Source organism: Olea europaea, chromosome 7 (assembly GCF_002742605.1).
Source record: "Olea europaea var. sylvestris chromosome 7, O_europaea_v1, whole genome shotgun sequence".
Lineage (NCBI taxonomy): Eukaryota > Viridiplantae > Streptophyta > Magnoliopsida > Lamiales > Oleaceae > Olea > Olea europaea.
Window position 1 is genome coordinate 14,798,188 of NC_036243.1, and position 64,934 is coordinate 14,863,121.

Genomic DNA, 64,934 nt, shown 5'->3' on the forward strand with positions numbered 1-64,934 from the left:
TATTTTCTTCTATTTTAACCATAAAAAATTGAATTTAACTCATATTCAAATCCTAAACATTCAAACTTTCACATATTCAAATAAATTATTTATATAGAACATGTCTAACCTTCTAGAAAATGGCGTTCTCGACCGATCGAGGTGTGTCCGGTCTTGGTCGAAGTGGGTCAGGTTCGGGTCGTCCGTAGGCGGCGGGATCCGGACTAATTTTTCCTTTTTTTCTTTTCTCTTTTTTTCTCTCTATGAAACTCTTCTCTTCTTTGCAAATGAGAAGGGTATTTTCGACCAAAGAGATTTTGTTTACATTTTTTTTTATTACAAAAAATTTGGTCAAAGACCCTTATGGAAAAGTGGGCGGGTGGGGCAGCCATTAGCCACCATTTCCTCCGTTTGATAGCCATTATTTGACAAAACCTTTGTTTTGAATAGTGAACTTTTGAAAAATGCATGGTTAAAAATTAATAAAACTTTTCATTTAAGTACAAATATTTTATTGTGTAAATATATGATTGAAAATAAATATGTAAAATAAAAAGTTTTAAAATAATGATTCCCAAATATAGACCAAGTCCTAGGCCAATGATAATTTGATAAAACTTTAGGGGAAAAAAAATCATAAATCAGGTATCACCAATTCAATTTTTAAGTCTTAAGTTTAAATATGCAAAAATCAAGTATTCATTTATTAATTAAATGTAATAAGGTTACAATTATATAATTAATGGTCAAAGGTTCATAATTATATGTCACAATTTATTTATTGATCACATTTATCAAATTAATTGACTACAGATTATTTCGAAATCAAAAATTTTTGGGCAACTTATAAAAATACCCTTTTTTTAAAGGGTGCTTTGAAAAATTATAGAAAAAGATTTTGAAAGTATAATATATTGTGTGAAAATAAAAAGTGATACAACGTCACTTTCAAAAGTTTAGTATCACTTTTTTATTAAAAAATTACATACAATATTACTTTTATTAAAAAGTGATATTTGTTACTAAAAAAAGTGATAGAAGTTTTAAAGGGTGTTTTGAAAGTAAAATATACTGTGTTTTGAAAATTTTAGGGCAACTTACAAAAATACCCTTATTTTAAAGGGTGTTTTGAAAAATTATAGAAAAAGTTTTTTGAAAGTAAAATATACTGTGTAAAAATAAAAAGTGACATAATGTCACTTTCAAAAGTTTAGTATCACTTTTTTATTAAAAAATTACATACAATGTTACTTTCATTAAAAAGTGATGTTTATCACTAAAAAAGTGATAGAAATTTCAAAAAGACGATTGAAAAAAGTGACAAAAATTTTCAAAAAGTCACATAAATTAAAAAAGTGACATGGATTCAAAAAAAGGTGACAGAAAATAAAAAAGCGACAAACACTCAAAAAGTGACAAATTTTTTTTTAAAAAAAATGACACAAACTCGAAGAATGTAACAAACACTCAAAAGGTGAAGAAGTTAAAAAAGTGACAAACACTTGTATAATTAGTATCCATTTTACTGTGCTGGGACTTTTGATAAAAATTTAGAAATAACAACTGTTTTCAATCTATTTGTTTAATCTGAGATGAGATAGACATAAAATTATTCAAGTTCACACATCAATAGCATTCATATATTCAATATAATAACGATCGATCTCACATGTAATTTAATTTAATAAAGTAATATAGATAAAAGAAAAAAGTGACACAACCAAGGACCCTTCTCTTTCTTCGTTCTTGATTAAGCATCTGCAAGTCAAGTTTACTGGCAAAACACCAATCAAAATGTTAAGTATCGTGAAGTTATTATATCGGCACTGTTCTCATATAAAAAGTTTTTGGTAAGTGACAAATACTATCTGCTTGTTTGAGCTCCATTATTTAGAAAAAATGCATTTTTCTACAGCATTTTGACATCAATTCAACTACACATTCTTAAATAAAATAACATGTAAATTCAAAACTTTTCCTTATTTTTTAACTACACATTTTCTATCAATACACTATTCAAAAATTCATTTTTTTCCTCCAAAATGAGGCTCAAACAATAGTTATATAAAGTTAAGTGTCACATTTTTATTAAAAAGTGACATACAATATCACTTTTTACTAAAAAGTGGTGTTTGCCAATAAAAAAATGACATTATTAAAAAAAGTGACGGACACTAAAAAAAAAGCGACGCAAATTCAAAATAGTGACAAAACATCAATCAAAGCTTGGATTGGAGATGTACGCACAATTAAAGAAACATCAATCAAAACTTGGACAAGAGATGTACGAACAGCTAAAGAAACAGATATTTCACTAGTGGGCTTTGTTCGTGTATTCCTAATTGTTAAATAAAAACCCAAATGGAAACAAATTAAAACCACCAAAAAAATGTTTCAATAATATATTCTCGAAGCCTATTTGTTGTATGTGGTACGGCAAACGCCAGTGCACGAACCACAGCAATGGTAGCTTCAACTGATCCATCTTCAAGAAAAGCATCCATTTGAACCCATATATTATCAACGATCTAGCAGGAAACTTTTTTCAGTTGATATATAAAAGCTACGCCCAATCAACAAAAACTTGATTCTAAAGGTACAAACATACCATGTCACTTTTAAAATGCTGAGCTACCACTTTAAAAGCATCAATGTTGGCATATTTCACATTCAGGTTTTGGTCAGAACCAAGAGTTACAAGAGCAGGCAATACACAACCTATGCATCAATATATTGCACCTAAGAGACCAAGAAATCAAAGTACTAAAAGCAACCATAAAATTATAAGGAAATGACTAATATTTAAAAGTAAAAAGAGACTCACAATGACTTTCAAAAAATGGGCTGCACTATTTTCATATTCATGTCAGAACTTTTAACAAATTCCCAGGTGATGTTAAATATCATACTATGACGTTCTCCAAAGATGCTGCATAGTGGAAAGGCTAAAACTCAATACACAAATAGCTGAAGTCGAAGCACAATCTCAACGATTTGAAAATTAATCCCACTTTACCAACCAAATAAAGCAAACAGAATTGACAATCTCATTATTTCCCGACTGACCTTCCAATCCAAAACTTTGAATGAAAAGGTTCCTCAAGTACTGGGTCAATTCTTCATGCTTGCTTGGGTGTCCTAGCACGCCCACTAGTAGAATTGGTAGTGGACACACTGTAGCAAGTCTCTCGCCCACTAAAGTTCGGGGTTTCAAACCTATAATGGAAGAAACAATGCTTATAAAATGCAGTTTACTATTTAGATACCAGAATTGGTAATTGTTCAGAAAACAATTGCCTGTTATTCTTGGCTGCACAATAGATTGGAAGAATTTGAAATCAGCATTTTTCACCAACTGCTACCAAAAACACGGGAAGCATGATGTGTGTTAAATAAGATTCCTCAAGCTGCTCAGCAACTGATAGCAAAATCTGCAGAGATTACTGAACCTTGAATGTTTCAGAAATAAGAAAGAAAAATTGCAGAAAAAGAGCAAATAAGGAAATGAAATGGAAACTCAAAGCACTGGAAAAAAAATCCTAATGTGAGATAAGTAACTTGGTAATTCTGTTTCTTTGTTATCTTCCTTCCGGGGCAATAGTTCTGCCAACTGAATCAAATTGGGAAAACACTCAATGTGCAGCCACCCCAAAGACCATAACCAATAAAATAGAAGCCAAAAATACCTTCCAAATTCTCATCTTTTCAATATCAGAATTCAGTTTTAAGATACAAAAACAAAAATGCACATGTAGAACTAACTTGCAACTGAGGCACAAGTAGCATTCCAAGAAACTCCACAAACTGGGAAATGACATTTGCATTTTGTTCATCTCATCAATTAGATGTGGAATTTCGACACAAGGGGTCTATAAATGGAGTGCACTCAAATTGGCAGCAAAATTGATCCATGAAATCCAGCAATGACAACATAACAAGATTTTAAATAAAGATGAAAAAAAGGAATTAATATAGCAGCATGACATGAAACTCCAAAACCATAAAATTACTGCCAAAGCTATATATATACACATCAAAATTCAGATATACTATGGAAACTCCTATTACACACAACACACATACAAAGAGCGAAAAAACCCTAAACAAAATCGGAATTATGTTGGCGTTTTCTTCACCACCCATGGTGATTTTTTATGGAACGACCTCCTTCTTCAGGTGTTAGTGTTTTGTTATTTCAGCATGACTTCTTTTCATCAAATTTGGGCGTTTTTAGCTTATTAATTACGGTTAATTTAAAGAATTAATGAAAAAAATATTAATTAAGTGTATCGTTCAATTTTATTACTTTTTGGCCGTACTGGGATAATTTCCCCAAAATTTTATAGGTCTGTAGTTTATTTTATTGGTCACAAATCAAAAACTTATAAGTTACAGTTTATTTCTCGGTCATATATCTTCAAATTTGTTAGTCACGAATTATTTTTTTATTTACAAATTATCAAGTTTTAAGATCACAATTTAATAGTTAATCACAAATTTTAAGGCCATGTTTACACCACCCATCCACAATACCGCCACAACAACTGCTAACAACAATAACAAAAAGGATCACCACTACATTATCAACGCCTCCACCACACCACCATACACAGATTTAACTTCTTCTTTTTCTTTTGACTCCAACATGATATAAAGTCCCCTATTCGGCCTTCTTTAAAATTTATCAATTTAATTTAAATTTGTCTATTTTCTATTTTCAACCACACAAATTTTAATAAAATAATATTTTATGCAAATCGTAAACTTTTCATTCTTTTACAATTGTTGGGTTTTTGATACCCAATAAATCTCGGGTTATGATGTTAACGTGGGTTAATATTATTTCATAGGCATAAGCCGATGAATGAAATAAGTCCAATAACCAAGTCCATGAGTTACAACCGGCCCAATTGTATTCCTTATGGATGGTTTAAATCTTGGCCCGTTTACCCCTTTATTGGCCCAACTTAAAGCCCAACCCTAGAATATATAATTGGTTATAACCCTAGCCACTTTCATATGATGATTGTGTGATTTTGAGAGAAGAAACAAGAGAATCTCGGCTGCCCCCTTTGTGTGAGAAAAAAGGTGTTCAGAAGTGTCCAGAACGCTGGTTTAACGTGTGCAATTGGTGGTTCTTTCATAGTATACCTATGTGGTGTCTTCTCTTAGCCTTTGTGGCGATAAATCATCATCCTTTCTTGTCCTACGTATGTAAAATTGAATAGCAACCAAGGTGAATCAATTGGTTGTGGAGAAAGGTACGTTGGACTGAGCCTGAAAAATCACTGTTTAAAGATCTTCCGCAACAAATTGGTATCAGAGCTTCAAGGTGAAGGTTTTGGCTCATGAAATATATCAGAAATCGTCCATAAAATCGGCAGAAACGTAGCAGAAATCAGATCGAAAAATTGTTAAAAATCAGCCCCTGTTTTGGTATTTTCTGACCAATCCAAAAGAAATTTGGGGAAACGGAGACCACTAGTGTAACGTGCAGGTGGTGGCGATCAATACGGTCAGGTGGCGGGCGACGGAGGCGCGTAGAGACCACGCGCAGAGACTGGTTGGGCGCGTGGCAGTTTGTTCCTCATATTATTTCTGACATTTTTCGTGTTGGAAGTTTTTTATTTCAAGGTACACAGTAGAATTTGGACAGCGTTGTTCTTCGGGCGTTTAAGACTCGATCGTGATTTTTTGGTTGCTGCAGTTTCCAGAGACTTTAGAACGAATAGTGATAGTCCTAAAGTGATGAATTCGAGTCTCTCGATATTTACGGACCTTCAGACGTGGTTCGCTCGGTATCGTGTTCTTTGTTTTTATTACTGCAGTTGAAATAAATGTGTAGAGTAATTTATTTTTTGCATTAGAGGTCATCGTGTAGGGTGACATTAGGTTTGGGATTACCATGAAGGGGTAACCATTGCCTGTTGCTAGATTTAGGAATTATTTGTTAATTATTTGCCTTAAATTTTTTGTGAATTTGTTGTCAATTTTTCTACATTATTAGAATTGCATGTGGCCTTAGAAAAGTTTACTGGACTATTCTATGTGAATTATGTTCATACTTTACTTGTGGTCATTATTTGGCATTGTTGGCAAACGTGGGTCTAAGGTAAATGCAAAAAATAACATATATTTTAATTGTGGTGAAATTTGGACATAGTTGAAAGAGATTGTCCTAGGATGATAATAAAATGAAAGATGAGGGTAGAGACAAAGCGAATATGACTTTAGGGTCGAGTAGTGATCCTAGTAAGGTTTATTGAGAGAATAAACCTGGTTCTTGCATTGCATCTGTGTGTAATTCTTTCTGCATGTATGTGGTCACTTAATTCTGTTGCGATGTTAATTTTACACTTTCAATATGTTTGATAAGTGTAATTGCATGAATTAGAGTGACTTATTACTTTGTGTAATATGTTTACATGCATAGTGGGTTAAATTTTGTGGCATACTCTATTTGCTCTGTGAGTGGTGTGAGAGTGTGGTAGTGAGAAAAAGTTGGGCAGCCGTTTCTATCCTTTATGAGCCTGTGTGGTTTGTGAGATTATGTGAGGCAGCCATGTTAGGGTTATATTCTTCCTCTTTGTGAGCCTCCTTTGTGAGTGTTGTGAAGTAACCGACTCTTTCTTCGTTTCTCTTTGAGAGTGTCACCTTCACTATTTTCTTTGTGAATTTTTTGGGAGCATTGGTGAGTGGATTAACCTTTGTGGTCACCGAAAGGTGTTGTTTTGCCATAGTAAGTTTGAGATGTATTAGCAGTGAGTTGGATGTCTTTTGGTAAGGTGGAGTATAGATGCCTAGAGGTGCATTGATGATATGCACGAGGGATGTAGAGTGTGACATTTGGATCACGAGTGGAGATGTGATCAAATGTCTAGGATCCTTTATTTGGAAAGAAACCCTGATCAGGTGGAGTGTGAGAGAGGCACTTCTATCACTTCTGTTAGGTGGAGACCCATTATCCACGTAGGTTGGGAGAAGTGATGTGGAGATAAAGGATTATCCCGTGGACTTAGGATCTATTGTGATTTGTCAGTTAGATATGAGTTGAGTGATCTGTCTAGTGAGCTTGGTGGGCGATGAGAGGAGATATGCGTTCTCGAGGTGTGAGCAACACGGAATGGGATAGGATAAGTGTGGTGAGATATTTTCTTAGGGTCATTTATGCATGTGTTGCATATGTGGTTGACCTTGGTTTGATTGACTTGGTATTACTCTATGGTTCTATGTGAACGTGCTTCTGAAAAGATCTGTGTGTTATCCTATAGCATATCGTCATCGCATGTGTATTTGCTCTTGATTGTTTACTGTTAAATATTTACTTCTACTTGTGTGTTTTTGACCTTAGCCCCAGTGAATACATGGAGCAGGTATGGTATGTGTTTCAAGTTGAAAATATGAGGTAAGGTCTGTGATCTAATTTTATTGGTTACCTTGATTATGCAAGTGTTAACTGTGTGTTTTGATTGCTTGCAGATTTATTGGGTATCAAAGTGGAGATTTGTTGCGTTTTTGATACCCAATAAATTCCGGGTTATGATGTTAACGTGGGTTAATATTATTTCATAGGCATGGGCCGATGAATGAAATAAGTCCAATAACCAAGTCCATGAGCTACACCCGGCCCAATTGTATTCCTTATGGATGGCTTGAATTTTGGCCCGTTTACCCCTTTATTGGCCCAACTTAAAGCCTAACCCTAGAATATATATTTGGCTATAACTCTAGCCACTTTCTATGATGATTGTGTGATTTTGAGAGAAGAAACAAGAGAATCCCGGTTGCCCCCCTTTGTGTTAGAAAAAAGGTGTCCAGAAGTGTCCAGAACGCTGATATAACGTGTGCAATTGGTGGTTCTTTCATAGTAAAACTTTGTGGTGTCTTCTCTTAGCCTTTGTGGCGATAAATCATCATCCTTTCTTTTCCTACGTGGGTAAGATTGAATAGCAACCAAGGTGAATCAATTGGTTGTGGTTTGGAGCCATTTGAATTGGTTGTTGGTAGAGAAAGTTACGTTAGACCGAGCTTGAAAAACCACCGTTTGAAAATCTTTTGAGAGAGTTTCAGCAACAACAATCATTCATTTTTCAAAAAAATATTATTCCTCCATTATAAATTCAAATAATGGGATCAAATCGGGCAAAATCATGCTCCTTGTGCATTATATAAACCAAAGTAGGCATTTCTCGAATTGCGTTACCCAAAAAATATGCCTTCTTTTTCCTTTTTTCCTCATCCCGATGCCTTTTGTGTATTATTTTCTCTTTGTACCCCAAATTTCTTTAGGTACTTTAATCAAATAATTAAAATATCAATGCGGCGGTGGACCAACGATGTTCCCTAGAAATAAAAACCCGGAATGCGGAATGCGGAATGTGAACTATGTACTGCGTAGTGGGAACACGAGAAGGTTTTTATTTCTAAATTACGAAGTATCTTATTCCTTTATGTGTTTGGCAAAAAAATAAATTTCAAACTTATGAGTTGATCAAAATTTTTAAAATCCAATCGATATAAATTGCAATGCGATAGTGGTAACTATTCGAATTGTGAATAACTCTAGATGCTATGACTTCAAAATAATGGGTGTCTACTTGGTTTATCAAACTTGGGATACAAGCTTCATTGCCAAAAGGAAAACCTTACAGAATCACTAAGTCCCTCTTTGATAAAAACTACTGTAAAATTTTAATTACACATTTTACGGAATTCACAACTTTTTATTCTACCACAAGTTGCATCAACTTTTATTAATATTTGCTAAATTTCTTTATCAAAACTTTATAAAACAACTGCTCAATAATAAATGAGTAAACTTTACGCATTAATAATAAAATAATATTTTAAGTTTAGATATCTGATTAACAAATAAGCAAAAGAGAGTTGAAATAATCAATCCTGTTAGGATAAAATCCCATGTCTCGGCTTGGGAACAAGGTTGAAAACCTTATTAGAGGGGTGTCTGTCAGGGGAGGCACCCCTCCAATAGGGAGCGCCACAACCAGTCCCCAACTTGAAACAAGGAGCACGCTTGATCATGTTATAGTAACATAATAGTTGACATAATGTTACATAATATTTCATTATGAGACTACAATCAGATCAAATTATTTTATTGTTAATTTGATTATGTTCTGTCAAAATTCCTAAAGTAACAAACAGTAGCAGTAGGGAATCTTGATAAAAGGACAGTGGCAGTGCCTTTTCCCTCTATTCTCACTCTTGCTTTCCGGCTAATCTCAGTCTATTATCTCTGCTTTCACACAAACCCAGCCAGAGAGAGAGAGGTTTCGAAATCGAAGATGGCATTGAGCTCCAAAAGATGCGGTGGGTTCCCTGTATTTTTTCTGCTTCTACTCGTTCACTCAGTTACCGCATTTGTTGAAGACGGTAATTTCTCTCTGTACTTATTTTCGATTTTCACTTTTAATTAAGCTCATACAGCTTTTTTTAGTGCACTTCTGCTTCTGATTTTGGGAGTAACTTATTATTCGCTGTATTTGAGATCCGAGAAATTTAATAGTCCCCGCTCTATTTTTTTTTTGCTTCAACTCGGTTACAATGAATTTAGAATATTATTTAAGTGCATATACAAAATTCTCTAATTTTTGTACTCATTTTTTACCATGACATAAAATATTTTACACGTAAATTTAAATTATTTTTTAACCACACATTTTTCTAGAAATCCTATTCAAATATTTTTTTCTCAATAATGCCATCAAACATGGACTAATTTAGGAGCCGTTTGGTACTTTTTTTTTTTTAAATATATTTTTCTCTCTTCTTTTTAATAACACATTGTTTATTAAAATAATATTACATGTAAATTAAAAATATTTTTTTATTTTTTAATCACATATTTTTCATCAATTTACTATTAAAAAATATATTTTTTTTTATGTAAAAATGGCCCCAAACACCACTTTAAAAATCAAGAGTTATTCCAATCTCTTTCCCTCTTCAATAAGCCTCCAGATGGAAATCAATTCATAAACTTAATTAAATCAACTTTTATTTCAATTTCAAGTTCATGACTATGTCTCATACAGAGAATCAAGAATGCGTCCCCTTTTAGCCTTTCCACAGGAAGAAACACTGATCTTCAACCAGGCCTTGTATGGATTTTCTTATTTATCTGTTTGCTTTGCAATATTAAATATTAATTAAGAAAATTTGAAATGATTGTAGTTTCACGCTTTCAACTTTTTTGGCCCACCAGCCATTAATCTATTCTTTAAATTTAAGGTCTTGTTTGAGCCTTATTTCTCGATATATTATCAAAAAGTGACTTACATTATTTCAACCAAATATTTTTTAACAAAATAATATTACACACAAATTTAAAACGTTTCATTATTTTTTAATCGTACATTTTTTATCAATTTATTATTTCAAAATAAAATTTTTTAAAAATAATGTTGCTCAAATACACAATAAATTTTTTAAGCTCAATTTTGATACACGTTCTTCAATAAAATAATTTTACATATTGATTTAAAAAAAATTTCATACTTTTTAACCGCACATTTTGAAAAATATCAAAATTTTACAAAATTTATTCTTAAAAAGTGTACATCAAACGGATCATAATTATTTCTTTGTCCACCCATTGTAATTCTACTTAAGTGAAAATATAAGCCTAGGCCCTAGTTCAATAATATTGTAATGGTCCCAATAGAGCTCAACTTCAATTTAGTACTATTACACCTACAGACGAGTTATTTCTAGGATGAGTACAATGATTCATAGTTAGTACTGACTGTAAATTAAAGAATTAACTAATGTATTGTCCCTCTTAAATGCATTGTTCTTGCTCCTTCTGTTTCCTAAACCTCTAGAGTGTAATTTTATGGAAAGATTATGAAATGTTCAAACGCAAAATTATGAAATAGTTTACTATTCCGCGTTATAAATTTCATATTTTCACAATTTCAATTAAGCCAAGTGCACATCCGACTCTTTTACACGTACTGTAGGATTTTTGTCAGAATACATACAGAAAACTCATAGTTTTGTCCACACATATTTTTGACATTTTTTATACAACATAGAATCCACGCGCTTGTCTCTATTCTTTTACAGAGTCTGTACACTCAGACTTTTTCATTGCTATTAGCCAAAAAAAAGCTTGTTTCCCCTGCCAGTGTACTATCTCTGTATAATTGATTGGATATCTTTTTCTTTTCGGTGCGCACTGCTTTCTCATGATCAAAGTTTTGATTCTTTTGATCTGAAAGAAAAAATTGGTTGGATAATGAGACGATTGGCGCGGGAAATGGTAACTGGGCCCAAATTTTTAGCTTAACGCGGTATCTTGAAGTTGCCAAAATGTTGCGATGGGATAGGTTCCTTTGTCTTATTGGTGCATTGATCATCATGTGAGAAAATTTCACGTGGGTCTCAAGAAAATTTTATGGGCCCCTCAGGAAATGTTCCCACTTTTCAAAAAGTAGTCTTTTTTTTTTTTTTTTTTTGAGCTCTATTTGAAAAATCATTTTCAATCATATACTTCTTAGTAAAATAATTTCATGATATTTTAATTACATATTTTTAAAAAAATACTATTTCAAAATACGTTATTTTCCCTAAAACGAGGTCAAACAAGGGTATATGCATGTTGAAAGTTGTTAATGTGTGAAAGTTTGGCGTGGAAAATCAATACCATGCATGTACTAATATCATGTTTGTAGTATGTTTTTATAGATTGTAAGTAGTCAATTTCATTGGGGCGTGAATAAAAATAGTGGGATCATAAAAATGATATTTGCATAGCATACTCTGTCCTGGTTTTCTGTAGTACCATTCTTCAATATGTATTTACACAATAAAATATTTGACACATAAATCAATAAATTTTTTTTTTTTACTTTTTAAATACACATTTTCTAAAAATACTATTTAAAATTCTTTAATTTTTCAAATAATGAGCATCAAACAGGCCTTTATATTGTGGATTTCCTTCTGTTGTCTAGATGTTCCATGCTTGATTATAAAGACTTAATGTGCATTTCATGTTGGCAGGGTATTTTGAGGGGGGAAAATAATGTAATGTTAAAGTTTGAAATAACCCCTAGCAATCTCAGGCTGTGAGAACAATCACAATGTGCCCGAGTAAATGAGCGCGGATGTTTTTTTATCACGAGTTCGATTTTCTCTATCAACACTTCTTGGTCGAGTTCATTGCACCGGGTTTGTCTAGTGCGATTTACCTGGTTGGCGTGGTTTGCAAGTTATTGTGTTAGCTCGAATGTTTATCCAATATGCACTCAAAGTGTAGCAGCTATCATAAAAATAAATAAATAAATAAATAAAATCACGATGTCCCTGTGTTATTTTAATCTTATTGGTAATTTTACCTCAATGATTAAGCTTAAAAAGATTATTTATAAATAACTTATCACTAAAGTTCATTACTATAAGAAAATCCATGGCCCTTTTTTACCAACTACTTTAAAGTTTAAAACCCTAGTATTAAATTTTTACTCACTGATTTCCCCCATGTTCACCACTGCGGCCGATCATTTTTGCAGGCCTACTTCCCAATGGCGATTTTGAGGCCCCTCCACCAGGAGGATTCTCCTCAGAAGCAGGAATTTCTGAGGGCATGGCTACAATCCCCAGCTGGAAATCCAACGGCACAGTCGAACTAGTCGAATCAGGCCAAAAACAGGGCGGAATGATCCTCATCGTACCGCAGGGTGCACACGCTGTGCGGCTCGGTAATGACGCCGGAATTAGCCAAGAAATTGCCGTCGAAAAGGGCTCACTTTACTCAATCACATTCAGCGCGGCTCGAACTTGCGCCCAATTGGAATCACTCAACGTTTCGGTCCCGCCGGCGTCGCAGAACATTGATTTGCAGACTCTGTACAGCGTTCAGGGCTGGGATTCTTACGCGTGGGCCTTTCAGGCAGAGGAGGATAATGTGCGTGTAGTGTTCAGGAATACGGGTATGGAGGATGATCCCACTTGTGGACCCATTATTGACAATATCGCTATAAAGAAGCTTTTCGTTCCCGATAAAGCTAAAGGTTAGTAAAATTCTGTATGTTTTTCAAACTCCAAAATTCGGTGCAGTTCTTTACTTTTTACCGTTCATCCTTTAATAGTTCTTTATTATTGACAACACTGTGGATCTTGGAAGCATTGGATGCTTGTGTGCTAAGAGCATGTTTGGCTAAGCTTAAAAAGTATGATGCATAATTTACTTCTGAGGGAACAAGTAACTTTTAAAATAAAAGATTTCAAAGTTAAAAAATTAAAGATTTTGACTGTAAGCTCTTAAATTTTGAAAACACTAACACAACCAAACTGTTCTAAAGAGCTACGTAAAGGGAACTTTTGCTGTTTTCTCGAGCTTAGCCAAATGTGCTCTAACAATTGAAACAAAATTACAGCAGCGTTTCATGTGATAAATTTGTCCGTTAACCCCATAATAAAGAAAGAAGAATGAATACCTGTAAAAGCACCAGGCTGTTTGAATCCCCGCTGTTCATTAATGATTTTAGCTTGCTGATCAGTTATGTTTTCGACATATTCAGATAATGCAGTTGTTAATGGTGATTTCGAAGAAGGCCCTTGGATGTTCAGAAATGCTTCACTTGGTGTTTTACTTCCCACCAACCTGGATGAAGAGACATCCTCATTGCCCGGTTGGATAGTTGAGTCAAACAGAGCTGTACGCTACATTGACTCGTACCATTTCTCTGTCCCAGGAAGCAAACGCGCCATTGAACTGCTTTCTGGAAAGGAAGGAATTATATCGCAAATGGTTGAAACCAAGCCTAATAAACCTTACAGATTGACGTTTTCATTAGGCCATGCCGGTGACTCCTGCAAGCGGCCACTGGCCATCATGGCCTTTGCTGGTGATCAAGCCCAAAACATCCATTACACTCCGGATTCCAACTCCACTTTTCAGTCAGCTAATCTCAACTTCACGGCCAAGGCCGAGAGGACACGTGTTGCATTCTACAGTGTTTATTACAACACAAGAACTGATGACATGAGCTCTTTATGTGGTCCAGTGGTGGACGATGTGAGAGTAGAACAATCAGGGTGTAACCGCATTAACCCCAGATTTTTAGGGTTGATTTTAGTTTTGGGTATTTTGCTGTTAATTTGATTTCTTGTTTAGATTTAAGGTTGTGATCTGGTTGAGGTGTAATATTACTTGATGTTCATGTGCTGACAGGTAGTGTGGTAAACCAACTTTCCTGTCTTGGGTCAATGTTAAGGGTTTTGATTTCACCATGACAAATGTAATGCTAGTAAATTTGAATGGAGTTTTGATTAAGCAGTTAATCCCACACAAATTGCCATTCTTAATAATTTTCAAGACTACTGGACCTAATATTGGTCGAGTCATCATCATTGAAAAGATGGAGCGACACAAGTGCTCTCTGGGCAATGAGATCACCTGTAACATGACTTCTCCCACTTGACTTGAGTTCATTTTCAAAGAATTGCACGGTTAATATTTGGACCCTTTCCTGATTTGGCAATGAATGAGAAATTCAAGGCTGGCCAAGAGTTTTATTAGAGCAGAGGGTGACAGGGAGTGAGGGTAGTAATAAAGTGCAATGTTCAGTTTGGCCAAAATGAAATTATATTCATTATATTCCAGTCGATAAATGTATTTTTTATTTATATATTTTGTAAAATTAAAAAATATTACTATCCCAATTTGGCCCCCATTAATTTTGATTATAGTGGGAGGAATAACTTATTCTTTTTTTTTTTTTTAAATGGATAGTTGTAAAAGAATGAAATGTTTTTACGTGACTTTATTGAAAATTTTGTGGTTAAAAATAGAAAAGTGAAAATTTTAATTTAATTTGATTAGATATAATAGGCTCAATAAAAATGTATATTTTATTATTATTTAAATTTTATTTAAGCACTCTAAAAGGTTCCCAGATAGTTAATTTAGCCAATATTTGACCTTCTAAAACACATAACCCCTATTTGTTTCCTGTTATATGGTTATTAAAATGAAAAATATGAACGTTATCCATCACATTAAGTCACTATATTTGAATTTTTATCTCTTATGTGAAATCATAACGACTATATTTTTCATTATCATTATTACTTAAACAAACGGGATCAAAAATCTTCTAATTACAATTTTGACTGAACTAGACATCTCTTGATTCCGTTACCGAAAATAGTATCGTTTGAGCTCAGGCTGTATAAATTTGACCCTCCATAGAAAATTTCCCTTCGAGAGATCATTGCCCTCTCTCTCCTCTCACTTGCTACTAATGGAACAAGGCCTAATTCCTACCTCTTCGTCACCACCGTCAGATCATGATCAAGATCTTGACCTCGATCATGAACCTGATTTCTTACCGGTGGGATCTCCGGAACTCGCTGAATCTCACTTCCCCCAGCCGTCCGATCTACCTCAGACTGCCGTGCTATCCGATGATCTTCGGAACAAGATCATCAAACAAGCAAGTTTTTTAGAGTTTAAATTTGCTTTCTTGCGTAGATTTGACTTTACCTGTTACTGAAATATAGGCTGTTGATTTTGTTATCTTAGTAATTGCTGATCTGGAGTAGGGTTTATAGTTGATTCGCGGTGTTTTTCAGGACTTTAGGAAATTGTGTATAGCGTTAAAAAAAATTATTTTTTACTTTAACTTTTACTGAAATTTTAGGCTGTTGATTTTATTACGTTAGTAGTTCTTGATATGAATCAAGGTTCATTAATAATGAAAATCATTCACACTAATACACTATATCGGTTATGATTCTCAATGTCTTCAAGACTATAGGAACTTATTTGCAGTATCAAAATCTTGATTTATTGTGCAGTAAGTTCTTAAAGTCTTGCAGAATACTGAGGATAACTGATGATTATTGTGCAGAAGACTTTCGTTACTAGGAGGGTTTAGAATGGGTGGAGGGTTCATTTAAAATTTGAGTTGTTAGTCGGATATTAAGTTACGCACTTTGTTTAGTTATGAAATTGAAAATATTGATATCTGGAGTTTGATAGGGCTTTTCAGTGTGAGGGTAACGTCCATTTTGAAATATGTTTTCACAGGTCGTGTTTTAAATTTTTGTAGGCAACTTATTTCTCTTTATCTGGCATTTAGGAATATTAGAATCGGAGATGGTTTTGTATAATCTTCTCTTGATTTTGCATTTAATTTTTAAAGTAAGGGGCATGTCGAGTCCTTGAGTGCTTTTATTGTCTGATTAAAAAGTTTTGGCCTATCTAATAGCTGGATGCTTACATGTGATTTTTCAAGATCTTTGTTGAGTGGTATGGAAAGGAAATGATCTAGGGTTTACCGGGGTTCATTGCAATCTAATTCTTGCAATATTGCCTTTTAAGTGCATCAATTAATCAAGTATGCTTTTAAAATCTGATTCATCTTGCAGGTAGAGTATTATTTCTGTGATGAAAATCTGCCAAATGACAAGTTTTTGATGAAGTATGTGACTAAAAATGCGGAAGGGTTTGGTGAGTTCTAGTTCCTTTTCTTTTCTTTTTTTCTCCTTTTAGATTAGATTTTCCATTTTCCAATGTTACTTGTGTTACCCAGAGTTACCAGGAATTCCAAACCATTATAAATTGCATATAATTTTTGTTTTCGAATGTGGTAAACTGACTAATTGGAATTCTGAAGTTGGCTCTCTGAAATATGGTAATTAATCATCCGTAAAAATTTGTAAGTGTAAAAGCCTAAATTGTAGAAGTTGACCTTTTTCCATAAAAAAATTCACTGCACACTATTTTCTCAGGTATGAGATTATTAGCCTCCGTTTGGCAAAATTTCTAAATCATTTATAAATGATCGAACTTCATTTTCAACCACTCATTCTAATAGACCAACACGTATTATCCACTACTCATTTCTGTCTATTTATAAATTAAACCGTTTAATTCTTTCCAAATGGAAGCTAAATTTTCCAATGAACCACTTAAATGTAAAGGGAATGTTGTACATTTGCGTTGTTATCTCTAATTAAGATACTCAAAAAGAATTTCATAGCATAGGACAGAACCTAGGGCTCAAATTTATAGCGTGCCAAGTTTCAGGGCTGGAGCTGCTTGTCCTGGATATTTAGCTTATTCTTCAAGTGAACAAGTCACTCTCCAAGATGTTGTTTCTTGGTGCTGCTAATGAAATGTGTCAAATATGTGTTCCATTTATCTTTAAAATTGGAATGATATACATATACAGATTTTTTGAAGTTGTGGTGATCGCAGTGAAATTTGTAGTTTTTCCCATTGAATGAATTAGAAACTGTGTTAGTCACTAAAAAGCGACAATTTAGGATCCCCCCACCCCCTTCATTGCCTTTCTTTTTACTGGCAATATAACATTTTTGTGGACTAGTAAGTTCATAAGAAATTGAGGCACCACCAAAATAGCACAACATATCTACTTTCATAGCTAAAAACAGCAAGCTATGTGCCTATATCTACTCCCATAGATAAAATCAGTCTTCTGTCTTCCAGTTCCTATTGGAGTCATTGCTTCTTTAAGAAAGATGAAGAAGCTCACAAGAGACATATTGTTGATAGTGACAGCACTCAGGGAATCTGAGCATCTTGTAAGTGATTTAATTTCACTGGAACTGTACTTTGTAACTGTATTCTTATTGACCAGATATTTTGAAAAAGTAACGCTGCTCCTGATGATTGTTAATGTTACCTGGTTTCTCAAACTGCCGTCTTTTGCTATTTCTGTTGTTTCATTTTTGTCCAAAATTCTTGTCACTAGTCAGTCTGCCTGATAGAACCCCAACTGTTAAAGCTGACTGGTTTAATGCAGAGATGAAAACTGAAATGGAAATGATTAATTTTATCGAAATGAACGTAAGAAAAGAGTCCAAACAACCCAGAGCATTCGAGAGGCTCAGCTCGGGACTCTCCCACTAGACTCAACATGCACGTGAATGAATGAATATCCCAACACCCCCTTACATTTATAGACAATTTGCTAGCTATCTATTACCCTTTTACCCCTTTTGCTAACAACCTATGGAATACTCTAGAATTTTTGATGGATTGGGCTGCAATTTGATTGGATGTCTATCATTACTCGTCGCCTCGAAATCCACCTTGTCCTCAAGGTGGAAGTGTAGCTCAACTTCAAAATTCGAAACTCCATAAAGGTGAACCATTTTTGGAGTGAGCTTGTAGTTATTAGCCAGTGTATATTAATTTTGCTCCAATATGGACTGTAAGGTAAGTGGGCTTGTTTCTTGGAGTCCATGCTGTCCTCCACCCTATGGGCCCATTTAATGATATGGCCCAAACCACAAGGCCCTAGCATCCTTTCCTCGTCCCAGATTACAAGGCCAGTTCAATTAACTTCCACCCATTGGGCCAATTTCAATCGGTTAATGGCATTTCCTTTCATCACTGTCGGAGCTGCCTAAACCTCGAAATTTTTCCTGTTCTCCTCAATCGTTCCTTCCTGCTTCCGCACCAGAACGTATTTTGGAATTGAGCCTTCTCGAGATATCCACCCATCAGGTTCCCTTCCTTTGAAAACCAATATCTCCAACCTTCGATCTCGATTTTCAGCTTTCCTCAGTTCGTCACGATGATCCCTGCCTTTTGGCTTAAGTCCAATTTCATCCAATTTTGTCGGAATTTCGAAGGTAAGGGTGGATTTGAGATGATCCCTACCAATTGCTTTTCCTTCCTGGGATGCTCGTTTGTACTAGTTCCAATTTCCTCCCGTTTCCAGTTCCCTTCAATGTAAGATTTTCTATGTTTGTATTGATGAAAACCTTTGAACCAATTGAGAGAAACGTTGTGTGCATCTCCTGTGTGATGCTCGGTTGTATTCTTCTCCCTCCACCTGTGGTATAGTCATTTGCCCAATTGTAGCAGAATAGGGCTTAAAACTGGAGACATCTGATGGTTTTTAGGGTTGCAAGTAGTGATTGGGCCATTTATTCTTACCCCATATGGGCCCATTACGTCTTGGGCTTGATTAAATGAAATGTTGCAATTTCCTTGCTGGGCCAGCTTCTGGTCATGGTCTAATTCCACTAAATCTCTGGATTCTCCTTCGTTCTTCTTCTCCTGCTTCCGCAATTTCATAGAGGCTCCCTTCAAATCCTGCTCTGACCTCTTCTCCTCCTTCGACGATGGTGATGATAATATGTGCAATTTACCGCACCGTTCATCCTATGCTAGCTCCCAGTTTGATTTAACCCCTTGTTTCCGGTCTGAAAATTCATCAACAACAAAAATCTGCCTCACGTCCGGCTTCTCAGTTTTCCTCCTGTCCGGCTCCTCTTGTAGGTGCGCGATGCGGATATTTTTCTCCTGCACGTTCCACTTCTTAATCATCATACCCATCTTCTCCATCATCCCGGACATTACCTTCATAATTTCAGATTTCATTGCCCCAAACTCTGATTTTAGTTCATCGATCCTTGCTTCCCGGACTTCTACGTGCCTTCCTTCATCAACCGTAACACCCCAGGGCCAAAATGGTTGCTCTGATATCATATTGATAGAACCCCAACTGTTAAAGCTGACTGGTTTAATGCAGAGATGAAAACTGAAATGGAAATGATTAATTTTATTGAAATGAACGTAAGAAAGGAGTCCAAACAACCCAGAGCATTCGAGAGGCTCGGCTCGGGACTCTCCCACTAGACTCAACATACACGTGAATGAATGAATATCCCAACTCCCCCTTACATTTATAGACAATTTGCTAGCTATCTATTATCCTTTTACCCCTTTTGCTAACAACCTATGGAATACTCTAGAATTTTTGATGGATTGGGTTGCAATTTGATTGGATGTCCATCACTGCCCCTGCTGACTGCAGGTAGTTAGTTCCAATGGGAAAAAGGTGAAGCGTCTTCATCCTCTTCCATTAGCTGAGGTCAAGGATCCAATGGTAACATTTTTTCTCGAATGAAACATGATATCATTAATCTGACATGTAGTATTAAAAGATCTTAAATCTTGATCTGTCTTTAGCTGTGCACTGTTTTGGTGGAGAATTTGCCGGAGGATCATTCAGTAGATAACCTTCAGCGAGTGTTTGGTGAAGCTGGAAAGTATGCATCTTTCCCTGTTCTTGCATTTATGCCATGTCCATGTTACTTGTTTCCTGGTTGGCCTTGTAACAGTTCTTCTTTCAAATTTTTAGCATAAAGCATATTACCATCCGTGACCCACATGCTACAATGGAGCCCAAAAAATGCACAATTGCAGAAAAGTTGCTGAGTGGGAAGGTATGGAAAGTAGTTTTCAGTTTGAATTATTTATAATCAGAATGGGAATGCGATGTAGGATGTGGTTGGGTCCTCTCGTGATCTCAAGTAACTCAAGGTCCCATACAGGTTCCATAAAATACAAACTTCAGATGTGTTGATATTTAGAGCTTATGGAAAAGGCTTTAGATAGATACCATCTCTATGTCCTCCCACTCCAGAATCTGTCTTCATAGAAATGGTTATAATTGCAAGCTTCTTCTTTAGCTGATGCATCAAGTGCTACCATATTTTGAGTAAGTAAAATAAAAGGGCTCGTATAAACACACACAAGTCAGTGAGATCGCATAGTGAAATAGTTTCGTAGATAGATGCTTGTCAGGCTTGAAAGGTGGTAATTGTTGACCAGTTAATGTCTCCTGGTTTCTACATGCAGTTACATGCTCTTGTGGAGTATGACACTGTGGAGGCTGCTGAGAAAGCTGTAAGTGCGATGCCACACGCTGTTTATAGTTTTTATTACCTTGCATGTTACAGAATGCTTCTTCGAACTTAGGTGGTCACTTTAAATAATGAACAAGATTGGAGATTTGGATTAAGGGTCAAGCTTCTTAAGAAAGCGGTAAGTGGTCCTATCACTTCCCTCTCACTTTTGGTGATGGAATCATGTGCATGGCAATTGTAAGAATATTAGTTTTCCTTTGTCCTATTAGAGCAAGCCTGGACAGAAGAAAAAAATTTGGAGGGAATCGGAGCCAGAGAAGAGTAGCAACACGCAAGTGTCTGATCCAGCAGGGAATGAGGAGAACCACTATTCAAGCGAGCATCATGAGGATTCACATGACGAAGAGGTGCATCTTAAATCTTGTATAAAGCTACTTTTTTGGATTGTCCTTGGTAAATTACAGTTAATACTGAAGTTCATATACATCAGTTATTGCTGAAGAAGCTGATGCTTGATTAGTATTGTTTTGCCCAAAAAAAAAAAAAAAATATATATAAATGAAATATTCATGAGCTCGTAACTGTGGGATATGATGCCCTCTCAGCAAACTGCATAGCATAAGTGTTTCAAATATGTAAATAAAGTTTGCCGTCTTTATGCATCTTAGGATGGGGAGCATCTATCAAAGGAGAAAAATGGGGCACATTTACCTAAAGAGAGAGATGGGCATAAGGGTGGAAACCGAGGGCGTGGTAGGAAACCAAAACATTACGGCACAAATGGACATGGTACTGTAGAAGTTACTCTTATAATTTCCATCTCCTGTTCCATTATCTTGACATATAACATTGTTAAAATATTTTCAGGCCATGGATCGCATGCTTCTAGTCATGTTATTGAGCCCTCTAACTCTAAGCCGCCTCCAGGCCCAAGAATGCCTGATGGAACCAGAGGATTTACTTTGGGGAGAGGCCGACCACTGGCTTCTAGTTGATCATCCATGTTTGGTTAAGATTAAAAGTTGCTTAGATTAACTTCTTTGAAAATTAGCTGCGGACACTTAATCAAAAAAGATACTGTAAAGTAACTTCTAAGCTTTGCTGAACATAAGAGAGCCGTTTCAACATCTGCCTGTTGGTGGCAATGTAAATATATTCATGAGGTCTACAATATCAAGTGGGGGTTATTCAGTTAATGGTGTGTTCTGTTACTTCAAATCTGTATTTGAGAGATTTCAGCAGTGTTGCCATCGATTTGTGGATGTAATATTATGACATTGTGGACCAAAAGATGTGAAAATATCTTTAAGTGTTATATTATGTTGTACTTTTCTCTTCGTTGGCTGAAATGCATAGTATCCAAACTCTTGTGATGTTCAACCGCAATTAAGATATTGACTCAACTTTGCAAAAAGACTTCGAAATGCAAAGATGTCGTGATGACTGGTTCCCTTTTTTCCTAGTTCGATTTTTTTCTCTTCTTCTGTCATTTTGGCTCAAGACAATAGTTTATTTGTCCCTATTCTACTTTGGAATGGAGAACATATCCATGCAGTCCCAATTCATTCTCGTTCACAAATCAACGATTATTTGTTACACAAAAAATTGGGCAAATAATCAGCAGACCATGATGGAAAGGGACGAATATTATAGTACACGTGGCAAATAATTTGTAAAAAAGATGGTATTAGAGATTTTCACCGTATATGCATACGTACAAGACACCCAAAATATACAGATAAATATATAACCCTAATTGGTAATGGACTCAATTAATTTTAGAAATGCGTTCTCATGCTAGGAGTACGACGAATTTTAGAAGTTTCACTCATCTAGGGTTTCTTTCTGGTTCAAGGCTGGTACCTGCTCGCGTTTCATTCGATTCCTCTTTCTGCGGATATTATAAGCTGTGTTATTGTTTTGATCACAAGGTAATTAATGCTGATAGAATGTATATAAATGGTACATGTAATTTTGGGGTTACTGCAAATTAATAACTTTTTTTTTTTTTTTTCGTTATTGTGTGAATAGATTTCTGGATCACGGGTTCGAAAATATGCGCGGCGAAAGGTTTTCCAAGTTCGGGCGATGGATGATGTATTTACTGACTTCCTTAATTATTTCTCCTTTTCGTTTCCTGAACAAATTTTGTAACCCTCTCAACGACAAAGAAGAGGAAAGAGGGAAAAATGAATGCTGAGAAATAAAACTTGGGCAGTATCCTGATGAATTTATTTATGTGATTGTGTATCTAATTAGAACACAGAGATCCAGGGCCTGCTATGCTAAATTTAGTATATTTACTTACTAATAGGTTTAATAGTTTTGTTTTTTTTAAGTACTGTATGTCTTTGAACATGTATGTTTGGGTAAATTGAATCTTATAAGCAATCATCTCTTTGGTAGATTGAATAACATTAAGTAGTGAGAGAGGGAGGTTGCAGTCTTCTTGCGGTCAGGTGTCCAAGGGGCAAGTAATACAGATGGAGTTTGGGAGTAAACTAGGTGGACAGGGCAGCCATTGTTGGATGGAGATGGAAATAGAAGAAAATATAGGTGGTAATATTTTTATTAGCATATTTAAGTTATTTTTAGTCAAATTTTCTTTTAAAAAAGAGTTTATTATTTTTACTGTAGCTGTGTTAGCGCGAAAACTGGTAGCATTTTTAACTCGTAAGAAGAAAAAGTAAAAAGTTATAATATGAAAAGGAAAAATTATATATTATATGTTAGCTTAACTTATAAGTACAAATAATTGTGTTCATATACTCAACCTTAAATAGCCTTGAGCCATTGTTTAAGCTGCAGAAGAATTATTCTTCATTATCTGTTTTGGGGATGGTGAGTGACTCCATGGACTATTTCGTATAAGAACAGCCTCTGTTATTGTGGTGTGCGATCCCATCCATTTCTATTTAAAACTCCATCATAAGGTCCTGTACCATATTGGTTAAGTGGGAGTGTAAATTACTGATTTAAAAGGAAGAATAACCAATTACTGGAACATCAATGGCCTTTGATTGCCTTCCATTCTTTATACTCGTGGCTGCTACTTAGCACCAACCATACTTGGTCAGTTGGCTGGTTTACAATACACCTGGTTGTCTGACTCTGGTTATTTCATCTATTGTTACTTTTTTTGTGACTGATGAGTGTTATGTTTTCATGGTCCAGGACTCAGTGGGTGTTTCCTCACTTGACTGGGGGGAGAGCAGTGGGGCAGTTGAATATATCTTATCATCCAGTGGCGAAGATAGTGATGGGGAAATCATATTACAGCCAATAACTGACGTTGATTTACCTACCTCGAGAGAGAAATTTCTTCCTAGTGATGACTCCATAACAGTGACGGCTCATCGTCTTGCGATGCTTGGAAGAGCAGAAAAGAAAAACAAGTAAGATCAAATTAACATGTATACTAATCATTTTTTACTAACAAAAAAGAGGTTGACTTCTTGTTGGTTGATTTCATGTTTTTAGAATAAAATGCACCATCATTTATGCAACAAACTTCCACTTATTCCCAACAATCACTCCCATCTGTGCTTTTATGCTGTTTTGCCAATCTTTATGTGCCTTCTTCCTGCTATGTGGATCCCCATTTATTTATTGCATACAAAAAGATAAGGCACAGTACAACCAGGATGAATTACTGCTGGAACTAATATGAAATATTATCTGATGCTTCTTTTTCTTCATATTCTGCTTTCTTGAGCCAACGTTCTGGTTTCTTCTTGTATCCGATGTCATAGAGTGACTAATATTGCCCTATTCGTAACCATCTTAAAACCTTTAGGATGCATTTGATTGCAAACATGAAATTTGCTTGGAAAAAAAATAAGTTCTAGGCAATTTATTTGCCTAGAAATTATTAATTAAATGTGTTTGATTGATTTAATTTTCAAATTAGAAAATAATGTACCTGTCCATTTTTATTGGTGGGTAGATGAAATGGACGGTGGTAGATGAGAGAGGGTGAATTGCTTGAAAAATAAAAACCTATTCCTCACTAAAGTAAATATTTTCCTTATTTTTGAGTAAAATATAGTTACATAACCAACTTTTGAAAAAATATTTTTCATAAAAAATAAAGCCAATCAAACACACCCTTGATTTGTCTTTTAAGAATGACATTGTTATGTATTTTTCTTTCTTCTCCCATTCTCTTTTCAGAGAAGCAATCCTCACTATGGTTATCACTTTTGATCTTGGTACTTCAAGAATTAATCCCACCCTTGTTTCCTCAAGCTAGCTGAAAGGTAAAAAATGCTAGGGACGAAGGATGAGCCTCGAAAGACAAGTAAAAGAAAGAAATAGTAGTATCCAATTTAAAACAAATTTATCATTCTAATCTTAAATCGAATTACATGCTTGTCACACTTTATGCTTGGGGAAAGAATTTCTGTCCCTTTTTTTCTCCTGTAGCGTTTGAGGATATAAATTATCTTATATAGTATTGTAGAAAAAGACCGAGTATGGAAAGGGGACAAGATATAGTAATTGGTGACTATAATCTTGTAGTTTTGGTAGGATAATTTTCTTCCTAACTTAGAATATTAGTTTCCTTTTTTCATTATTCATCTTGTGTATATAAATTGGTTGTAATCAATATTTTTAATATATTGAAAAGTGAGAAAGTTCCTTTCAATCTCGTTTGCTTCATGGTATCAGAGCCAAAGGCTCTAATCTAGCAAACATGGCGGAATTCCCTGCCAACAGTACTGTGTCTACAATGTCGGACGCCGAAACAGAGGGTAATTCCTTAATTGGTCATAATGCATTCAAGAATTCCTCGTTTCAGCTTACTGTTGAGAAATTGAATGGGAAAAACTATCGTGAATGGGCCCAGTCGATAAAATTGGTAATTGATGGAAAAGGGAAGCTAGGCTACCTTACTAGCGAAACGAAGAAATCTGCCGGCATAGCCCTGTAACAACGATGGCACTCTGAAAACTCCATGGTAATTGCCTGGCTAGTGAACTCGATGAAGTCCTCTATATGGAAACCTATCTATTTCTTCCTACAGCGATGGATGCATGGGATGCTGTAAAAGACGCCTACTTAGACACTGTTAATACTTCACAAATCTTTGAACTGAAAACCCACTTATGGGAGACCAAATAGGGGACAAGAGATGCCACTGAATACTTCATGGAGATGACATCTCTTTGGTAAGATCGCGACCTCTTCTGTGAAGAAGAATGGAAGTGTATCGACGACATCACCTTGTACAAGAAGAAGCAAGAAAACGTAAGTCTATGAATTTCTCCCCAGTCTGAATCGTGAACTCGAGGAAGTCCAAGGCCGAATTCTAGGACGCCTCCCATTGCCGTCCACTCGAGAATTGTTTGCAGAAGTGCATCATGAAGAAGCTCGCCAGCAGGTGACGATGAAGGAGGTACTGGAGAAGTTTCGGCCTCGGCTGGGAAGAGAAATGGACCTCCAAAGAATACGTTTTCTGGCCAGGAAGTAGTAAGCGTAACAGGCCAATATTTGGGCCAAAATTTGAACACATTATTGGGCCTTCAAATGGAAGTGATGGTTTGGGTTTTTCAAAAGGAAATATAAATGGGTCAACCCAAAAGCAATGGGGCTATCCTTGGTGCGAGTATTGTCACAAGCCGGGTCATAAAATAGACACGTGTTGGGAAATTAATGGGAAACCCAGTGGCTGGAAACTTAAGCAAAACATGAGGAGCCGGGGCTATAAGGTTGAAACCAAAAATAAACCAACTTCAAGCGGTACATTTAACTCCCAGCAACTGGAACAACTCTATCAACCATTCACGAGCTTTCAAACTTTCTCTCAGTCTTCTCCTAAAGGTCTCTCTAGTTCACTAGCCCACAAAGGTATCTTTCCTAGAGCCTTAAATACTTCAAGATATAAAAATACTTGGATTATTGACTCAGTGCATCCAATCATATGACGGATTCATATCATCTATGCACTTCATATTCAACTTGTCCTGGCAACATTCGAGTTAAAATTGCTGATGGCTCAGTCTCCGCTGTTGCAGGAAAATAGAGTATTCGAATATCCGAGTCTTCAACATTGGATTCTGTTCTTCATGTTCCCAATCTGTCTTGTCACTTGTTATCTGTTAGTCAAGTAACAAAAAATTCCAATTGGTCTGCTAATTTCTTTCCATCTTATCGTGTCTTTTAGGACCTTTCATCGGATAAGACGATTGGCAGGGCTAAAGAATGCAATGGGCTATACTACTTCGAGGAAGCCGATGTGAGTTCACTAGGTCAACTTTCACAATATAATTCTACATCTATCGTTAGAGATAGTGAAATCTTGTTATGGCACAATAGAATAGGTCATCCTAGCTTACAATAGTTAAAACGTTTGTCCTTCAATTTTCATGAATAAAATATCTATTGAGTTTCAATGTGAAAATTGTGAATTTGCCAAACATCAGCGTACATCTTCCAAAATCAATGTACAAACCATCCAAACCATTTGCTGTGATTCACAGCGATCTATGGGAACCCTCTTGCACTCCTAACCGTACCCAAACAAAGTGGTTTGTCACATTTATCGACGATCACACTAGGGTATGTTGGGTTTATCTACTGAAAGAAAAAATCGATGTTCGATTAGTATTTATATACTTTCATTCCATGATCCAGACACAATTTCAAACACAACTTCAAATTCTTCGCACTGATAATAGCACGGAATATTTCAACGCTACTTTGCAAGACTATTTAAAAAATTATTAAATAGTCCACCAAAGTTTACGTGTCCATACCCCCCAACAAAATAAGGTTGCTAAACGAAAAACAGACACGTACTAGAAGTAGCTCGTGCCTTAATGTTTACAATGAATATGCCTAAAACATTTTGGGGAGATGCAATTCTAACATCTACTTATCTAATGTTGGACCCTCTCATTCGACTCACCTTTAAAAAACCTCCAAACATGCTTCCCTACTTCCCGTCTTAATTCAAACCTACTCTTAAAAGTGTTTGGTAGTACTGCATTTGTACACATTCACTCCTAGCACCGAAATAAACTTGAACCACGTGCTATTAATTGGGTACTCGCCTACTCAAAAAGGTTACAAGTGTTATGATCCTTTGGGGAAACGGGTCCTCATTAGTCTCGATGTCACCTTTTTTGAAACCACACCTTACTTTCCAAAACCTTCTCCTATGGGGGAGAACTTAATGAAGATCGACTCTCCAATCATGAATTCTTGGACTCTCCAATCATGAATTCTTGGACATTGATCTCTCCTCATCCGATCTCACATATACTAATCCTCCTAGTGTGCCATATATAGCAAAAAACTTGAATTCAAGGGGAGATGGAGAAAAACAAAGTGACAAAGAGATACTGGTTTACACAAGAAAGCCTAAATCGAAGAATAATGAAACCCTCACAACTAAAGCACCAAGAGAGTCAAAAATGGATATAGGAACTAATGAAGATCCTTTTTCAACGATCCAAGTAATGATCTACCTATTGCTCTCAGAAGACCAACCAGATCATGTACTTTACATCCTATTTCAAAATTTATGTCTTATAGTACTCTATCTACAGAATTTCGTGCCTTTACTACTAACCTTGACAAAACAGAAATTCCAAGAAACATTCAAGAAGCCTTAGAGTCACCCAAATGGAGAGAGGTGGTAAGGGAGGAAATAAAAGTTTGAAAGAAAAATGAAATGTGGGAAGTGGTAAAACTGTCAAAAGGCAAGAAACCTATAGTCTGCAAATGGTTTTTACTGTGAAGTACAAGGCAGATGGAACAATAGAACGTTACAAAGTTCGTTTAGTTGCCAAAGGGTATACTCAAACTTATGGTACTGACTACACAGAAACATTTGCACTAGTGGCAAAATTAAATACGATCCGAGTTCTCCTGTCGTTAGTAGTGAATTTAAACTGGCCACTTCAACAGTTGGACATTAAGAACGCATTTCTCAATGGTGAATTAGAAGAAGTTTTCATGACAACATCACCATGCTTCAACAAGTTAAATGAGAAAAATCGAGTGTGTAAACTCAAGAAATCCTTACATGGACTCAAACAGTCACCTAGAGCGTAGTTTGATAGATTTGCAAAGGTATTGAAAACTCAAGGATATCAACAAGGATGGTCGGATCATACCATGTTTTACCATCAATCAAGAAATGGAGCAAAAACTATCTTAATTGTTTATGTGGATGATATTATTTTGATGGGGGACAACATAGCTGAGATAGAAAGATTAAAGAAGTGCCTAGCAACTAAATCTAAGGTAAAAGACCTTGGTCAAATGCGATATTTCCTAGAAATGAAGATTGCAAGATCTAAGAAAGGTATCAGTGTTTCCCAACGAAAATATATTCTTGATCTGCTAATTGAAACTGGCAAGTTAGGATGCAAACCAAGTAATACACCTATTGAGGTAGGAAAAGTGAAAAAGGACACTAGAAAACCGTGGAAACAGACAAATATCAAAGATCAATCGGTAAATTGATCTACCTCACACACATTAGACTTGACATTGCTTTCGCCGTCAGCATGGTCAATCAACATATGCACTCTCCTAAAGAGGTTCATCTAGAAATAGTATATAAAATTCTCAGATATCTAAAAGGAACTTCTGGAAAAGATCTGTACAAGGTCTGTTCTTTGGAAAATATCAAAGGAAAGGAGTAGAAATATTCATAAAAGATAGAAAACAACTACTGGCTACTGCACATTTGTGTGGGGAAATATGATAACTTAGAGAAGTAAGAAACAAACTGTGGTAGCGAGAAGTAGTGTTGAGGCTGAATTTAGAGCCATTGCACAAGGAATATATGAAGGACTTTGGATAAAGAAACTCTTGGAGGAACTAAAGGTTGGAGTGGAGTCTCCAATAAAATTCTATTGTGATAATAAAGCAGCTATTAACATTTCTCTCAATCCAATACAACATTATAGAACCAAAAATGTAGAAGTGGACAGACATTTCATCAAAGAAAAGGCGTGGAAACAGACAAATATCAAAGATTAATCGGTAAATTGATCTATCTCACACACATTAGACTTGACATTGCTTTCGCCGTCAGCATGGTCAATCGACATATGCACTCTCCTAAAGAGGTTCATCTAGAAATAGTATATAAAATTCTCAGATATCTAAAAGGAACTTCTGGAAAAGATCTGTACAAGGTCTGTTCTTTGGAAAATATCAAAGGAAAGGAGTAGAAATATTCATAGAAGATAGAAAACAACTACTGGCTACTGCACATTTGTGTGGGGAAATATGATAACTTAGAGAAGTAAGAAACAAACTGTGGTAGCGAGAAGTAGTGCTGAAGCTGAATTTAGAGCCATTGCACAAGGAATATATGAAGGACTTTGGATAAAGAAACTCTTGGAGGAACTAAAGGTTGGAGTGGAGTCTCCAATAAAATTCTATTGTGATAATAAAACAGCTATTAACATTTCTCTCAATCCAATACAACATTATAGAACCAAAAATGTAGAAGTGGACAGACATTTCATCAAAGAAAAGGTGGACGATGGGATAATTTGTATGACATACATTCCTACAAAAGAACAAACGGCAGATTTATTTACAAAAGGGTTATCCAGACCAACATTTGACGACCTTATTCACAAGTTGAACATAATCAACATATACAATTCAACTTGAGGGGGAGTGTAGAAAAGGACCGAGTATGGAAAGGGGATAAGATATAGTAATTAGTGATTATAGTCTTGTAGTTTTGGTAGGATAATTTTCTTCCTAACTTAGAAGATTAGTTTCCCTTTTTTCATTATTCATCTTGTGTATATATATTGGTTGTAATCAATATTTTTAATATATTGAAAAGTGAGAAAGTACCTCTCAATCTCGTTTGCTTCAAGTGTGTGTGTGAAACTTTCTGATCAAAAATCATATGTTGGTTGAGAATTTGGGGAGAAAGGATTTTTTTTCTTTTGAAACCAATGACTGAGCTTAGCGAAAGCTTTTCTTTATTCTGACTTGGCTCTTTTTGAAACCTCTTCTTGCAGGACTGTGTATGGGATTCTGAACAATGTCGGACTAATCACGTTTTCAACATTGCTTCTTTTCCTTGTGGATCAGTGTGCATGGCGAATTGTCAGATTGCCCTTGGCACCATTTTACTTGATGCGCCCTTTTATGATATCTGCAGTTGTTGTGTCTTGTATAGGCTATATTTGTGTCCCGTTATTTCGTATTTTAAAGCTTCGATCAATGAGAAGGAATGAAGCACCCATTCAACGCTCCTCTAAGAAAGGAACCCCTACAATGGGTGGATTGTATTTTGTACCCATTGGTGCACTTGTTGCAGAAGTTATTGTTGGTTTTTCATCTGCGGAAATTTCTGGAGCAGTAGCAGCAACTCTAGCATTTGCTGCTATAGGACTTGTTGATGATTTTTTGAGTCTCAAGAATAAGAACAGTTGTCTATCTGGTTGGATGAGAATTTTGTTGGAGGTGAAACTTCATTGATGACTTCCTTCCAAGACTTTCTGTGTTCTCTACAACTTATCCTAGAGCTAACAGTTTTTTACATTGAACTAATGTGATGTTTTGGTGTTGCACAGGTAGCTGTTGGGACATGGTTCTCCTGTTGGCTGTACACCACAAATGTATCATCACCTTACAGCATGTATACCTTCTAGTAACTAATTTGACCAACCTTTTTCTAATGGTAACTCACATTTCTATAATGGCACATTTCAAGAGGACGGCTGGAACCTTTTAACTTGATCATCATGTGTACTTGCTGATACCTTCCCTGGAAGTAACAAATTTTACCTTATTCTATTGTTGATGGTGACAATTCTAGATACAAGAGCTTGACATTCCCATAAAAATCTAATGATGCAGTAATAACCACTTTTATTTTTTTATTGGAAAGCCGATAAGTTATTTGGAAATTATTCTGACACTGCAGTCACAGGGCCATTGTATTGGCAAGGTTTGAGCATTGAAGTGTAGGAACTGTTTCTAACCTGTTGTGCTTTTTGTCAGGTGTTACTGAGCTTACCAAGTCATGTTATGCATGGTTCTCAATGGTTTTTAAGCATTCATCAAAAAATTGAAAAATAACTCGGTGCATTGATGCTTTTCATTTTTGCATGTATAACACTAATACCAGAAAATTCAAGTGTGAATTAAATTTTGTATATTTGTTTATCAAAAACAGGGTTGTATGCTTTGCGATTTTCATGGTATCATGGCATCTAAATAGTTCGATAAATCGGTGATGAGTTTTTGTGCGTCTAGGTCAATGCATTAGTTCGAAGTAGACTAGAAGAATTTTTACATGGATAACTCCAGATAACTAGATCTTAACCAGTTGTATTACTCATTCCTTTTTTGTTTTTTCTCAATTCAGGAAAATGGTGGTTCCTTTACCTGCACCTCTAGGCCTTGTTTGTCTGGGAAAATTTTATCCACTTTTGACTTCATTCTGTTTTGTTTCCATGGCAAATGGAATTAACCTAACTGATGGGCTTGATGGATTGGCTGGCGGGATTGCTGCATTGACATTTATTGGAATGTCGATTGCAGTGCTTCCAATATGTTCTGGTAGTATGCCAATATTTACCTTTCAAGTTATGATGACCAAGTTTTAGCATTTCATCTTTAAAATCAGATTTTTTTGCTGGTACTCTGCATATTACGTTGACATTTTCAAGATATTAATGATGTTTACCAGCATTAGCCTTGAGATTCATTGTTGGGTACTAAATTTTGCAACCAAAATCAGATGTTGCTATATTTGGAGCATCAATGGCTGGAGCCTGTGTTGGTTTTCTTTTGCACAACCGGTACAAAGCATCTATATTTATGGGTGACACAGGAGCCTTGGCTTTAGGCGCCGCTCTAGCTGCGATGGCTTCTTGCACAGGAATGTTCTTTCCGCTGTTTATTTCATCTGGAATTTTTGTCTTGGAAGTACTTTCAGTTATTATACAGGTATTTTATCCACAAGATATGTGATTATTCTGAGACTATGCAAAATGCTTGATTCTTTTTAGTGCTTTGCAAAATTTGATAGATATTTTGATGACCACTACGATATTTTTCTTTAATTCCATCATTTATTGGATGGTATCACACGTCTAATGGCCATTAATTTTTGTACGTGAATCATTGATTTGCTGTCAAGCATATCATATTGTATCATTTAGGGCACCTTGTAAATGTACTGAAGTTTGATTTACTCCCAGAATAATTGTGTTCAACACCTTCTCTCCGAAGATATAAATTGCAATTCAATTCTCTGCTTCTTTCTTAGGTATGCATTTTCAGGACAACCAAATATTTTCAGAAAACGGGTTTTCGATTCTTCAGGATGGCACCCTTTCATCACCACCTTGAATTATGTGGAATTAAAGAACCCAAAATAGTTGCTGCTGCGTACATTGTCACTGGAGTTTTGATCTTATGTGGGGCATATGTGGGACTTATTTCAGCATAACTTAATTTGGGTTTACACCTCAGGTCTCTCTCTCTCTCTCTCTCTCTCTCTCTCTCTTATATATATATAGTTTCCCGTCTTTACCTCAATTATTTTAGTTAATTCGGAAAACAGAACTCATAATTTATCCAAATGTTAGCCTATTTGAACTTAAGATGGCTGAATTGGGATTCTTGCTGTTGATATGTTCGATATTATGGTCTTGTGTTAATTTAACCATTATGTTTGATTGCACCACAATTTCATGAAAATTGGAAATCAAATTTCATATTTCCAATTTTTTGTTGTTTGATAATTTTCTCTAGAATTCGAATTCCACCTTTTATGCCACCTAAGTTAATTTCCATGTTTTCCTTGAATTTCAATTATCACCATTCCTCAGTAATTGTAGGACTTTTTTTTCGACCTTTTTTTTTTTTTTTTGTGTTGGCAATGGAACAAATTACATCCCTAATACCAGTAAAATATATTCCTTTAATTGACAATTTTCATATAAAATAAAGTCAAAAGGAGATCAAAAAACACTTTTATTTCAACATTTTTCACTTGAAAAATTATCCTAATCAAACATGATAATTTACAATTATCAGGAAAATAATTTCTAAGCAATTCAATTTTTTGAAATTTATTTTCAATTCAATTCCATTTTTGCAATCAAATGAACTCTTAGGGTGTTGTTCAATGTCAATGCTCTCATGTCTGTTGAATGAATTAACTTGAGGATAATTCTGCTCGTCCACTGATGAATCGCTCATTTAATCTAATTATAATTTATATTGCTTACAAACAATACCCAAACATGCTTTTGCAATACAACAGAGGAAGAGTCAATAAATAAATGTCAATTATTACTATTTCAAGATTGCTTATGTCCAATATCGGAGTTAGGTCTTCTGCAAGGAGGAAAATCTATGTATACTTCTCTTCAATAAATAGGATTGGTCGTTAATGTTCTCTGTTCGTGTAAACTCTAGAAGTTTACTTTTAAGTAAAGTTAATTATAAGTAAATAATTAATTTTTGAAATAAAAGATCTGTTATTTGGTCAATGCTGAAATCTTAGATACATTTTTACATACGAGAAGAACGGCTTTTCAACGCATATTTGAATATATTAAATTGCTAAAAATTAACTTTACTTTTCTATATTCAGTCAAAGGAAAAATGAATTGAAGAATATTAGGAATTTAGGAATCTTTATTCGATTTTGAAGTTACTTAAATTTTGGTACTATCTCGCCTGAACGATCTGAGTTCGATAGGAACCCATGTGGAATTGAAATTACATAGGGCTTAATGAGCAAATACCTTTTCACAATTGAGAAGGACTGTGGGGTTTGCTCCTCGATTTTGCCTTTTTTTTTTTTTATATAAATGCTTCAGACATTGTGTGGACTGTTTTGTCCTCGTCCTTATTTTTGTTTCATAAATAACGGCAAAATTAGATAAGACTGCCTTTTTGCCGTTGAGAAGGATAATGGGAGCTGTCTATTGATGTTGCCATTTTTCGACACTTCATTGTGTGGGCTGTTTTATTCTCTCCCTTTTTTGCGTTTCTCATTTCACGTGCACAATTAATGGCAAAATTAGTAGATTATCAAAAAAGATTTGAGGTTAGTACCAAGATTTGAACGTTAGTGATGTTTTGCACATCGTCCATACATTAGGAATATTTCGTAGCAATTTCTTTAATTCATTAAGCCGCTGTTTAATGTGTATTAAAATCAGATTTTAGTAAATTTCAATAAAAAAAAATAGACGAAATGTATGGTTGAAAAATTATAAATTTTATAAAATATGTGATTGTGTTATGAAAAGAGAGAAAAGAGAAGAAAATGGGGAGAAGTCAATAGACTTGTGTGTTTTATTAAGAATCAAAACCCTCTATTTATAGGGCAGAGTCAAGGTTACAATGGTAATAATTTCTAGAGCTGCAGGGGTATGATTGTCATTCACCAATAAATTCTAATGAACTTTCCTTTTTACAACAAGTTCAAATTTATTGTTGACTTCGACCTAAATTTCTATCAAATAGTTAATTATGGACAACACAACCGGTTCCGGATAAACCAGCCCACACAAAGGCCCAAGTAACAAACAGAGAAAGCCCATTACTACGTAGGGTTTCTTCATTTCATGTAATCGCAAAAAACCCTACGCAGCATCTAAGACTACCATACACGCCGCCCACCCGAAGAAATATCTCATCAGAAATGGTGACTTACAAGGTAACTCCTCCACTCTATATGTATGTGGCGTTTGTTTAATGAAAATAGGGGTTTCAGATTTGGAAACATTTATACGGCTGTTGTGCGTCTTTGTACTATGTGCAGTTTCATCAGTACCAGGTGGTGGGGAGAGCTCTACCGACGGAGACAGATGAGCACCCGAAGATCTACCGGATGAAGCTCTGGGCCACCAATGAGGTCCGCGCCAAGTCCAAATTCTGGTTCGACCTCAGCTACAATTAATTTATACGTAATGTGTTTCGTATAGAATTGATTTCTGTTGATGATTATAGTGAAACGTCTTGTTATTATGATTTGAAAGGTATTTCCTGAGGAAGCTCAAGAAGGTGAAGAAGAGCAATGGTCAAGTCCTCGCTATTAACGAGGTGTGCCTTCAAGTCTAATTTTATTTTAGTGTAAATATTGCGCACTGATTTCAATAGTTGGGAAATTTGTTTCTTTTAAAATGCTATTTGATCGAAACGTATATTTTGATGTATTACTTTCATTTTGCGTTGCTGAAAATGCTCACGGTGCCTGTTTCAATATTTCTAAAACTGGTTAAATCTGCCTTGATCTGTAGTTTTTCTGCTTGGTCCCCTCCAGAAATTTTAAAGCTGTCATTAGGAGTATTAAAATGTTCAGTTTTTGGATTTGAGGAATACTAAACTGGAAGAACATGAATCTGAATAGGAATTTTTCTATCTTGATGAATTTCCAACTGTTCTTCACTTGTAATTTAAACTATCAATTCTTTATAGTTGATTTGGGCGTGTGCATCTCACAATTTAAAGCACCAAGCTCTATGGGGAATAATGGAAAGGGAAAGTTTAGAAGGTATATATGGTGTTGGATAACTAGAGCAATTGACTCATTTGATATTAGAATTTACATATACAATAGTTATGTCTAATGATTGTAGTTTCTGCATTCAAAACAACTGTTATTTGTTTGCTTAGTTGTGATGGTGTAAGCCATCATTTAATTCTCGTTTCCCGTCTTTCCTCCTGAAGGTTGCTTTATTTCCTATTGCATACATATAGAATGGTGTAAAATCTTTCCAGTTGCGGCAACTTAATTTATTAATATGAGAAAGATTTGAAAAGATAAGTATTTTTGGACGGATATCCAAATTTTTATTAGGTTTATATGCCAAAGATCTCTTTCTTCCCTACAGAAGTCTATTCTCTTTCTTCCCTACAGAAGTCTATTCTTCTTCTTTCATTTGAGCTCCCAATCCCTTCTTCCACCTCCAAGGACACATTTTTCGTTCCTTCTATAATATGTTACTGATCTTTTATTTCTAACAATCCTCTCTGTTTCTGTGAGTAGATCTTTGAGAAGAACCCGACCACAATCAAGAACTATGGTATCTGGTTGCGTTACCAAAGTAGGACTGGTTATCATAACATGTACAAAGAGTACCGAGATACCACTTTGAATGGTGCTGTCGAACAGATGTACACCGAAATGGCTTCTCGTCACAGGGTTCGCCATCACTGCATCCAAATTATCAAGACAGCAACTATCCCGGCTAAACTCTGCAAGAGGGAGATTACCAAACAGTTCCATAACTCCAAGATCAAGTTCCCTTTGGTGTTCAGGAAGGTGAGGCCACCTACTAGGAAGCTCAAGACGACATACAAGGCATCAAGACCCAACTTGTTTATGTAACATGTTTTTTAATTTTTTGAACTCGGAACTGCCTAGATTCTGAAAATTCTGTTGCTTAATTATAAGTACCTTGAGTTTTATATAATCATTGACTATTCATTTGTGTTTGATGATTGGTTTTGAGAAAATCTAGGATCGTACTGAACAGTTACCTGTTTATCTCTGGTTTTGAGTCTCCACTGATTTTTGCTTGTGTACCTTTACTTTTTATGGAGAGAGAGATCCTCGTTAATTTATAAATAATATACATCACAACCTTTTAACAGACTCATGGAGAGAATACCTTGATATTATTTGGGTAATGGTGTATGTATTTGTCGTCCTTTTGTGGATGAGATTGCAACCATAAATTGCACTGATTTACTTAAAATCAACAAATGTATCACTTGATAATCTAAATAGAAATATGAAAGCTTTTAGTCTTTTCAATGAATTAAGCTACTTTACATCATGGATGACATTGCATGGTGCGTAAAAATCGAAATCATTGATTGTTTCAAGCAATGTTAAAATCAATGGCAAACAACTTACCACATCATGAAATGTAAACAAAATTGTAAACCATGCTACAAGTGTAACGAATTGTATATTTTTTTTCTTAGTGAAAATAGCTTATTTTTCGAAAAATTTAGAGAAGACGTCTCATTTTCTCTGAAAAATTTAGCATGTAACTGAAAAATTACATCTGTTGAAAAATCATATCTAGTCAAACGCTCACCACATCGCAGCATAGTAATTGATATATTTCTTGTTTGCTTCATTTTTGTATAAGAAATTGGTAAGGCTGAAACAACTGGTGCATAAGATGAAAGTGAAATAAAATAATTGTTCATTAATTAGCAACTTGAAAATTCCATCATCTGTAAAAATTCTTCAGCACAAGGGATAAAAACATGCAATACAGAGTTACTACTACATCGAGCAACACGTAATTCTCAGTTCCATGACGTGCAATTCCACATGCAATTAAATCCTAGGTTTCATTTCCATAGTTTGGAATTTCTCTGACAAACAAAGGCCTTCAAGCTTTGTCTCCTGTCACTAATAATTCCCTGATAATTGACGAACGAAGTTATTCAAAATCTACAACTAATTATTCTGTATTACATGTTAACAACCTTTTTTGTCATGTATGAAATTAGGAATGCAAGTAAATGTAGACTGGGCTAAAGGCTAGGTTTTGCACAATGATCAATTATACGAGTACAGAAAAGTCTTCAAAATGAGGCTGGAAATAATAAGAGTATTTAAGTGCAACGGAGATATCTGTTAACAATTTTGCATACGACCTGCAAATTTCATTCAGAAGATGAGGCTGCATAATTAAATATGGCATACCATCACATAACAGGAAAGCGTCACTGCTTCACATAAAGTACACTGCATTCATATCTCTGACTAGCATTAAGCTGCCTTTCTCGTGCATTATCTGCAGAGAGATGAAAATTTTATTCTGCTATTAGTTTTGACCAACGCCACACAACTCTTTAACCTCAACCTCCCAAAGGGAAGCCTATTACAGAACAAACCGAAACTCTAAATACTTCGTAAAAATTTCAACATTACCTCTAGTAGGGACATAATCTCCGCTGTTGAGTAAGGCACAGGTTCCCCACGGTTAACAACCCCCTCAATATCAGCAATTGACATTTGTTCTATATGTTGTGCATGCCTATACCTCCCCAGTGCAGCACTGAATGCTTCCAATCTACAAGCAAAAGCAAAGCATTAAACCAACATAAAACATTAGCCCCCAACTTGGCAACAAGAGTAACATTGTATTAGCAGTATTTGAAGATTAAAAGTTGTCGAGAAAGGTGTATGAGCAATAAACCTCTCAGGGGATATGTCGACTTCGCTTGCAGGGGGTGCATCCACATCCATGGCTTCCGTTTCACTTGCCAAAGTATTTAAAAGAAGAAATGTCAACATAATCACATTGATACAACAATAATCATCAAAGAAACCTAGCAAAGAGCCTAATGCAAAACAATAATAATGGCACCAACATTCTCAAACACAGCCTACTTGAATATAAATTCCTATCTTCATTGATAGGTACTAAAAGGGTTAATAAGGAGAATGAAGCATAGAATAAAACATGTACAGATGATATTTGTATTTAGCATGATAATATGCAATAAGTTTGATGAATCACTATTTCGCGCAAAGAAAAATGTGTTTTGCTCTCAGATACTACTAGATGACTGTCTAACTTCCAGAAACAATACTAGATATCATATTGCTAAAAAATTCCTTCATTAAACAGTAGCTAGAAGAATGATAAATTTTCATTACCCTCTAGCACTAGTAGAACCTCTATTGGAAGTTCCATTTCTACCAACACTGCGGCCCGTATTGTCAGTGGCGTCATGGTCAGCTCCATGTTCTCTCTCCATTTCCCTCTGCCTTTCTTGCTCTCGCTCCTCCATTTCATTTAGCTCTTGATGATATATAGCAAAGTTTAGAACTTGAAGAGCAGCTTCAACATCAGACTTCAAAACCTGCCCAAGTCAGGTCACGAGACATTTTTCTTCAATAATAAAACAAGGTTCAAACATCATAACCATGCTGAGAGGTGAATATTACATAGTTATCAATAAACTGGTAATATATTCCTTTTCAGTTTTGCTCATTAGCCAATGAAGACTATATACAAGTTTAATTAGTCAAATGGATTATTTTAATAATAATCTTTTAAGCCCCATCACACTACTTTGTTACTTCCAAATGGATAATGAACCAAAAATAACAATTACCTGTCTCCTCAGCCTCAGCTTGGCATGGGCAGTTGATAGACGTATTATAGTTTCTAACGTTCTGGCAGTAATTGGCAGTGTTCCTCCGCCAGTCTAAGAAATGATTCAGATCAGTTAATATATATATTTTAGAGGCAGCTTAAACACCAAATATGGATTTCAGCTAACATTACTGAAAGAAACCAACCTTTGCATTTGAACTTGCATTTCTTAGCTCTGCATATGTGGTTGCAATGTGCTCTGAAGCCTGGAGAGGACGATTTATAGAGGATAATATCAAGAGGGAAGATATCTCAGGGTGATTTGAGAGAGAAAATCAAGGAATGAATAAAGTTCAAGCAACTACATGGCATCACATGCCCAGGACAGGCTTTAAAAAATTTAAATTTCACAGGACATATCAAATGATTCAGAAGCTTCACTCTCATGTAGTAGTTACGCATTTTGCAGATGAGTATTTAAATGAGCCTCACCTCATCAGTAAGCTCAGGCTGAATCCTATTTTTGGCGTAATGAATGTACTTCTTAAGAAAATTGATGGTGAGAGTATCACGCTTACGACCTCTGTCAGTTTTCCTCCCATGTAGCATTCGGTTGTACTTGACAAAGATGGTTGAACCTGTCTCAGCTTCATTTTCTTGTTCATATCTTGCATTACCATCTAACATTGAGCTGCCTAAAACATACAGCAACTTTGCTCAAGGAATGTGAAATGATTTGGAAAGATATCTAAGCCCCTGTTTGACGACCATTATTTGGGTAAAATGGAGTTTTAATAGTGATTTTTTTGGAGAATATGTGGTTCAAAAGTAGGAAAAAAATTTTGATTTACATGCAGAATATTTTATTGTGAATGTGTGGTCGAAAATGAGAATGTAGAAAAAAGAGTTTGAAATAATGGTTGTCAAACAAGCGCTAAATTTTAATCAAGAACAACAGCTGCATACCTCCATCTACCACTGAGCGAAATCGATGCATACGCAACACATGTTCAGAAATTTGACGATCAATCCCAGGATCCATTTGATCCAAAACAATGAACAATAAATCAAAACGAGAAAGCAAAGAGTCTGGAAGTCCAATGTTCTTTGTCGGAGTTAACGAACGGTCATACTGTATACAGGCAGCAGAAGAAAAATTAAACAAACGAAATAAAATATGCAAGCAGACACTTCTGTTTATACCATATTCTTTAAGCAACTTACAGTCCCATAAATTGGATTTGCAGCTGCCACTACACTGCACCGAGCATTCAAGGATGCATGAATACCAGCTTTGGCAATTGTTACAGTTTGCTGTTCCATCACTTCATGTATAGCAACACGATCTTGATCGTTCATTTTGTCAAACTCATCGATACAAACAACGCCTCGATCAGCAAGAACCATGGCTCCAGCTTCTAGTCTTCTTTCCCCTATTTTCAAGAATACCAATCTCATAAGTAATCACCAAAAAAGTTTTTCACTTTGTCTGCAAATATGTCCTACCTGTTTCTTGGTCAGAAGTGACTGCAGCTGTTAAACCAACTCCAGAAGAACCCCGACCAGTTGTTGATATGGCTAGAGGGGCAATATTTATGATTGCTCTTAGCAACTGAGATTTGGCAACAGAGGGGTCACCGACCATCATCATGTTTATGTCACTGTAATCAACAAAATTGTAATGCTATATAAGGTTTATGCAATATGTCTACAATGAAGAAACGTGAGAATAAATATAAGTAGGTGAAGGAATCCACGCATCCATGCATAAAAAATTTGCATACCACTATATAGAGCTTGTTCTAGCCAATTGAGAAAAATAGTATTACCCTCGCAAGTGAGTTCCATTTTTCAGGTTCTTTTCTGTTCCTCCAAGCATCAATAGAATCACTGCCTTTTTAATCCATAGATGCCCATATATAGAAGGTGCAAGAGAATTAGCAAGCACATCAAATGCATCATCTCTTTCAGAGATCTTTCTGATGTTTTTCATGTCGTCACTTGAATACTGCAGATTGTGTGCCATTTTGTTGAGAAGAGAGACGTTGTTGGCTATGAGGACAGTCCTACAAAATTGGTAAACGAGCTTTAAAGAATATTTGATAGAACAAAGGTGAAATAAATGAGCAGACTATTAGGCATACACATAGCAACCTGAATACTCCATTCACACTGCCCTTGCTGTTCCCAGGAAGGGCTTTGTATACCCCAACAATTGCCAAGCGGTCTCCAGGCTTGCATGAATCCACCAGGTCGTCTTCTACGATGACATCCACTGTTCTTGGAAGTTGACCAGGAGCAGCATTTTCTGGCACTTCTTGCATTGATAATGTCTGGTGGTCCTTATAAGTGCATAGCCCATACTCAGTTACTAACAAGTTACCATTCTCATCCTGAAAATATTAATTCAAGAGATTCCTTTTGTTAAAATTCAAGAAGATGCGAACAGGGGAAAGAAAAGACAAAACCATGGTGGCTACCCGTGTTGGATACACTGAACCCGTTGGCAAGCCCATGTTTGATGTAATATCTCTGTATTCACGAAGTGTGAATTTCTCTGTAGCAGGGCAGAAGTGGACACTCTTAACAACCTTGGGCCGCACAAGAGAACCTATACATGGCATGATATGCAGACAAGATACATGCATCGAAACAGCATCATTAAAATTGCCTCATTGAAATTATTAGCTAGCATAAATGCAGATTGTATTCAGCACATATGTCAAGTAGACTCGTTCAGATGTAAAGGGGACTTCGTTTTTAGATAAGGATCTTGAAAGAATAAAATAATCAGCTGCATTGCATTAGATTGCAGGGAGCAAAAAAATTAAAAATTAAAAAAAATTAATCAGCTTCATAACAGCATTTATTACTTTTAAAACTTGATCTCCGGTAAAGGATTTTCTTAGGTTGCATCTTGATATCAGCTGTTTCTAGTCTGCTGAAGGAAAGGTAAACATACAAGACCATTGCAAAGACGTAGTGAAAGCCATGAAAGTAATGACATTTCTCCAATGCTAAATCATAACAATAAAGCAGCAAGTCGATATAAGTTTAGAACGCCAAGCTCCTATAGTAATGTAAATGATGCAAGTCGAGATATACTGGTTTAAAGAACATAAAAAGAAGAAAATATTAGGCAACTTTTTCGAACATGAAAAGGTAATATTTGATGAACCATCAGGATTAAAGACCACAATTGTTTCTCCAGTTTGCCTCCTTCATCGTAACATTAGTAAAAATATCCTACTGTACGTGATACTGAACTACAAAAATCTTACTAACTTAGCTTAGCATTATGATTTCAAAATGAAGAATATGTTAAGGTTCCAACATTGGCTGACATTCACAAATAGTTTAGAAGTTCCAACCAAGAAATGTAAGAAAACAAAGGTCATCGACTCATCATTCTCTCTAAAAAGAACATAATGCATTCTTTCTACCAGCATCTGTTGTTCCAGCCTGGGTCTGATATATATTTTCAAACACTAGTATCTCAATTTCTTTTAGTTTCAAACAACTTGAAGATGCCAGGGTTAATTAAAAATACTTTACCCTGCTGGAGAAATAAAGTTGTTTAAAGCCCATTCCAGAGAAATCTTATGCTAATCACTGATAGTAGATCATCAGAATTCAAAACTTTTCTAAAATACCTAAATAATGAAACAAGCATAAACTACATCAAATTTTTGTGTATAATTGGATGAAGTAAGCAGGAAAGTTTCAAGTGCAAAAAAAACGTACATTTAGTGACAATCCCCTCAACGCAGACCATGGAACCAATAAACCCCGACAAGAGTTCTCTGGGGGTTACCCTCCGTGAAACAAAAGGACCCTCTAATCCAACCAGTATTTGCTCTCCTTCCTTCAAGTACTTGGCATTCATGCCCCGGACCATGTCGGTCACGGAATCGCAAAGTGGCTGCATATATTCGCTTGGATTTTGCAGAAGCCTAGCAATTTTAAATCAAAACACAGGAAAAAAGACAATCGTTAAAAAATATCGCCTAAATAATGCATGAAATACATTTATATTTTAAACATATAAACAGATACACATATGTGTTCGTACCTGCGAGCCAAATCGGAGCCTTCCCTGAAGTGGTAGAAATGCGCGAGATTGATTATACACCGGCGGCGATTTTGAGCGAACATTTTGTCAAATGACTTTTTGAGCTCTACGTTGAGTTCCTGAAAATCAATTAATGAAATTTACTTGCTTATGCACAAAAAAGGATTTTACATATTGATATTAGACATTTCTGAGTCTTACAGTTTGTTCGAAAAACTTAAGGAAAGTTCGCTTGTGCGCAGTCCTGACTTCATCGCTCAAATCCATTGGTTCTTCTCCTCTGATTCTGATCTGTCACTGTGAGTATATGTCTGTGAATTGATATAGAGAGAATTTTGTTCTGTAATTTGCATCTAGGGTTTTGGGATTTGGCGGGAAACAAATAGGGGAGGGGCTCATTTTGGCGGGAAAAGAGGCACGTTTGGACCCGGGGTCCAATCTGTTCTGTGCGTGGAATCACATACTCGTTTGGCGTTTCAGTAAAGGAGCTTTGCTTTCAAAATTGTTTACATTATAATGAAATTTTTGCTATGTAATTGTGGTTCGAAATCAACAATTAAAAAAAAAAAAAATCATTTGGTCTCGGCATGTGTGAACCATGCGACTGTCTGACATATGCTAAGACCAAACGGTCTCGACGTGTGTGAACCATGGTACAATAACTCGGCCGTTTTTAATTGGTGCAAATTTGAAATTGGTGGTTTTTCACTTGATTTTTTAAGACCATTTCGCACTTTTGATCGAGGGTTACATATATATGAGTCATTCAAGGGAAAGATATCAGAAAAATATCTTGCAATCCATACTTTGTTCCAAAAAAATCAAATCTCAATTTACATTCATATTCATTCTTTCTTTGTGTTTTTCGAGTTTTGAGAATTTTACTTTATGCTTTAGTGAAATTCTTTACAATATTTGTTACAATCCTTCAAACAATTTGTCGAAATACCCTTAAGTATCTCAAAAACACTGGGGGGGGCAAATAACGTTTGGAGACAGTGATCCCGCGTTCAAACCTTCGAAATTGTTATTGACAACATTTGTGATTCATCTTGGTGCTGCGATTTTCTTCTCTCTTTTTTTTCCTCTTCTCTATCACCCTATTTTGTTCAACAGTCTCAAACATTATTGTGTAATAGAGAGCGAGACAATAATGGCAACAATCAAACTCACGAATTAAGACTTGGTGTGGTTGGATTGGTTCGATGGCACAAACTTCACACAGTGGCAAGACGAGTCGAAGTTTCTCCTTACTACATTGGAGATCTTTTATATTCTAGATCTGAATTTGATGCCATTATCAGAACCCACAAACAGAGAGATCGAAGCAATCAAGGCAGAAATGCAAAAACGTCGAGAAGATGAATTGATTTGCCACGGTCACATACTCATTGTGTTGTCGGACCGCTTATATGATTTATATACCAACACAACATTGGCGAAGGAGATTTGGAATACTTTAGAGAGCAAGTACAAAGGTGAAGAGAAAGGTACCGAGAAATTTCTGATTTCAAAATACTTTGATTTTAAATTCTTAGATAATATTTCCCTTCTTCAAACATACATGAATTACGAGTAATTGTCGACAAACTAAAGACGGTGAAAATTGAAATTTTGGAGACTTTTCAAATAGGGGCTATAACTGCTAAACTCTCGGGAACTTGGAAAGGATACCGAAAGAAAATAATGCATAGTTCTGAATATTATTTTTTAGAACAATTGCAAAAATATTTTCGAATTGAGGAAGAATCTAGATTGCGTGATAGGAGTGAAAACTCTTTGGAAGGAACTTCTAAGGGCAATATTGTCGAAAAATCTGATCCGTCCGTGAAATCCAACAAGAGGAAACCATTGAGGAACTTTAATAAGTTCAAAAAGAAGATCAAATGAAGGTGTTTTGTATGTGAAAAATTTGGACACTATACAAAGGATTGTAGACACAGAAAATGAAACAACTCCGAAGGTAAAATAAATTCCATCCAAGATGACAAAATTGTGGCTACCGTAAGTGAAATAAATGCAATCAAGAGAAAAGTTCCCGGGCGGTGGTATGGTACTTGTGCTAGTGTACATTTATCATATGACAAATCTTTATTCAAAACATATAACAAAATGGATGGAGACCAAGAGATTTAAATAGGTAACGAGGTTCGATTCAAGGTTATTGGAAAATGAAATATTGATATAATCTTCACTTCAGGGAAAATTGTTATTCTTACAAATGTACTACATATTCCTGACGTGAATAAGCACTTGGTTAGTGGGAATCTCTTAGGAAAATAGGGCATTAAAGGTGTATTTGAGTCCGATAAACTTGTATTATCTCTTAACGAAAAAATTGTTGGTAAAGGCTATTATTGTAAATAAATGGTCAAATTATGTATCGTTGACAAATAAATAAATAAAGTTGATTTTGCTTATTTTCTTGACTTATTTTCATCATGACATGCTAAATTGTGCCATATTGGTAAAAGCACTATAAAACGCATGAAAAATATGAATTGATTTCATATTTTGGAAATAATGAATATAAATGTAAGACTTTTGTTGTAAGACTTTTGTAGAATAAAAATGGTAAAAAAGCCATATCAAAGTGAGAAGATGACCTCTAGTATATTGAAATTAATTCATAAAGATACATGTGAACTAAATGGTATGTTAACTAGTGGTGAAAACAGGTATTTTATTACCTTTATTGATGATTGCACTAGATACACGTATGTTTATTTGATGAAACATAAATATGAGGCTTTTGACATGTTTAAAGTATATAAGAATGAAGTTGAAAATCATTTAGGAAAGAAAATTAAAACTTTAAGAAGTGATAAAGGTGGTGAATACTTTTCTAATAACTTTAACTTATTTTGTGAACAACATGACATAATTCACTAATGTTCTACACCTAGGACACCCGAACAAGATGGTTTGATCGAAAGAAAAAATAGAACCTTAATAGAAATGATTAATGCGATACTTATATATGCTAAGTTACCATTTAATTTGTGGGGTGAAACTTTATTAAGTGAATTTAGGATTCTTTCGAAATATATAAAGGTTTCTCCATACGAATTGTGGAAAGGAATAAAACCAAATATTGAATACTTCAAAGTGTACGAGTGTCTTGCTTATTGCAAGAGCATAAACTCTAATAGGACCAAAGTGAGTTAAGAGGCATTAAATATGCCTTCGTTGGATATGCTAACAATAGAAAATCTTATAGATCGCTAAACTTGGATACCAGTGTGATTATCGAATCAAGTGATATATAATTCTTTGAAAATTCGTTATCTTCGAATAATGAATTGAGAGAAAATCTTGAAAATATCCCTAGCTTAGGTGGAACACACGATGAAATGTCTTATAAAGATATTGATGAGTCTAGTGAACCACGAAGAAGTAAGAGAACTCGAGCTGAAAAGTTTCTGGGACCGGATGAAATTGATTCTCAACTTATCTATTTTTACTTAGTAGATAAAAATGAGTTAAATGTTGCAAGAACAATTCATTTTGTTTAACAAGTGGAAATCGACCATAAAACGTATAAAGAAACATGGTTTCCCGTGATAGCATCTTCTAGAAAGACGAAATTAAAGATGAAATGGATTCGATAATATCAAATAATACTTGGAAATTTGTCGATTTACCACCGGGATCCAAACCTATTGGATGTAAAAGGGTATTTAGGATAAAATACAATGATGACGACTCTCTAAATACCTTCAAGGCTAAATTGGTAGCCAAAGATTATCGACAAAAAGAAGTAATAGATTATTTTGACATTTATGCACTGGTAGCTAGAATAACATCGGTTAGGATATTATTCGCTTAGCTTCAATACAAGATTTGCATGTTCATCAAATGGATGTCAAGATGACATTATTAAATGGGGATCTCGATGAGGATATCTATATGGATCAACCCGAAGGCTTTGTTATACCTGAAAATGAATATAAGGTGTGCAAGTTGGTAAAATTGTTATACTGTTTGAAACGGGCACCTAAGAAATGACATGAAAAGTTCGACTTAGCAATATTTCAGATTCAAACATAATGGTGTAGATAGATGTTTATATTCTAAAGTATGCATTGAATGTGTAACTTTTATATGCCTGTATGTCGACGACATGTTTATTATAAATAATCACATAAATAGTATAGAAGAAACGAAGAGGTTTCTATCTTCCATATTCAAAATGAATGATCTTAAACATGTGGATACCATTTTAGGTAACAAACTCATAAAGACTAGTGGGGGGTTACTATCTAAGTCAATCATATTATATCGAGAATGTGATAAACAAGTTCAAACATTTGAATATTAAAAGAATATGGTACCCCAATCGATCAAAGTTCAAAACTTATAAAAAATGATGGAAGGACGATTGCTCAATTAGAGTATGCTAGTGTTATATGAAGTCTTATGTATGCAGTTCAATGCATAAGACGAGATATAACATATACAATAAGTAAACTTAGTAGGTTTACTAGCAATCCAAATAACGATCATTAGAAGGCCATTGGGAGTCATTGCATACTTAAAGAAAATCAAGAACTTAGGCCTGCAATATACTAAAATCTCGATGGTATTGGAAGAATTTACCAATGCTAGTTGGATATCCAGCACAGGTGTAAGTAAATTCACCTCAGGTTAGGTTTTCACGCTAGGAAGAGACGCCGTTTCTTGGAAGTCAAAAAAACAAACATGCATAACCCACTCGACCATGGAATCTGAATTTGTAGCCCTATCAGATATCGGGAAAGAGACTGAGTAATTTAAGGATCTCTTCTATGAGATACTTTTGGGATTGAATAATATTTTTTTAACACCTATTATGTGTGATAGTCAAGTCACGTTAGTAAAAGCATACAATGAAAAATCTAGATATTTGAATCTTAGACATGACTACATAAGGAAATTAATCAATGATAGAATAATTTCCTTAAATTGTGTAAGATCAATTGAGAATTTGATGAAACCTCTAAATAGAAATTTAGTAACATCTACTTTGAATAGGATGGGGTTGAAATTCTTAAAATAAAAGAGGTCCACCAATAACGGTAACTCTATCTGTCATTACTAAAAAAGTAATCAACGGGTTCAAACGGTAATAAAAAGTTATTTGATATGTGGATAATTGTAACATTATTAAAATTTGCAATAACCTTATCCTAATTAAAATAATGCTGGCTGTTACAGAAGTGAAAGTTGAGTTTTAAGCTCTTAATAAAATTTAGTGCTAAAACACAAATATATTTAAAGGAAACAAAGGTATTGGCAGAATTTTACCTAAATAAACTATAAGGTGGTACCGCCTCAATAAAAAGTTGGAGTTTCATTCTTAAAAGTTTGTCGAAAAAGATAAGCGCAAGGTCATAATAACGCTAAGCGAGTTATGAGGAACTTGAGAACACGTGGTACTTGTGTGTGTTCTTATCGATATTGTCATATGAAATAATTGGTTTAAAACTTCACGCTACGTTTTCGACTTTACTTTATTTGAATTATATTATGGTTAGATTCAAAATCGAAAGATATCTAATCTTTATATACAAGTATCATATACTTTGAATATGATACTTTGTTAATTTTGAATAAATAGGAGATTGCTGTGTACTGGTGGTTCAAAACCAACAATTAAAAAAATAAATTTTGAGCCATGCGGTCGCATGGCAATATGTCGAGACCAAACGGGCTCAGTGTGTGGGAACCATGCGACCGCATGGATTTGTACCATGCGGTTGCATGGTACAATAATTCGACCATTTCTGGCCTTTTTTGCGGTTGCAAATTTGAAATTTGTGGCTTTTCATTTTATTTTTTAGCACCATTTCGTATTTTTGGTTGAGAGCTATATATAGATGAGCCATGTTCAAGGGAAAGATGTTAGAAAAATATCTTGCAATCCATACCTTGTTCCAAAAACAATTAAATTCCGGTTTATATTCATATTCATTCTCTCTTCACGTTCTTCAGATTTTGGAGAATTTCACTTTATGTTTTGATGAAATTCTGTACAATGCTTGTTATAATCCTTTAAACTATTTGCCCGAATATCCTTAAACATCTCATAAACATCAGAGAGGGAGGGAATAACGTTTGATGCAATGATCCCCTGTTCGAGCCTTCAAAATTGTTATTGACAACATTTGTGATTTCTTCATCTTGTTGTTGCGATTTTCTTCTTATTTCTTTTGTCTCTTCTCCATCACCCTATTTTTTCCCAACAATTTTTAAAAAAGTCTTCTCCCTGTAAACATGGTCGGGAATAGCCTTATATTAAAAAGATTTCCTACGTATGTCTTGGAAAACATTGTTACATATGATCTTTATGATTCGTAATCGTCCATGAAAGTAATTTAAAGGGATCTTAAATCGAGTTAATATTTTAACTTTATTAAGTACTCCTCTAATTCAATTTATAAAATATTAGAGGGCCTCTCTATTCTTTTTGAATGAGTTTAAATCAACAAACATTAATGAACCATTATTGATGAACGTTGCACATGACACGATCAATTTGACTTTTCAAATATTTCTTATAAACTGGCCTTAATGTGGTAAATTTATAAATTGTTTTATTTTATTTTTATTTATTTAAAAACTAAGTAAATTAGTTATTTTAGAATACTTATCAACGAATTTCGATGACAATGATTTTTACTCGGTTCAATGGTGTATAGGGCCAAAATGAAAGGATAAATGTTTGCACAAAACATTGAAGAATTAATCTATTTGTACATGAAGGTTTACACTCTGGTTGACACGGTCCCACCCGCCCTCTCACATGGAAGAGGTCGAGGTCCACACCTAAATGTGTGGAGCCGACCTCCCCATATGAGAGGAGAGGTGGGCCCGTGTCAACCGGAGTGTAAGACTCCATATACGAGTAACACAACCCAACATTGAAGGACATGGGTATTTTGTGTCAATATTTCTGCCTGGACAAACAATAATTACTTTTAAAATAGTTTCAAAAAAATAAAAAAAAATTATTAAATGTTTGTTTGGAGAGATATTTGAAATGGAAAATGAATTATTTTTAGAGATTGCATTGATAAAAAGTAGGGTAAAATAATAAATTCATATTAATTACAAATGAAGTTGAGGAAAACTGATTTTGAAATAAGTAGTGACAAACAAACTCTAATGGTATGAATGTATTATAATGAAAATGGGTCTTTTCTAATTTTCCTGATTTGGGAAAGAAAGAAAAACAGCTCACTAAACTCGCACCAAACATCCACATAGTACTCATCGACACTCGCAATCTCCGCCCCCACGCAGCCATGCAAGCCGTCCACTCTGCCGCTCTCTGCCCCTCCCCTCTGGAACCTCTCCGCAAGCCCATACCTACCTCCCCATTATTTTCGAGTACCAACAATGCCAAACCCCCGAATCCCCACACCAAAAAACACCCCTTCATCATCTCCGCTTCTTCAGCTCCCAAGCGCGAGACTGATGCCAAGAAGCGCGTGGTCATTACGGGCATGGGCTTGGTTTCCGTTTTCGGAAACGACGTCGATGCTTACTATGAGAAACTGCTTGCCGGGGAGAGCGGTATCAGACCCATAGACCGTTTTGATGCATCGAAATTTCCCACTCGGTTCGGTGGACAGATTCGAGGATTCAAGTCTGAGGGGTACATTGATGGGAAGAACGATCGGAGACTTGATGATTGCCTCAGATACTGCATTGTTGCAGGAAAAAAAGCCCTCGAAAATGCCAATCTAGGTAGCGAAAATTTGGGGAAGGTATGTGATTTGTAGGAATAATTGAGCTAAATTTTGAAATTATTGATTTTGTTGGATTGCTGGTTGGTGTTTTATTGCTTGTTTTGAGCTATTCTTTTATTACTGGCTGTTGTATGCTGTCAAAAGCAGTAGCTCAGAAAAATATTGATTTCAGGATCATAATTAACGATTTCTTGATTTCGAAAATTCAATTCTTTTTATTGTTTTTAATTTTGGTAGGTCTTATGGAATTAGTTTAGCTGCTAAATGTGAAATTTCATAATTTGGTGTTGAGCTTCTATCCTTAAGCAGAACCAATTTCTATTTTTCATATTACCGTTGTTATGAGTTCATTGCTTGTTTGCTTTATTGATTAAATTAATTGAATTCAGTTTGTGCCGCTATTGAAAGACTGAATGTTGCTTCCATTATTTTTCTTGTGAATGTTTCAATTTTCATTCTTATCTTGAAGCCGCAGACATATTCTTCTGGTTCATTGCTTTTCTTTTCATTGCAGATTGATAAAGTGCGAGGTGGTGTTCTGGTTGGCACTGGAATGGGTGGTCTTACCGTATTTTCCGATGGTGTTCAGGCTTTAATTGAAAAAGGTCACAGGAAAATCACTCCATTCTTCATACCTTATGCCATAACAAATATGGGATCTGCTTTGCTTGCAATTGATCTTGGTTTGATGGGACCAAATTACTCAATTTCAACTGCTTGTGCTACCTCCAATTATTGCTTCTACGCGGCTGCCAATCACATCCGTCGAGGCGAGGCTGATTTGATGTTAGCCGGTGGAACTGAAGCTGCCATTATTCCTATTGGATTGGGAGGTTTTGTTGCATGCAGAGCTTTGTCTCAGAGGAACGATGATCCCCAAACAGCTTCTAGGCCTTGGGACAAGGATCGAGATGGCTTTGTTATGGGTGAAGGTGCTGGAGTCTTGGTAAGCATGCTGGTTTTTGTTTCTTTAATCAAATATTTAATTTTATTTGTATGGTTGACATGAATGGAACACTCAGGTAATATGGAATGTGGGTAACAGTTTTATTAGGTTTGATGCTTCTGTGCCTACGTGGTAACTGAACTCTTGTTAGTGACAACAGATGCTCGTAAACAATAACCACTATAAATAGAAGGGGAAAGGGAAGGGAAGAAGAAGAAGAGAAGAGAAGAGAAAAAGAAGAAAAGGGGGAGGAATCGGAGAGACAGATGAGAGAGAGAAGAAGAAATTGGAAGAGATAGACATAGTTTTATTCAATAATCAAATTTGGAAACTACACTGCATTAAGCCCCATTTATAGAGAGTTTTAACTAATTTAATATAAGTGGGAACAACTAAAAACAACATAAAATACTAAAAATCTGTAAAATAAACCCAAAATTCTTTTCCTAAAGTAAGATTCCAAACCTAGAAATACTTTCTTATAATATATCTGGATATCTATCACTTACCCTTGTTTGAGCCCCATTCTTTTGAAAAATATGCATTCTTAAACAGTATTTTGACATCATTCAATCACACATTTTTCAATAAAATAATATTACACGTAGATCCAAAACTTTTCCTTATTTTTAACCACACATTTCACATCAATACACTATTCAAAAATACATTTTTTATGAGAAAAATGGGGCTCAAACAAGGGCTTAGTCTATTCGAAATGAATTTTGATGTGGTTTATTGTAGTTCACCGGAGCATTTGCTTCTTTTTTAGATTAATTCCTTCTATCTTCTCAGTGCCATCTGTCCAATCTTATGTTTTACTGTTTTAGCATGTTGAAAAGTGAAATTGAAGGACATTTCAAGTAGAAATCTATTTTGGGTGCTGACAGGTGCATTAATAGATTTGTCTGTCCTCTCCCGCCCTGTTTCACCATTTAGCCGATTAAAAGACATGGTGTGAACTGAAATGAAACTAGAAATTTCAAGTAGTTTTCCTTCGCTTCTTACAGGTGATGGAAAGTTTGGAACATGCAATGAAACGAGGTGCGCCAATAATTGCAGAGTATTTGGGAGGTGCAGTGAACTGTGATGCTTATCATATGACTGATCCCCGATCTGATGGACTTGGTGTGTCTTCATGCATCCAGAGTGCCCTTGAGGATGCTGGTGTCTCACCAGAAGAGGTATTGTTTTATTCCTTTCATAAGTTCATACTGTAATTTCTGCTACCAAACTCAATTTTTAACTTGTTATGTACACATCATTTTCATATTTTTCCCTATGGCTAATATTTGATATTGCACTTCAAATTAATTCTAAATTTTAAGCTTCAGTTGAAAATATGAACTCAATTTCCAGTGGATGGCGTAGGTTAACTACAGTTTGCTTCTGTTTTTATACTGATAGTTTCATTCACCACGTAAGTCTTAGGAAATTTTGATGAGCTATATCAGAATTAAACTGAAGCATCATCGAGAAAGAAAAATAAATCATAAAAGTCATTTGAAAATTGTTCTTGAAACAGATTGTGGTTTTTGCCATCTGCAGTATGAACGTCTTAAATTTACTCCGGAGAATTTTGTTTTCGTTTCTCTTCAAGGATTTTTATACAAAAAGCAAGTAATCAACAAGATCCTGTCTTTCTTTTCAGGTTAACTACATTAATGCCCACGCAACTTCCACAATAGTGGGTGACTTGGCTGAGGTGAATGCTGTTAAGAAGGTATTCAAGAACACTTCACAGATCAAAATGAATGCAACTAAGGTAAGTCTGATTCTTGCACAGTTGAGTTCTTACACTTAACACACATGGACACGCGGATAGAATCACTTGCATCTGTACTTTTCTGCAGAATTTTATTGATGTTGAATTATTGATTCAAGTAGATCATAGAGCAATAGTTTTTAGGTCGTTGCTTGCGTCTCACTTCTTCTTTTATGCAGTCTATGATCGGGCACTGCCTTGGTGCTGCTGGTGGTCTGGAAGCTATTGCAACAGTTAAAGCCATAACAACAGGCTGGCTGCATCCCACAATAAATCAATTTGTAAGTTCATTTCGTTCTTGATAATCAATACCGTTGTCTTCAAATTCTAGTTCATATCTCTTTGGTTCTTCTGTTTTATGCCTTATTCATATAGCAAGTTCATTTGAGACTGATTATTCGTCGTTTTTTATTGGCTTGATGACAATTTTTTTGATTGTCATTTCAGAATCCAGAGCCTTCAGTTGAGTTTGACACGGTTGCAAACCAAAAGCAGCCGCATGAAGTTAATGTTGGTAAGATGCTTTTAATGTGTTTCCTGCCATATCTCATTCCGTTTGGATGGTTAACTATAGTAGAAAAGTTTAAATTTCGTTGGACCACTTTGTTAAGCATGGCTTCTAATTCTTTTCTGCATGCTACCAAATTCAGCGATTTCAAATTCATTCGGGTTTGGTGGACACAACTCTGTCGTGGCGTTTTCTGCATTCAAGCCCTGATCATGTTGCTAGCGTTTCCCTTGTGGCCATAGCAACTTTGCTTGTCGAGCTGTATCTGGATTACTGCGGCTGCTTCATATTTATTCTGCAAGTTGCTGGATTTGTTTGTATTTTTCTGTAATAATTTTGAGTTTACTGCTTAGATCTGTCGTCAATTTTCCATTGGATATATTTGAACTGATGCTGATTAGATCGGGATCCGGAGAATGATTTTGTTAAACTTTGGGGTACAAGTTTTACATGGTAGTTTAATAAAAATGCTATTTTGGTTTCATTTATAAGCTGAAAGGGTGGACGTTGCCTAATTTTGATAGTGAAGCGGTAAATACTAATTTTGAGTATGAAATATGAAGGACTGTGCTGCTCTACCAGGGCTGTAAGAAGCCTGGTAGAGCGGCTTCACTCACATTTGGGGAGGTGGCGGTGGTTTTTTTTTGTATTTATTTAACAATGTGGGATTCATTCTTGTGAGAGAGCTCCACTACGAGGTCTGGTAGAGGAGCATTATACGAAATATGAATGCTGGACTTGGTCACATTAGAACTACCACAAAATGCCCGTAGCCAGCCAGACCTGCGTGTATTAGTATTACCAAGTAAAAATTATACAAGTCAGTCGGTCAATCTGCTCTCTCTTTGACGTGGACTTGTTTATAATATAATTTGAAGACCGTTCCTTCCTCTAGAGCCCAATACAGCTGGAAACAAGCCGCCTCCAAATTATTGGATTTTTCCTATGTTTGGATTACGACAGCTTGGTACAATTCATTGTAATCTTTTTTTGTTCTCTCTCTCTATTTACACTTCGCCACAAGTACTCGTAATTGTAAGACTTCCTTGCTAAGTCCCGTTTGGCCCCTAGTATTTGGGATTATAATTTTTGAATTTTTTCCCTTAAGAATGTGTGGTTAAAAAAGAAAGAAAAAATATTTCGAACTTATGTGTAATATTATTTTATTGAAAAATGTATAGTGGATAAAAAGATAAAGAAAAATGAATTAAATTTTACCATGGCTCTTTGTTCATTTATTTGGAGTCAATCAGTCTTTTATAATTAACAATAATTAGGTAGTAAAGATAATTAATTATTAGTCATTAGTAGTTGTAACTCTTTTTACTTGAGTACATGTTTAATTTGTGATCTTATTTAAGTAGGATAATGTGATACTCCTTTCATCCCATTTTTATAGCTGGCTTTGTTTTTTACACGAATTAAGAAATCTTATTTAACGTTATTGAAAAACAATTTTTGCCAAAAACTTTCTTAGTCTATTCTTATTTATATTTCTACAATTTTAAGATTAAATAAGGGTATATTAGTAAACAAATAAAATAAAACATTCTCAATAAAGAAATATGACTATATAATTGGGATAAGAAAATAAAGAAAGTCAACTTATATAAATGAGACGATGGAGTATTATTATTATAGTTGTATTATATGTACTCATTAAACTTGTTCGTTTGAAATCTTGACCCAAGACCTGTCAATGCAAGTCATCGTCGGTTAATGAGAGACTTTATATGGAAACATCATTATGACATGGCGTATGAAGTACTCGTACCGATAGCAATGACGTCTTAATCGACCAATCGAGACAACACTTAGCCTATATGTCATTATGAGTTCACCTCAATCGAATATTCTTGCCAATCAAATACCTTCAAGACGGGTGGTGGCACATGGCTCTAAGTCGAATATTGTAGCTTGACATGATTAAGATGACGGGGACGACAAGCTTGTGTCCATGGCCTATATAAAGTGATGAAAGGCCAATGAAAAGGACATAACTTATGAATCAATGTGTATCACATTAACAAATTCCAATTATATCACATCTTTACTTCACTCAAATTTAAGCGAGTTAAATATTTTTAAGTTGATCGTGAAGTGACATGTCAATTTTTAATATCAACCGTGATAATCAACGAATATTGATAAGATAGCAAGCATTTGATATTGCTCTCACTGATGGCCAAAAGGATGGTCACATCTCGAAATTATCGATCAAAATTTTGGAAACCTGGCTAAATGTATGCTTGCACGTTTGAGCAACTTGATTTGTCTACAGAATTCTACATAATATCTTTTGTTTGCTGTTTCAACTTTGTTAAATAAAGCTAACAACCAAAGCTTGCCAATTACGAATGTCACTTGCAGATGTTCCCAACATTTTTACATTTGACCATTATTTTAAAGGGATAATTGCAGTTAATGGTTCAAACTCTTCAAATATATGTAGACTTTCTCTGAACTTTTCAGTCGTTGCAGTCGTGACTCCTAACCTTTTGAGACGTTGTAACGAAAGCCCCAATGGATGGAATTCATCATAATGTCTGTTAGTTGATCAAGAAATTTGACTTTGACCACAAATTTAGAAAGGGTAAATTAGTACTTTTGCATTTACCAACCACTATTGTCCATTGCATTTTTCACTTGAGCTCCAACAATGGCAGCTGCAAACCTCATCTCTCAAACCCCAATAATCCATCCCACAAAATCCCTGAAAACTATATTAAATTAGTTTTATGGGCACATCCTGGAGGCTTTGCTTGGGACTGATAGAAATGGAGAAAATTCGGTCCAATCCCAAATAACAAGCATATTCTGTGTCCAGAGGGTGCTCCAATTATTGGCAGTACAAAAACTCATTATGGATTTAGTCAACCACAAAATTGCATCCATTGTCTGCCATCCAACTCTTCTGTATTTATAAGAAAATACAAGATGAATTCTTAAAATACCAGTGAGATGGACGAGTTGAGAGAATTGTCTGATGAAGGATTAAGTACATTGATTTTGGTATAAAAAATCAAATTTTTGGCCAGGATTGTATTTTTATCGATGAAGAATTCTGGGGTGCCATCGTTGCGGTGTCTGTGAGGAATTTTGGAAAAGAAATAGAAATATGTCCAACCAGTGGTGGTGTTGACAGGTAGTGGTGCCGGTCGCTGAAGGGGATTTCGGGGGTGTGGCGTGGGGGAAGAAGATAAAATTTTCTTTTGCTCTTTCTAATTTAAGTTTTTTAATTATTTTATGTTATGTGAAAATATAAACTTATCATTTTGCGCTTTTAAAATTAAAAAAATATGGTCAAAATCTATTTTTTGGGTCAACAATGGCAGATTGAATGGAAAATGGAAACCATTCATTAGAGGTTCAACCGCAATGTTTCAAGAAGTTAGGGACCACGGCTGTAGTGATTGAAAGGTATAGGGAAAGTCGTAAATGTTTGAAAAGTTTGAAGCCTCTACTGTAATTATCACTTATTTAAATGAACTGTCATATATTTTATTAAAAAATGACTAGACTCAAAGTTTTGTATACGAATAACAAATACAGGCAGTTTTTCGCCATGTTTTAAAGTAGCTTAAAAGCTATTTCTTCTCAAGATAGTGACATAGTTTTAGAACAAATGCTTTGGAAAAATTTTCAAATTTTTATTAGATAAAATAGATCCTTTACATCACTAAACATTGAATCTACATATAACTAACAAGAATAATGAATACGATAAACATTAAAACTAATTTAAAAAAATGTAGTAGCCAAGTCGAGAGAATGGTCATTTGACACTATCATTGGCCCATTAATTAAAGACCCTTACATATTAATTCAAGACCTGAAAATAAGCAAAAAGGGTGCTTATAAGTGGAATATCAAGAAAATGATCAGAGGTGGCAGCCGCAGCACAGGAAGAAGAAACAGAGAGTTGCAACCAAAATTATAGCTTCAAAAATGGATACAATCTTGAAAAGAATATCATCCACGAACCAAAGATGCAAGCTGAACCGCCTCTTCCACCGCAACCCGGTGGAGCTCTTGAACTTCCACCTGCTTGCACCACTACTATTGCCAACGTCTCCGCCTTCTCCCTTGCTGGCTGTCTTGTTTAGCCTCTTGAAGAAGAACAAAAATTTAGAAGGCTTCTTCATCATATCTTTCTGTCACTAGTGTATAAAAAAGGTATCGAATTTCAGAAAACTTGAGATGGGTTTTAAGGAATTGGGATCGACTGGTTTTATGTTATTCGAGGTTTCTTGGGATTTAAGGTTGGACAGGAGGGTAGAGGAATATGATAGACTGTGTGGGTGTACATATTTAAGGATGAATTCAACCGTTACGCGTATTCGTGGGTCAAAAGTGGGTGACGTGCGAACTGAGTGGGTTGTGGGCCTGTTAACAATTGAGATTGTGATGAATTCTATTGAGATTTTAATTTTAAAAAATTTGAATAGATTCCAATACGTATATAACCAAATATTTTGAAATTTACCATATTTGATTGTATTTTTTATGAAAATTTTGGAAATTTTTTTAAATCCACAAAATTCATTAAGAGGGTGTTTGACACCCATTTTTATATAAAAATAAATTTTAAAATAGTAGATTGATGGCAAATGTGTAGATAAAAAATAAGAATTTTTTTTTTATTTACGTATAATATTATTTTAATGAAAAATGTGGTTAAAAAGAAGAGAAAGAAAAATATATTTTTTATTAAAAATGAGAATCAAACGGGGCTAAAGATTTTTTTCTTTTAAAATCCATCAAAATCTTAGTTGATGACATCCCATTACCCACTGTTTAGCAAAATTTATGAATTAACTATAGATTATTCCAATCTTATTTTTATCCACATATTTAAATGATTAGCAAGTATTATCCAATTATACATTACTCGTTTATATTTATTTGTGAATTCTTCCTAAACATAGGCTTAGAATCGGATCAGAGTTTCTTGGAATAAGATCTTAAATTCACTGGAGAAGTGAATAAAACTTAATTTGGACACGCAAATAAAATTAAAACTCTGTCTCGACTTGTATGCATTTAGTATTCACCAAGAAAATACTTTTTTTTTAATAATTAACTTGTCATTTAATGCCATATTAATGTCACATAAATTTAAGTTATAACTTTTTTCTTTTTTTTTTTCCTTTTGCCCCCTGAAATATAGCCCAATGGTGCAAATGACAGGAGTGAGGTTATTTCATGCCTTGCTGGCAGCTGCAGTGTGGGGATTCGATTCCTGAGACATGGAACATATAGCTTTTGTTCTCTGGCCTGCTAGGGTACATCCCGCGATTTACCTCCCTCACAAAATTCTAGAGGCGAGGCGGCGAGAATCCTCAAGGTTGGGGTTCAATCATTTTTTTTTGGTTTTTTTAAGTTATAACTTTACGAGAATTAAATAACATTATTCTTCTTTTTAACAGGGTCACATGGGCCCTATAATTATAGGGACGCCACTTGGCATTATGTAAAAATACTTGGACAGGGCTATGTAGGCCCTGGGCCGTCCAGCATAACCCTTGTCATGTTACAGTTGACAGTAGGACCATTTGTTCTAGGAAAAGAGGCCTGCTTAGTGTCCAGGTCCCATGTCAGACAGCTAAGAAAAAGAAAAGAATGAATCGTGTTCCTGAACTAAAGGTCTATAACGGAAGAAACAAACGACGACCGGATCAACCCTTACCATTTCGGACGTTGGTCCATTAGCGTACGTCTATTTTTTTCTATTAAAAACTATTAACGGGTTTGCTGCCAAGTACTGGACAAACATTTGGAAGCATTGAAATCGATCATCTGAGTTTTAAGAAAAACCAAAAAGTGTGAGGATAAATAATGCACCTTTATAAGTGCTAGTAGCACCCAACCCTCTGTTGGGTGGTCATTATTTTGAAACAAAATGAGAGTCTGTTTGAAAATGATTTTGAAATTTGATTTTTTGATTGTTAGGAAAAAAGTGAGGTCCGCATATGAGAAAAGAAGTCAAATATGAAAGTTGAAATAGTGAAATAACGGTCAAAAAATCAATTTTTTGGATGAAAAAATCACTCCCAAATAGGCTCTGAAGCTTTGAATAGTGATTTTAAAGAGAACGTGTGATTAAAAAATATGAAAATAGTTTTGAGTTTACGTGCAAAATATTTTATTATATAAATGTATGATTAAAAATGAATATGAGAATTAAAATTTTTTGAAATAATGATTGTCAAAACGGATTAACAAAGGGAATGTCCTTACTGAGAGATGGTGATAAATGATAATACTAATGTCAACCATCTTACAATTATTCATTTCACTTCCAACCTACGCTAGTAAAAGGAATTAAGGCCGTTTTAGCATGATTTTTCTTCTTTTTTTGTAATGTTTATCCTTTTGCTTTTTTTTTTTTTCTTTTTTGAAAGTTGATTCTCTCCAAACATTCTTCAAATCAAATAAAACAGTTTTAATTATCCAAACATATTAAAAAACAATTTCTTAATTTAGAATTTAAAAAAAAAAAAAAAATTCAAAAGCCTTGTAGACGGACCTGAAAAAATACCAAAAATAATAGCTGAAAAGAGTAGGAATTTGCACAACTTTTGAACCCGTTACAATATTTTGTACAAACTGGTGGCCTCAAAGCATTTTTCTCTTAATTTGTTTGATCTGTTACTTTAAGAATTCGTTTGATTGCGAAAATGAAATTTGGGTGGAAAAAAATGAATTTCGGAGAATTGAATTGCCTAAAAATTGTTTTCCTGAGAATTGTAAATTATTGTGTTTGATTGGTATAATTTTCACGTGAAAAATGTTGAAATAAAAGTGTTTTTTGTGTTTGTTTGACTTTATTTTACATGAAAATTGTCAATTAAAGGGATAGATTTTACTGGTTTTAGGGATGAAATTTGTTTCCATTACAAAAAAAAAATAATCCAAAAATCATTTATATTTTGGTGTTTGTTTGACTTTGTTTTACATGAAATTTTCAATTTAAGGGATATTTGTTTCCTTTGCCAAAAAAAAAAAAAAAAAAAAGTTGGAATTCAAAAAACCACCACATAGGTGGGAAAACCAATTCAATGAAAGGGGAGAAAATGTGACTGTGTGGAGGAAAAGCGGAAAATCGATTCCCTAGAATTTTTGGCCTATCGAACATAAAAAAAAAAAAATGGAAGATGAAAATTCTTTTCCATGGAAAGTTGTATAGCCTAAAATTAACTTTCTTTCCAAGAGTCACACCACTTTGATAGACATAGCTTTTGTTTAGGACATTTTTTTTTTTGATCGGTTCTTAAGGACAATTTTACATGTTCGGGACGTAGGTGACTATGCTGGAGAGTAGATTTTAATTTTGGCAAATGGCTTTTCTTTAAGATATTCTTAAGCATTGCGATGCGCTTAAAAGACAGTATGATACATGATAATTTAAAAATTAGTATTTTTTTTTCTTTATTTTAGTTCCTTTTAACACTGTAAAGCTTATGTGACAAGTGTTCATACACGATTTAAATTATATAAATAAAAATGAGTGATGATTAAATAGACAATATTTATGTACCCTAAAAAATGTACGGATAAACAATAATTTGATCGTTCATAAATAATAGCCGAACATGGGCTTAGTATACAGAAGATGCCACTGAATTTACTTGGATGTGGCCCTTAATATTTTTCTCTCCTTTTTGCGTTTTTGTATTTGTTTGTTTGTTTGTATTTGTTTTTCTATGTGGCTACTTATATAATTCATATTTATTGTGCTATTTTTGTTAGAGGGAAAATTTTACTCGATGTCACTCAACTCACGAGTTTGTTACATGCTAGCTATCCGACTTTGATTTGTTTCAATTTGATCATCTAATTTACATTTTTGCATCAATTTGACTATTTCTTTGTAGTTATGACCATTTTAAATAATGTCTAGTTCCACGTGACTAATAGAAGTACGCTTGTTGACGCCAAACGAATTCCGATTAAATTTGGACGAAAGCAAGTTTCGATTTCTTAATTCACTCATTTGACCAGCAAGAACTACTAATTCAACGTTTAACAAGTTTCAATCCACACATTTTTCAATGAATGCATAAATCTGTATATAAATCAAATTTGTCATTCAAGAAACTGTCCGTAACGTTTTCAATAATCACTTTGCTTGGTCTACAAAGTGTATTGTACAATCATTGCCAACCTTTTAATTGAGATTTGGACAAATATGAGTTGGATATTTGTCTACAATTAGACAACCTCAAATATCCATTTATCTATTTATCTATGGTGAACGCTAATAATTTGAAACTAGTAAAAATAATTTAAATAAATTTCTTAGGATGACAAGAAACGATTGTCAATAAGAATGTTGAGTGTCGACTACAATCGTTGCTAACTATAAAGTTGAGATAATTTAGAGACGAACTTAGAAATAATGAAATTTGTATAATTGTCTTATGGGAAATACTTTGTTAACCATAAAAGAAATATTCAAATTCTTCGAGGAATTTAATGCAGGCTCATTTTTTCATGGTCAATGTTTGGGTGCGTGAGTCTTTTGTCTCCAACAAGCCATGATCCCAACTACTAATTCTTGTTCCTCCCTATGCTGTAATTGTTGTCAAATGTCAATCCAACTATGTTGTCTAAATATTGGGTTGTTCATCTAAATTTTAGTTGGTTAAGTGAAGGAAACGAAAAGTTATTGCTGCTAAAATTATTTAAACGTAGTCAATTGATAAATAAATATTGAAACTTTGGGCATAGTTATTAAACCCGAACTGTTAGTCGACCCGGAAAAATCATCGGGTTATTGAGTCAGTGGTTCAACCGATGACTCGGTGGTTGAACCGGTGGGCTATTCCATTGTTAGATCGTAATTTTAGTTAAAATATATTTTTGAACTAAAAAGAAAATAATTTTGATAAATCTAAATATTTATGTCTGATTCGCAATATATAACCAAGGTTTACAGGTTTCCCAAATGGTCAAGGAAGTGAGATATAACTTTGGAAGCCATGGTTTGAATCATTGCCATTGCAAATAGAGTACAACTTTTACATTGTATTATGGTTACCATTCCTTTAAATCTGAATATATAAATTTGGCTCACAAAAAAGAGTAAAGACTAGCCATTTCCATAGTGGTTAAGGATCAAATACTCCTACTTGAATGCCAAGGTTCGAGTCACTCCTTATCCAAATTGGAGAAAAAAAATTATATGTTATAATTGTGAACAACATTGAACCGGGTTAAGAGAAACTTAAACCCGTTTGAACCGGCCGGTTCTCAAGCGATTCATCCGGTTCTTGTCTGGTTCATTCGCTTGTTTGATTAATGAACTCGGATTGGAGCACTATTCGGTTCGACGATTTCCAATCCGAATCGGCCGGTCTGGTCTGATTTTAATAACTATGACCTTGGGTTCTATTTTAAAAGATTAATTTTGGTTAAGATTGGCAATTCAAAGTTTAAACACTTATATACTGTATAGTTATTTCATTTTTATTTGAGTGTCATTGTAAGATAGTGACTTATTTAAAAACACCGGTCTTCAAATCTGATTGATTGTTTGAGTTTAATGAATTTTGATAATATTAAACCTTGTGATTTCAATTAAAAATGACAACGTTGTGAAGATAGAGTAGTTCAAGCACTTCTTTGTTATATATTTTTTTCATCTTAATTCGAGGTGCAATTTCCTTTAATAGTGAATGACATTGAGATTTTCATTAAAAAAATATAAGTAGATGCCAACATGCATAAGCATACATTAGGAAAAGTACACGTCCAAGGTATGGCGAGCATTGAATAAATAATTTTGGTGGGAGAAAAATATGAATGAAAGATCACTCTAAATTGAATTGGGTTTATGAATTTAAGAAACACCGAAAATTCTTAAGGTCTCTCAATTTGAAATTTCAACATTTGAATTGATTTTTTCATTTTCATGTAAAGATTATTTCCTTTACGAGTATGTTCACCCATTCTGCCTAATATGGATGCATTCCTGTGGGCTTTGGCACGATATTGTGAATCAATTCCACAATGGCACAATTAATTGTTAGAGAGATAAGCCATGCAATTTAAAAGCATTTATACTATAATAAATTGAATAAAATAATGTTACAATTTTGTATTTAAAAGTTTAAGATGTTAAAAATGATGTCAGCTTGATAAGCACCACATGTGATTGCCTGTTGAGGTTAATGGTAC

General features: G+C 34.9%; 5 protein-coding genes and 1 long non-coding RNA gene across 12 annotated transcripts; 4 read left to right on the forward strand and 2 right to left on the reverse strand.

Moving 5' to 3' along the window:
- Window positions 1-2,228: 2,228 nt before the first annotated feature.
- LOC111397111 lies at window positions 2,229-3,194 on the reverse strand. Its single transcript, XR_002703150.1, has 3 exons — window positions 2,804-3,194; window positions 2,588-2,697; window positions 2,229-2,507 (listed from the first exon to the last, which is right to left on the reverse strand). It is a non-coding gene; the product is annotated as an uncharacterized LOC111397111 (long non-coding RNA).
- Window positions 3,195-9,141: 5,947 nt separating this feature from the next.
- Window positions 9,142-14,294, forward strand: LOC111397114. Its single transcript, XM_023023859.1, has 3 exons — window positions 9,142-9,372; window positions 12,516-13,016; window positions 13,527-14,294. Exons 1-3 carry the CDS (start codon window positions 9,285-9,287, stop codon window positions 14,108-14,110), a joined length of 1,173 nt encoding a protein of 390 aa, XP_022879627.1. The 5' UTR covers window positions 9,142-9,284; the 3' UTR covers window positions 14,111-14,294.
- An 826-nt stretch (window positions 14,295-15,120) lies between these two features.
- LOC111397113 (phospho-N-acetylmuramoyl-pentapeptide-transferase homolog) lies at window positions 15,121-35,228 on the forward strand. Of its 7 annotated transcripts, none has more exons than XR_002703151.1 (11): window positions 15,121-15,443; window positions 16,381-16,462; window positions 17,465-17,559; window positions 22,672-22,737; window positions 23,815-24,035; window positions 30,645-31,092; window positions 31,203-31,267; window positions 32,000-32,219; window positions 32,375-32,583; window positions 32,906-33,111; window positions 35,122-35,228. XR_002703151.1 is itself a non-coding variant. In XM_023023853.1 (11 exons), the coding sequence occupies exons 1-10, from the start codon at window positions 15,252-15,254 to the stop codon at window positions 33,086-33,088; spliced, it is 1,755 nt and encodes a 584-aa protein (XP_022879621.1). In that variant the 5' UTR covers window positions 15,121-15,251; the 3' UTR covers window positions 33,089-33,111; window positions 35,122-35,228. The 7 variants fall into 7 exon arrangements, 6 of the variants coding, with proteins under 6 accessions (XP_022879621.1, XP_022879620.1, XP_022879622.1 ...); XM_023023853.1 differs by having other exon boundaries at window positions 32,000-32,193; XM_023023857.1 differs by lacking the exons at window positions 22,672-22,737; window positions 23,815-24,035; window positions 30,645-31,092; ... (3 more) ...; window positions 32,906-33,111; window positions 35,122-35,228 and adding exons at window positions 19,806-19,877; window positions 19,961-20,040; window positions 20,133-20,217; ... (3 more) ...; window positions 21,309-21,429; window positions 21,508-21,978 and having other exon boundaries at window positions 15,150-15,443.
- Window positions 35,187-37,098, forward strand: LOC111397115 (60S ribosomal protein L18a-like). Its single transcript, XM_023023860.1, has 4 exons — window positions 35,187-35,314; window positions 35,420-35,535; window positions 35,637-35,700; window positions 36,647-37,098. The coding sequence occupies exons 1-4, from the start codon at window positions 35,300-35,302 to the stop codon at window positions 36,986-36,988; spliced, it is 537 nt and encodes a 178-aa protein (XP_022879628.1). The 5' UTR covers window positions 35,187-35,299; the 3' UTR covers window positions 36,989-37,098.
- A 696-nt stretch (window positions 37,099-37,794) lies between these two features.
- LOC111397116 (DNA replication licensing factor MCM3 homolog 2) lies at window positions 37,795-44,167 on the reverse strand. Its single transcript, XM_023023861.1, has 17 exons — window positions 44,002-44,167; window positions 43,801-43,919; window positions 43,473-43,681; window positions 42,209-42,339; window positions 41,883-42,121; window positions 41,558-41,794; window positions 41,235-41,389; window positions 40,953-41,161; window positions 40,695-40,860; window positions 40,221-40,423; window positions 39,935-39,994; window positions 39,748-39,840; window positions 39,287-39,492; window positions 38,823-38,885; window positions 38,555-38,696; window positions 38,327-38,417; window positions 37,795-38,040 (listed from the first exon to the last, which is right to left on the reverse strand). Exons 1-16 carry the CDS (start codon window positions 44,065-44,067, stop codon window positions 38,355-38,357), a joined length of 2,361 nt encoding a protein of 786 aa, XP_022879629.1. The 5' UTR covers window positions 44,068-44,167; the 3' UTR covers window positions 37,795-38,040; window positions 38,327-38,354.
- Window positions 44,168-50,969: 6,802 nt separating this feature from the next.
- Window positions 50,970-55,238, forward strand: LOC111397117 (3-oxoacyl-[acyl-carrier-protein] synthase I, chloroplastic-like). Its single transcript, XM_023023862.1, has 7 exons — window positions 50,970-51,551; window positions 52,048-52,479; window positions 53,490-53,663; window positions 54,131-54,244; window positions 54,424-54,525; window positions 54,692-54,758; window positions 54,895-55,238. The coding sequence occupies exons 1-7, from the start codon at window positions 51,087-51,089 to the stop codon at window positions 54,960-54,962; spliced, it is 1,422 nt and encodes a 473-aa protein (XP_022879630.1). The 5' UTR covers window positions 50,970-51,086; the 3' UTR covers window positions 54,963-55,238.
- Window positions 55,239-64,934: the final 9,696 nt, after the last annotated feature.

Bases quoted from the DNA above. Each gene is read 5' to 3' on its own strand.
- LOC111397113 (XM_023023853.1), top strand. From the start codon at position 15,252: ATGGAACAAGGCCTAATTCCTACCTCTTCGTCACCACCGTCAGATCAT. The intron at 15,444-16,380 runs GCAAGTTTTTTA...TTCATCTTGCAG, and splicing joins GGAACAAGATCATCAAACAA to GTAGAGTATTATTTCTGTGA. The intron at 24,036-30,644 runs GTAAGATCAAAT...CTCTTCTTGCAG, and splicing joins AGAGCAGAAAAGAAAAACAA to GACTGTGTATGGGATTCTGA.
- LOC111397115 (XM_023023860.1), top strand. The intron at 35,536-35,636 runs GTTCGACCTCAG...ATGATTTGAAAG, and splicing joins CGCGCCAAGTCCAAATTCTG to GTATTTCCTGAGGAAGCTCA. The intron at 35,701-36,646 runs GTGTGCCTTCAA...TTCTGTGAGTAG, and splicing joins AAGTCCTCGCTATTAACGAG to ATCTTTGAGAAGAACCCGAC.
- LOC111397114 (XM_023023859.1), top strand. From the start codon at position 9,285: ATGGCATTGAGCTCCAAAAGATGCGGTGGGTTCCCTGTATTTTTTCTG. The intron at 9,373-12,515 runs GTAATTTCTCTC...TCATTTTTGCAG, and splicing joins TACCGCATTTGTTGAAGACG to GCCTACTTCCCAATGGCGAT. The intron at 13,017-13,526 runs GTTAGTAAAATT...CGACATATTCAG, and splicing joins CGTTCCCGATAAAGCTAAAG to ATAATGCAGTTGTTAATGGT.
- LOC111397117 (XM_023023862.1), top strand. From the start codon at position 51,087: ATGCAAGCCGTCCACTCTGCCGCTCTCTGCCCCTCCCCTCTGGAACCT. The intron at 53,664-54,130 runs GTATTGTTTTAT...CTTTCTTTTCAG, and splicing joins CTGGTGTCTCACCAGAAGAG to GTTAACTACATTAATGCCCA. The intron at 54,245-54,423 runs GTAAGTCTGATT...TCTTTTATGCAG, and splicing joins TCAAAATGAATGCAACTAAG to TCTATGATCGGGCACTGCCT.
- LOC111397116 (XM_023023861.1), bottom strand. From the start codon at position 44,067: ATGGATTTGAGCGATGAAGTCAGGACTGCGCACAAGCGAACTTTCCTT. The intron at 41,390-41,557 runs GTAATACTATTT...TGTTGATTACAG, and splicing joins AATGGAACTCACTTGCGAGG to TGACATAAACATGATGATGG. The intron at 39,493-39,747 runs GTAATTGTTATT...TGACTTGGGCAG, and splicing joins AGCTGAGGCTGAGGAGACAG to GTTTTGAAGTCTGATGTTGA.